Source organism: Sciurus vulgaris, assembly GCF_902686455.1.
Source record: "Sciurus vulgaris genome assembly, chromosome: 3".
Classification (NCBI taxonomy): domain Eukaryota; kingdom Metazoa; phylum Chordata; class Mammalia; order Rodentia; family Sciuridae; genus Sciurus; species Sciurus vulgaris.
In genome coordinates, this window is record NC_136463.1 from 41601022 (window position 1) to 41671721 (window position 70700).

Genomic DNA, 70700 nt, shown 5'->3' on the forward strand with positions numbered 1-70700 from the left:
TATTTTTTAATAAGTAGGCAAACCTAGATTCTAACCAATAAACTCACTTTATTAAAACCCATTTATGGTTCATTCATACATTACTGGTAGGACTGCAAATTGGTGCAACCACAATGGAGAGCAGTATGGAGATTTCTCAGAAAACTGGGAATGGAACCACCATTTGATCCAGTTATCCCACTCCTTGGCATATACCCAAAGGACTTAAAATCAGTATACTGCAGTGACACAGCCACATCAATGTTTATAGTTGCTCAACTCACAATAGCTAAGCTATGGAACCAACTGAGGTGCTCTCCAACAGAAGAATGGATAAAGAAAATGTGGCATGTGTACACAATGAAATATTACTCTTCCATCAAGAAGAATGAAATTATGGCATTTGCCAATAAATGGATGGAACTGGAGACTATCGTGCTAAGTGAAATAAGCCAATCCCCAAAAACCAAAGGCCAAATGTTCTTTCTGATATATGGATGCTAACCCACAATAAGGGTGGGGGGTGATATTGGAAGTTCATTGGATTAGACAAAGGGGGTGAAGGAAAGGAAGCAGGGGTGGGACTAGGAAAGGAAGAATGAATCATATATAACTTTCCTATCCTTATATATGAATACACAACCAGTGTAACTCCACATCATGTACAACCACAAGAATGGGAAGTCTTACTCCATGTATGTATAATATGTCAAAATATATTCTACTGTCATGTAAACTAAAACAATAAATTTAAAAAATCATCTATGATACCAGTGCCAGCAGTTCACCTTATCCTTTTATCAGTTTCTCCCAGAAGCAGAATCTGAGAAAGAATCAGGATAAGGTACTTCATTAAGGAAATTCTCCCAACAGAAACCAGGGAGAAAGGCAAGCAGAGGTAAAAGAGAAGCCAAGCAAGGTGCAAGGTCCATCCCAGTGAAGCCTGACCCTAGGGAGCCCTACAGTATAAATCACATCTCAGAGTTTGTCCTGCTTTAAGCACAGGCTGGGTTTTCCTACTGCACACTTCCCTGAAGTAGGTCTGAGATACAAGGATTTGCAGCAGAGCACAGAGAAGTTGGGAGGTTAGCTGTGTCCCAGTAAGGAGGTCTGCAGTCAGTGGGTGAGCCCAGATTCTTGGCAGTGGAGGCCCATTGTGATTCCCACTCATCTCTGCCCACCAAGATGAATACTCCCTTGGGACTCTCAGTCAGGCACTCTGTCCCCAGTCTTCATTGCCTGACTCCCATACATTGATGGCAGACACCATGAGACCTGGAATCCAGTTGCTTGGTAAATCAGGCTGGGACTTGCCCTGAGAAGGCAATAGGTCCCTACATAAGAGGCTGAAAACATGGAGAGTCAGAGAGGTACAGTAACTTTTGGAAGGCTACACAGCTAACATGGAGGTGCTTGGATGGGCAACAAAGCTGCAGAAAAACCTAAATCTGTGAAAGAAACTGGAGGAATAGATCCCGGACACCCAAACAACCAGAAGAGCTTATGTGGAGGGTGTGACCCCAGTGGGGCAGGAAAGATTCCAGCAATGGTGACAATGATCACCTTTTCTGTTCTTTGATGGTACTTTGATGGTGGTTTGAACCAGGGGTGCTCTACCACTGAGCTACATCCCTAACCCTTTTTATTTTTCACTTTCAGGCAGGATCTCACTAAGTTGCTGAGGCTAGCCTCGAACTCACAATCCTCCTGCATCAGCCTCCTGAGCAGCTGGGATTACAGGCATGTGCCACCATACCTGGCAATAATTTTTAGTTGTCACAGATTTGAAGCACTATTGCTTTTTTGTTTCTTTCTTTCTGTGCTAGGAATGGAACCCAGGGCCTTGCACATGCCAGGCAAGCTCTCTATCACTGAGCTACATCTCCCACCCCGAGTGCTTCTTAGCTCCTACACCCGCCACCATAATTATCAGAGATGCTGGCTCACCAGATTGTCCCACTACGCTCCCAGACACTAGAAGACAAGAATTTGGGTGAAGGGAAATCCTGGGAAATAGAGAGGTGGGACCAGGACGGAAAGGAATCAGTAAAAGGCATGTTATCAACATAATCACTCCTGGGGGCAGCTAGAGCTCCACCCAGTTGGGGAAGCCTGAGCGACCACAGGAAACATGCACCTCAAGTCCCCTCTCATTGCCTCTCAGGGATGCTCCTGGGGAACTCAGTTCTCCCCAGCTGGCCTGCTTCACGACTACACAAGCAGCCATGACCCCAGAAAAAGCCTGGGGCAAAGTCCCAAGACTGGGAATTCACACCCTCAAGGGGCATAGCACCTGCTACAAGTAAGTACCCCCCACCCCTTGGTGGGGACTGGAAAGATGTCTGAAAGGCAGAGTCAGTAGAAGTGAGTTTTGAGAGATGAATAGGAGCTTGCTGACAGAAAAGTAGAGGTGAAATAGGAGTGTGCTAGGTTGGCTCTCCAGGGTCCCAACCCTCTGTCTTTGGGAAAGAACACCCTCCGTAGAGACCTGAGTGGGCTGTGTCCCATATCCCACTGTGGAAGCTAAGGGGACTGAGCCAAGAAAACCTCCTTCCCTTGGGTTGGTTAGAGTCACTTTCTGTTGCTTACAACCAAGAGGCCAGAATGAGGAAGGGTTGGGAGGCAGTGATCCTGTTCCTGTCCTCCTGGGAGACCTCTCCTAGGCTGACAGTGCAGGGCCCCTCATTACATTTCACAACAAACCAAACTAAGCCCTAAGAGACATGGTGACTCACCAAAGGTTACTCCTAGGCTGAGTGACCAGGCAAGCTCCTACAGAGTCTCTGGGCACCTGACCAGACTCTGCCCTTGCTCCCATGAACTCCAGGATGGCAGGTCTGTCTGTAGGTACCAGAGCAGCCTGTGAAATTTTTTAGTCCCAATCAGAGGCCTCCAGACACTGAGACCAAATTTTAAAGGGCAAGACTGGCAGGGCCACAGATGTGTGTCTTCAGGGGATCTGTGCAGGAAGATTCTAATTTAAAGACAACTGTGGGAAGGAGAGTGAATTTGAGGAGGTGGGAGCAAGGCACAGTGGCAAACACCTGTAATCCGAGCAACTCAGGAGGCTGCAGCAAGAGGATCACAGGTTCCAGGCTAGCCTCAACAACTTAGTGAGATTCTGTCACAAAATAAAAGAAAAAGTGCTGGGGATGTAGCTCAGTGGTAGAGTGCCCCTCTGTTCAATTCCTAGTACTGGGGTCTGGGGAGGCACAGGAGGACAGGAACTAGAGGGATAAGGATATGAATTGAACATACCAAATACATGACTGCCCTTGATGGACCTTAGCAGTTTCCAGGGTTTCACTGAAGCCATCCACCCCTGCAAGATCAGTATTAGTAGCACCAGTTAGCAGAGATGAAGCCAGGTCTCAGGAGGTGCTGGGACATCTTCAAAGTCACACAAGTTGCAGCAAGAGAGTACAATTCAGGGATGTGTGAACTGGGGGTGACAACAGAGACAAATCTTCATGTGGGTGAGGGAACAGAGAGCAGGCATTGGGGATGTTGCAGCAGAGTACCCTTGTTCTTGTTTTTCTTCATGTCAATCAGATCATGTCTGTCCTCTACTTAAAAGCTACCAGTAACTTCCCGTGCAATCTGCCCTCCAACCCTGCATCCTCTTCAGTGCCACCAAGGCCCCGAGCACCTTGGGAACTTTTAAATTCAAATATAAATCATTTAATTAATCAATCTAATTGAATCACATAATTATAACTAATGTGTTTGAATTATTTAATTAATTAATTTTAATTTAATTTGATGTTTTTCCTTAGAGAGCAATCATGGGGAAAAGGTGGGGAAGCCTGCTTTATGCATTTGTGAGTTTGCATCCACCATGTCTGGTGTCCTCACTGAGCCTGCAAAGGGCAGGCCCAGGTCTGTCTTAGCCCCTCTGTATCTCCAGGTCTAGAATGCCGCCTGGTGCATAGTAGATGCTCAGATAACACCTACCATGTGCCAAGTCCTGACGAGAACAATCCAGAAAAGATTCTGCTCTAGAGAAGTCATTCTGGGCCTCCTCTTTGCTGGGTGCCATGGGCAATAGGCAGCCATAGAAGGTTTGGAAACTGGAAAAGGGAAGAACTTCCTTGATACACAGAGCAACGCTCCCATCCCCAGTCAGAGACTGCTGCTACCAGGAGCTGCTGCTACCTTCCAAGCCTCACCCAATACAAGTCCCCCACAAGGCTGGCCCTGAGCAGGAATAGAGCAACCCACGGTTTCTGTGATGCCACAGGGGGCGGCTGCAGCTAAAGCTGGTTTGGCACGTGTCCCTCTCAGGGTGGGGCAAAGCTATGACCAGGGGCAGGATACCTGAGTTTCCAGGCTCTATCTGACTTTGCCCACCTTCTGGATGGCCTCCAGTAGGGTCAGAGTCTCAACGAGACTTCAGAACCTCTAGTAGAACCGGGATGTCCCAGGCACAAAGCTAAGCACACTCCGATAAACATAGTACAGCTGATGTATATATAGACCCTCCCACCTGTTTTCCAAAAGGATTTGCAACCGCTTTCACAAGAGGCAGGGAAATGAGCACTTAGAGTGTGCCAGAGTTTACACACGGGGCCCTCACATCACAGGCTTCAGGAAGAGAATAGGACAAGAAGAGGGATCTCAGATCCCTCCAGGAAGATTGTCTGTGTAGGAGTGAGCTCCCCATTGGGGGAGGTATGCAAGCAGAAACTGGCAGGTCTTGGCAGGGGTGTGCCTGGGGAGGGATGTGGACATCAGATGGAGGCTTGGGCAGATGCTTTTATATCCCTGCTGCGAGACAGGTGCCTCTGGCCCTGCTTGCCCAGCCACAACTCCTGCCTATAGAGAAGCCAGGAAAACAGCCTGAGATAAAGCTATTACAGGGAGCCACTTCCCTGGGCCAGAATTAACCAAACGGGTTTGTTTGTTTGTTTATTTATTTATCTATTGGTACTGGGGATTGAACCCAGAGGCCTTCTACCACTGAGCTACATTACAGTCCTATTTTTTTTTATTATTATTTTGATACAGAATCTTGCTAAGTTGCCCAAGCTTGCTGGAAATTGCAATACTTCTGCCTCAGGCTCTTGAGGGATGACAGGTATAAGACACTGTACTAGGCTCCAGAAAGTTTTAAAAACTGGAGGGAAGAGGGATTTCAGTTGGTTTCTGGTACTGTGGTGTTGAAGTCTGTGGTTGCCAGGTGAGCAACAGAGGCCTCTCCAGACATACACCCCCAGGAGGAGAGTTGGGCAGCAAGTTAGGGGGGCGGGGTGGATCCCACTGGGTGCATATGGTTCCCAGCTGTGTGGTGCCAGCTGTCTGAACCTTCCCTTCTGAAATGCAGAATCTTGGGTTGGTGCAAGGGAAGGAACCTCACTCCTGAAGGACCCCCTCCCCCAGAATCAACAGAACCACATATTCCACCTCAGCCTAAATCTTGGCACGGTTCTAGCAGGATCTGGCTCTTGGACCCCACTGCCTGCTTCCTGGGCCCCGCCTTGGGCTTGGGGGCCAACTTTCTGGTTCCTGCCGTGTTTCCTCTATCATCCTACTGATCCCCACCCCCCCCACACACACACAACTGAAAAAGACCCCCATCCCAGTTCAGTCCCAGAGGTAGAGAATGAACAAAAAATAGATAAATATGAAGAAAACAGGGCGGGCAAAGGACAGTCATGGAGGGGTCTCTGAGGAGGTGGCATCTGGGAGAACATCTCTGAGGAAAGCATCTGGGAGGAGAGAACAGCTAACTCACAGACCCTGAGGCACTTCCAGGCTTGGTGTGTTTGAGCCCATGTGAATGAAGATCAGGGAATAAGGGGTAGAGCGGTGGGCCTGCTATGGGACATTATGGGCCATCTAGAGGCTTTGACTGGAGAAAGTGGGAGCCACCGCAGTGTTCTGAGGAGAGAAGAGACCGAGCTGATGTCTAACAGAGAGGCTGCTTGCCTTCGCCTCCAGAAGGGAATTCACCAACTCTTCCCTCCAAGGCAGCCTGCCTGTCTGTTGCAATTTTAATGCTGCCTTCTGAGGAGGCTCTCATAGCTGTAATTGAAACCAAAGTCCACATGCCTCTGCCATCTGTTTGTCAGTCCCGAGAGACACATTAATCCAAGGTCCGGGAGCAGAGACTGCCCTGACCCTGCTTCCTGATGGGAAATGGAGAAACTTGGCCTCAGCAAAGGCGCCCTCAGCAGGTTCCTATCCCCCAGGACTCTCACCTCAGGGCCTGGGAACAGGGAAGAGGTGGTCCTGAGGGTAGGGAGCATGTTGGAGGGAGACCTTCAGTGAGGTCCTGGGTTGAATAAGCCCAAATGTAAATGTAAACATGATCTTCACGTTTGATGCCTGGACACCATAAATGTTAACAGAACCTGAAAAAGACTGGTTGGCAGTAATATGTTCACGAATCTGCAAACTTCAAAGTACAGTGCTTTATAACCCCATCGGGGGTTTGCAAACTGTAAATTCCTTTGCAAACCCAGTTTGGTAAACTGTAGAGCTCTAGAAGCGGTAGCGATTTGTCAGCTGTAATGGGGATTGCACCATGATAACCTATGTGAGCCAGGCTTCCTGTTCTATCACCCGCATCAGCCTCTGAGCCAGGTCCACGCGTGGAGTACACGGATACATCAGTTGACTAACCCTCTAACCCGTACAGAAGAGAAGCCAAGACTGCGCTGAGAGAAGAGCATACCCAGGCAAGCCAAGTCCCCGCCCTTTCTAGGACCAGGGCGCTTAGAGGCCGGGCGGAGCGCCACAGGCACGCGGTTAAAGTCCGGGCTCTGCCGCCTCCTGGCGGCTGCAGGAGAGGTGACTGGGGCCACGCCCCTGGAATCCAGCAGGCCTGCACGCTCCGGGGTGGACGCGCGCGTGCACAAACGCACTAGCACGCCGACCAATCCGTGCGCGCGCCCCTACATTCAAGGCTGTGGGACTCGTTTCCTCCCTCCATTCATTCTTCGGTAATTCATTCAACAAAAGCTAAGCCGTCGCTAGAGGTTGGCAGTTTTCTCGCGCAGGAGATAAGAATGGCAGGTAAGATCTGCCCAGTTAAAGCAGCCATTGGTTCACTTGGCTGAACCAGGGGGCCACCCTTAAGTCAGGTGGTCCCAGAAGGGAGACCTGAAACCAGACACAGGAAGATGGGGGAGCGAGTGTTTTAGGAAGACAGCACAGTGAATTTCAAGGCCCTGAGATGAGACCCAGCCTCCACCATGGAAGGATTGAGAGAAAGAGGCTAAAAAGTTCTTGGAAACTGTTAAGTGCAGTGCCAGGGAAGGGTTAATGGACAGAGGCCTATCCCAGACTAAAGGCTGGAGATGAAAAATGGTGGATGGACAGGGAGGAGACAAATCCTATGGAGGCCCTGCCTTCACAACTCGAAGTGTAATGAGCTAATTCTTTCAGGTCCCATCTGTGCCTGAACAGTCAGTCATACTTTACCCTGCTGGCCTGTAATTAGCCTGGGGATGAGCATGTTACCCTTTCCCAGTGGATAAAAGCCACCCTTAGGACTTCCAGTAGAGTTCTGGACCCATTTGCTAAGCTGGGAAGCACCACTGGATTCTGACTTGTCCCTATGAGGGCAGTGTAAAACTGAGAACAGAGCTTAAGGTGGACACAAGTCCTTCAGGACATTAATCAAGCTCCTGGATCCAACAGGAGTTGAAGTATAACACATTCCTGATTACATGAGCAAATAAACTCCCTTCTGCTTAAATCTGATGGAGGAGAGCCCCATCTGCCCCAGTCCATGCATCAAGATTCAGAGTTGGACAGACTCTGGCAAGGGGGACTTCACTGGGCTGTCCCAACACCCCTCAGAGCCTTCTCCACAGTTCTGCTACATGTCTCCATTTTACAAGTCATGTGGCTTTGGGCAAGTTTTCCCATGGGATGTGTGTAGCATTGTCAATGAGGCGCCCAGGGCCAGCCCTGGGCAGTGTCCAGGTGTGCTCGTCAATCTCTCTCTGGCTGTCATCACTCTTTGATGATGATAGGACAGGCAGCCCTCACCAGGGGACTGACTGTTCACTGTCCTGTCCAGCAAGGGTCTGGCACCTGGATGGTCACACACTGAAGTACCTTGTCAGAGCCCTCTGGGAGCTTCTGTGTCCTCATATGGAAGAGGGCCTGCCAAGTGCAAGGCCCTGGTGGGTCAACAGGTCCCCACTCCCCTAATCACAACACCCTGGGACCCTGGGACTGTCCTGGAATGAGGGCTCTTTCTAGGAACCCCAGACCCTCCCCAAGGAAGAGTAGGGCTTGTGGCTGTCACTCAGTCTCACACAACTTTTTTATCCCTTTTTTTTTTCTTTTTTTTTTAATTAAAACAGCAACCAGGTACCTGACCTGACCCATCTGGGAAAGAACCCAGGATGGGTAGGACTTTGTTCAAAAATATATATATATATATTCTTTCTTTCTTTTCTTTTTTTTTTTTTTTTAAACACCAAAGCAAATCCATAGCTCCTGTGGAGCCAGTCACTCTCCAAGGGAGGGAGGGGACAGCTCCCCTGGCATACTCTGAGCAGAGACCTTGGGCCCTACTCCCTGGACCCCATCCTGAACAAAGGCACAGTTCTCAGCCTGCTGGCACCTAGAATATGGAAGTGATCAGCTCCAAACCATGCAAGGAAAAACAACAACAACAACAAAACAGCCAAACCCACAAAGCAAAAGAAAAAGTCAACAGAGGATAAATTAAAAAAAAAAAAAAAAAAAGGTGGACCCACAACACTAGAGGTGTCAGGCTGGAGCCAAGTAACCAATATGCCCCTCAGAGACTGTCTCAGTGCTGGGGTAAAAGCCTCAGGTGGCTCAAGGCACCCCCCTCATAGGAGTCTTGGGAGGATTCACATGGCTCATCCCCCTACTGTGTCCTCCACACCTAGGCCAGGAGAGAGGAGTGGCCACCATGGGCCAAAGTGTGCAAAGTCCATTCAGTTGAGAGATAAAAAAAAATATACAACGTGGGTGGCAGCCATGGCTGGGCTGAGGCAATAGTCTTGTCCACAGGCCAGGCTGGCTGCCTTCTCTGTGAGGGACAGCAGTGTCCAGCAGGATTTTCCAGGCCCATCAAGTCTAGGGGCTCAGGGTGGAGACTTGGGGTCCTTACAGCAGCTGGGGCAGAGGCACTGAAGGGGTCCACATGGGACCAGCTGGGAACCCCCACAAGTCTAGTTCTTTGGCACTTGGGACAAATGGCTGGTTGCAGAGTCAGTTGGAAGCAGCCCCCTTGATTCCTCCCAGGACTCCCAGAGCCAGGATGGCAGTAGCTTATGGCTGTGGGAAAGCACTGTCGCAGCAGAGAGGGCTTCGGGGTGCTGGAGGGCCAGAGTCAGGTCCCAGGCCTAGCTCGCTATGAGTCTTCTCCCAGGATCTCCTTCACAAAGGCAGCAATGTCCGTCTTCTTGGTTTTGTGCAAAGTGAAGAAAGGGTGCTCCTGATGGGTGACAGAAGACACAGTCACCAAAGGGGAAACTTCCCCTTTCTTGAACCCACCCCAGCCCATGTGCTGCTCCTACCTGGCAAACTCCTTCTCACCCTTCTAGAACCTCTGCCCCTAGGAAACCCTCCACAACCATCAGAGGACTCAAGGCTCCTCCTCAGCCCTCCTGCCGTGACCCTCCAGGCACACCAGCCTGCCTTTTCCCCACATGTGCCAGGCCTCTGCCTCTGCTGGACCCACTGCCTGGAACAGCCTCTCCGCCCTTCCTTCCCCCAGCAGAGAACTCTCATCCTTCCTTCCAGGCTCAGTTCAAATGGCAACTCCTCCATGAAGCTGGCTCGGTCACAGCACTGACCTGAACCAGGGTCAGCCAGGGAGGAGGATGGGTGGAGCCTGAATGAATGACTGAGAACCTAAACGAGTGGTGCAGGGGCTAGGATGAGGAGCAGCCCCTCTGTGCCTTGGGTTGCTGCTACATCCCCCCCAGAGAGCCCCACCCAGCCACCATCCAGTCCCAAAGAAGAGCAGAGCAGGTCCTTTCTGTCCACACTCACCATCAGCTCCAAGTAGCTCATGCGTTCTGCAGGGTTCTTCCGCAGGCTAGAAGAGAACAGGGTTGAGACCAGGATGTCACAGAGGAAGTGAGTCTAGATAGACCAGGCTGGCCCTTATTGGGTAACAGGGGACACATGCTCCTGGGGCTCAGGGAAGAAAGGGCAAGACCATCTAGGGGTCTCCCAAATAGAGGGGAAGCCATGAGTGCAAACCGGAGACCTGGAGTCTTAGGGGTTTTTTGATTTTGATCTCTGCAGTGATCCAGGGAATTTCCATGATACCAAACCCTAAAATACTCTACCTAACAATCATACTTGATAGTCTTAATCAGAAGAGGAGACTCCTGGGAGAAAAAGCCCTCAGTTAGAAGGGGTCAAGCCAACTAATAATTCTTATCATCTGTTTTCAGTGTTTCCTATTTTCCAATTAAAGAAAAAAGACTATGAATTTTACTCTGAGCATCTCTGCCACAACACATAGATATTCGTATGTTCTCATCATTTTTTAACTTCTAAATATTTTTAAAATCTATTTTGTTTTTTTTGTGTGTTTGTTTTGGTTTGGTTTGGGTCTTTGGTACCAGGGATTAAACCCAGGGGTACTTAACCACTGAGTCACATCCCAGCCCTTTCTATTTTTTATTTGGAGACAGGCTCTTGCTAAGTTGCTGAGGGCCTTGCTAAGTTCCTGAGGCTGGCTTTGAACTTGTGATCCTCCTGCCTCAGCCCCCTGAATCACTGGGATTATAGGTATGCACCACCGTGCCCGGCTTAAATCTTTTATAACCCAAGAGTTACTTAGATAAATTTGCTTTTAAAGTCCATGTAGCTTTTTCCTCTTTAATTATTAATTTCTTGTTCTGTTTAACTATGGGCAGAAAACATGGTCTGTATGATCTTACCTTTTTCCTAGTGCCTTTGTGAACTGAAACATGATTAGTTTTTACAATGTTCCCGTGAGCATTCCCTAATTTGGTTCCAAGGGGTGGGGATGCTGACTGGGCTCAGCAGGTCAGAAACTCACCATTGGGCAGTGAAGTCCACAAACTCGGGGGAGAAACGGTCAGCTGGGAGCTGGGGGGATGGCTCCTCCACCACCTGCTTCAACTGCTGGAACGGGGTCCCCCAGGACTCATACGGGAATCGTAGGATGGCCATCTCAATCTGCAGTGGGGACAGTGAGGTCAGCAGGTCCCCCAGTCACCATTATGAACCCACACATTGCAACCAGAAGCAGGGAGGTGGGAGGGACCCCCCTATCCTGGTGCAGTGCCCACAGCCACAAGACAGGCCGAGGGACTGCTGTCACTGACCTCCCTGACACAGCGCCACAAACCAAAGATGGAAGCCAGGGGACACCAAGTACTGAGCTCCTCCAGCAAACCCAGCTAACAGGGAATTCAACCTGGGCTATGATGGGTTTTAACTATCATTGGTTTTTCAAGCAATCTGATTTTGGAATACTCCCTAACAACCCAAGTTCCAGATGCTCTGTAAAATCTGAGGAGCTGGTGGTCATGCTCACCTTTCTGTGAGACAGCAACCAGCAAAGCACCATAATTAGATAGTTCCTCTGTCCCTGGATAGTTCCTCTGCCCCTCTCCTCCCTAATGTCTTCTCAGCACAGACTTATAAGTTGCCATTAATTTGGGTCACTGTTTTTACAGAGGGGGCAAACAGGAAATAAAATAACACATACACAGCTCTCTTCCTGCAGCTGGAAGGAATGTGAGACTGTGGCGACCTGCATCTGATGGGTTCACTTTGCACAGCTCAGTGGGCCCCACCAGGAATGCAAATCTACAGTTCCTTCTCTACAGAGTGTGGTCCCCCACTCAGGGATGCTGCCTTCCCTGAGCAGCCTTGCCCTCTCCATCCCTTTGCTATTGCTCTGATCCCCAAGACAAGTGGCTGGCATAATCTCACCCCTCCTGCTGGGTGGGACCTCTGCAGGTGACATGGGACCAACTGGTCTCTGCCCCCACTTGTACTCCTAACCCCATGCCCTGCTTGCAGTGGGTTGGAAGATATTGTGGGAGAGACTGGCTAGCCTACAACAAATTTTGGGTTGTGATTTTGACTGCTGGGATGAAAACACAAATCAGGTCACCCTGGGACCCTGCCTGGAATAGCAGAGAGCTCCATAGTTCAAGCACAAGGCCCCTCCACAACAGGCCATAATCACCATAATGAATGGGAGAAACCGCAGTCAAACAAATGCTTGTGCTGGCAACTGGCTCCCAAACAGAGCACTAATTAGTGTGCTGAGAAAGGGCCTTTCCATTAGGCCACAGGCCCCTTCCAGCCAAGACATAAGCATGCCCACAGATGCAGCGGCAGTGGGGATGACCCTGTGTGCACAGGCTGTCCTCCACACGAACCCACATGGAGTGGGTACTTTCTCCCAGAATTTTCACTGATTCAGTGTGCAGAAGTGAGGCCCCTCTACAAGCTACAAGAGGAAGACCAGTGGCTTCTACAGTTTACAGTCAGAAAAGTGAAAAAATATCCAAAGCCTTGACCTCGTAATCCTTGTTCAAAAGACCGCAAGAAATAAGACATAAAAACTGCCTTTGGGCACGAAGATGCCTGGTAAGGTGTTACCGGCTGAAGTATTTAGAAACAGCCTGGGTCTATTGCCAGAGGGCCATCCTCTGCAGGCAGCAGGCTTCCAGCCAGGGCAGCAACAGTGGGACCCTGTGAGGCCCCTGTGACACCAGCCTGGCCAGCACTTGGCCAACACTTCCTGAGTGTGCCCAGGTCTGTGACTTTTATGTCACATGATGTGTGCAGGAGGGGGTCACAAGTGGATGCCCAGAGAGTTCCTGATGCCAAAGCCACCTAGAGGGATGTTCCTCACTGCCTCACAGTGGCTCCCCAGGGAAACTGAGGCTTTCCACTGGAAATGAAAATCAGAAACCAGGGAAATATCCTCCCTTAGGTCCAATAAATGGTTGTAGGGGTCTTTGGAAGAGATGCCTCTAAGGGTTTATAATAATTCAGAGGAATATAAACCATAGGTAATGCCCACTGAAAAAGGCAGAATAAAAGTGTGTGTGTGTGTGTGTGTGTGTGTGTGTGTGTGTGTTGCTGGAAATTGAACCCAGGGCCTCATGCACACTAGGCCAACATGCTACCACTGAGTTACATCCCCAGTCCTCCTTTTCCTTAAGAATCCACACAAAATTCTAGAAGGAAATATACAACACTGGCAGTTGGTGGTGGAGAAAGAGAGGTGTATACCAGTAGACAAGTATAGTCATTTTTGCCCCCTTTTCCTCTCTATTTTTATACTTGGTTTCTATTACTTATGGAAACTCATGGGGGATTAATCTACCCTGTACCATGGCAGCTGGTCTCCAGAGTGGCCACCCCGCTTCTCCCTGAGGACTGGCATCTTCCCCTCGCACAGGGAGGCTGGCCTCACAACTTCTCTGACCCATATGAGGAGGCAGCAGCAAGGCTGGGTCAGTGCCAGGGCCAGCACTCCCCCTTCAGGAGCCAGCCACTATGTGTTCAGTTCCCAGTACCAAAAAAGAAAAAAGAATTCCAATACGCCAACACAGCCATGCTGTGAGGAAGCCACAGGGAGAAGCACAGAGAGGAGCCCTGTGTGTGAGGCCTTCTTGGACCTTCCAGCCAAACCAGCCAGTGCCAGGGTAGCAGAGCTCCCTGACTGAGCCTGGCGTAGTCACCAGAAAGACCAAGTGATTAAACCAGCCCCACCTGCTGGTTTCCTGGAAGGGAGGGTGGAGGCTGGAGGTGAAGCTCTATAAAAACTCCATGAACTCTTGGTCTGGTGAACACGTATGTGGAGGTGCTGGTGGGACGGCAGGCCTCCCACTCACACACCGGTCCTGTGTACCTCTTCCATCTGGCTGTTTCTGAGTTGTGTCCTTTATGATGAACCAGTAAACAAAATGTCTTTTTTTCTTTTTTGGTACTAGGAATTGAACTCAGGGCCACTTAACACTGAGCCACATCCCCAATCCTTTTTATTTTTTATTTGGAGACAGGGTCTCACTAAGTTACTCAGGGCCTTGTTAAGTTGCCAAGAATGGTCTTGAACTTCCAATCTCCCGCCTCAGCCTTCTGAGTTGCTGGGATTTCAGGTGTCCACCCCCACGCCTGGCAAACAGTAAAGTCTTTTCCTGAGTTCTGTGAACTGTTCCAGCAAATTATCACATCTTAGAAGAGGGGTATAGGAATCCCCAGGTAACAGCAGGTAGGTCAATGGTATGGGAAGTCTAACTGGCAGTCTGGTGGTACTGAGCCCTTAGCCTGTGAGGTCTGCATGAACTGCAGGTAGATACTGTCAGAACTGGACTACAGGTCACTTTTTGGAGGTCTAGAAAATCTTGGAGTACACTCCCACACATCTTCACAGCGCAGATCCATTTGACTAATTCTTACTATACCCTGCCCCCAACAAACAACTAGCCAAAGAGGTGGGGGGCAGCCAGAAACTTCCCTGGGTCAGGTTCTCCCAGACAGGGAGGGTACTGATCCCAGGCCATGCTGCAGTAGTCCTGAAGGCTAGGATGTGGAAAAGGGACTAAAGACCATTCCAGCTGGCCATGTCAGCTGGACCAACCCAAACCCACCAGAGCCACTGTGACAGCAACGCTCTTCCAAAACATGCCCTTGTCCCCTGCACATCGACCTAAAATGATAGGGGGTGTGGATATAGCCCAGTCATTTTCCAATCCCTCTCATCCATTCTCCACTTGGTGTCACAGTGAGCCTTTCCCTCCCCTGCCCCCCATAATGGAGATGGAACCCAGGGGCTCCCTACCACTGAGGTACCTCCCCATCCCTCTTTTTACTTTTGAGACAGGGTCTCATTAAGTTGCCAGGGCTGGCTTGCAACATGCAATCCTCCTGAGTTGCTGGGAATACAGGAAAATGCCACCACGGCCAGCCACAGTGACCCTTCTAAAGTAGCTTGACCTTCACTCTCCCTCCTGAAGGGTGCCAGGCATTCTAGAAGGAACAAGAGGCCCATCCCTACATCTGGAGCTCAGAGGCACCCCACCCCAGCTTAGCCCTGAAGGTGGCACAGCTGCCCCCACACGCCAAAACCAAGGGCCCTTTCTGTCTTTACTGGCTCAGGATCAAGAAACCTCATCAGCCTCATGCTCCCAAGCCATGAAAAGCACCAGGATCTCACAGGCAATACAAATACCTGCAAAGACTTTTGCCGTCTTGCTTTGGAGATTATTTATACAGCGAGAGCTCTCTTTGGGATTAGGTGGGATTTCCCAACATGCACCATGAGTTCAGTGGGCCAGACCAGGGGCTGACATCACATCACAGAACATGGAGAACATTCATGATGGGTAAACTGAACCACCAGGAAAGGGACAGTATCATTCCTAGATAGGAGTTTTTCATTGCACATTTTCTTCTTAGATTTTGAAGCCAACACTTTTCTAGGACCTAACTATTTGACAGACTCCCAATAATTCATGGCCTCAGGCACAGCCCTAACCCAGCCGCACCTGACCAGTAAGAGCTGGACTCAACCCCAGGCCATACCATGGTGATGCCAAGACTCCAAACATCAGACTTGACATTGTAGCCCTTCTGGTTCAGCTCAGGGTTGATTCTCTCAGGCTGCAAAGGGAATCAGTGAGACATAAACATAAACCTTTCCAGGGTAATGGAGGCCACCCAACACTCCCTCGGTTAAGTCTTGCCTTCCCCACCCCAAAACTGAGTGTACCTTGTGTCCCACCTGTCCACCTGACAGAGAAGGAAACTGAGCCAGGGCCTAATGCTGCCTCGAAGTGAACCCCAGCTGCGGGAAGGCCAAAGAGGTGCCACCTTACTGACTAACAATGAAGACAGGGCAGGACCTACCCAGACCACACAACTTATCCAATCTGGGGGTGCAGGTTAACAACATGGGTGAAGAGGGTGGCCCTCTGTGGCAGGAATCACAGAATCTAGGGAGGCCCTGCCCTGATGGATGAGGCAGTTCCCTCCCAGCCCTATCCTCTCCCAGCCTGGGGTGGGCACAGAACCACTCACAGCCATGTAGGGCTTGCACCCAGCATCCATCGTCTTAGCAACAGAGTCCACCAAGTAGCCACTGATGCCAAAGTCACACATCTTCACATGACCCTCCTTGTTGATGAGGACATTGGATGGCTTCACATCTGTCAAGTAGAGGACACACCGTTCTCAGCCCTTATCTGCACAGCCCCTCCTGGAGGCAGGTACCTCACTCCCATGCCGTGACCCAGGATCTACCAGGGCCCCAAGGATCAGGCAAGGGAACTGAGGCTGTAGGAGATGCCACATCAGACACCAGTCACAGTTGGGGGCTCACAGCTAGGATGTGACCCAACTGGGCCCCCACCACTGAGAGGAAGACAGGGTTCTGACACATGGTCCCAGGAGCCACATGTGTCCACTATCCACATTCTGGACATGAGACCCACTGAGCAGAAGGTGACAGGTAGACAGACATGTCAGTGAAAGCACAGGGGACAGGGTCTGTGTGTACAGACACTAAGTCTCCCCACAGATGCACAGTAGGTGACCAGCACAGTGGGAGTCTCCAGACAAATGTGCACATGAAACACACACACATACCACATGTATGACAACATGAATAAGGGCAAAATGTGCAGAAAAAGACCCAGAAAGTTCCATGCCAAACTGTCACCCCAATGACCTGGGGTAGGAGCTGAGATGGTCAAAAGTAACTCAGTCTCACTTGTCTGGATAAGCAGCTGGTCCTCAGCAGTGCAGAGGAATAACTACAACAATATCAACAACCTGGTGAGTCCAGAAACTAGCAGCCAAGCAAGAGGCTGGTGGCTAATAAGCATGACCGTCACTGTAGGAAAAATCAGAGTCATGGCCACCACAGGTATGGAGGCCAGGAGGGAAGAATCCTCAAGTGTGAACTGGATTCAGACTCAAGGCCTGGCCTGGACATTTCACAGTATGTAAACTGTACATCAAAACCAGAACTGGCCAGGCTTGGCCAGGACAAAAGTAGTTCCAGTCCTTGCTCTGAGCACGACCAGCACAAGGAGATGTGGGCAAAAGCAGACTGGACCCCCCGGGACATATTACAATCTACCTCTCCCCAAACCTTAGTCTGGCAGTGTGGGGACACTAACCTCTGTGGATCACAGACAGCTTGCTATGCAGGTGCTCCAGGGCCCGCACGATCTGGGTGGGGATAAGAGGAAGAGACAGGACTGCTGTAATTCCAGGCTGCATCTACCATGACACACCCCCTACACACAGGACACAGCCCTTGTCACTTAGGCTCCTACCCACGCCCCAACATGCCCCAGCCATCTTGGTGCAGACATGCTGGGCTCCTGCCTTCCTCTCACCCACCAACTCTGATATGAATTGCCAAAGACCCCTGCAGATCCAAGCTGCATCTTCCAAGGGGCCATCACCGCTGCCTACCAGGCTCCCTGGCTCCTTTCCCTACACTGGCAGAGCCATCTCCCTGGGGGCTAGGTGGTGGGGGAGCCTGAGGCTTGGGCACATTTTAAATATTTCCAGATACTGTCAGGATTGAGACCCACAGGTATTCCCGGCCCCATTTCCCTTTTTCCTTTGGCTGCTGGGATGCCCAAGTCCAGAGTTGCTGCATTCCTCTAGGAATGTTTAGGCTCAAAAAGCAAACACTTTCCTACAGCTCAGCTTATAACCCTGTGAGTTGCCTTGGAACATTTTCAGTATGAGGCAGTGATAAATACTAAGTCCCTTTTACAAAAATGGTCCCAAATGAGAGTTGCATTCCATGGCCTGGAGGCACTTGCCAAATCTATGGGACTCTAGGAGCTCAAGGCCCTGGCATCTCCTCAGTAAGGCAGGACTGGTCCAAGTGAAGGTGACAGACCTCTGAGGGACAGTCACTCTACTCAAGAGTCATCAGTTGGGCTGTGTGCCTGATGGGCAGGGTCTGGGTCTCTGCCATGGATCCAGAACACCTAGCCCACTAGGCCCAGGACACTTACAGACACAGCAATCTCCCCCAGAATGTCCTCTGGAATCGTCATGTTTTTATCTAGCACCTTCCGGTAGAACTTGTCTAGGGATGTATCCATCAGCTCCATGCAGATCCACACATCTCCCTGCAGGGAAGACAGCCAGAGCTCAGCCCAGCCATCAGAGCTGCCTGTGCATGGACGACTGCAGGCCCACCTCACCTTCCTGGGCCCCACCTCACACAATCAGCCTTCTGAGTTCCAGCCCTGGTCTTCAACTGAGAAGGGATGGAAGGGACAGAAGGGACATGTGCCCACCCACTGGCCCTCAGGTGATCCCACAGCTCCTGGCCACTCCCATTCTGCCAATCAGCTTCTCTCGCCTCTCCCTTTCCTTTCCCCTAGGCTGTCCTACACTGCCAGTCCATATGCCTGTCTCCATGGACTCTGTTGCCTTGGCCTTCTCCACCTGACCTGATTCCATGGCATGTCCAGGAATGAAATCACAAGGCTGATAGTGTCCCTTCAAGAAAGCTTTAGGATATAGAGGAGACTGCCCAGCTCCACGAGCTGGCCCTGCAGCCCCTACCACTGTTCCTCATGCCAACTCAGTCCAACTCTGCCCTTGCCTGCAAGGACCTGCTCCCTCTTCCCAGCATGCCTGGCATACCCTTCAGGATGATCTGCTGGGAAGGCAGAGCCCCAGGGCCTCCCTGTAAGCCAGTGGTGAGGGAAGCTAGACCCCCACACTGGGATGTGGGAAGGGGAAGATAGCCAGGGGGCCATTCAACAGCTCCACAAAGGTGGAAAGATGCCATCAAAAGCCCTCCCACCCAACCCAGCTTCTATTCTCCCTCCTCACCCTATGTCAACACCTCACTCCTCACTCAGGCTGATTATTCCACCCACCCAGCTCCCTGGGCCCTGCTCCCTGGCCTCACCCTCGACTCTCCTCTTCCCCATGTCTAATTCTTCCCAGAAATCTGAAGTTCAACCCAGAACCTTACACCTTTATGGATACTACCTGCTTGGGGCCCGCCCCACCCCCCAGGCACTACCGCCAGGAAGGCAGATGGCCACCCAGACAAACCACAGCACTCACTGAGTGCCAACCCCCTGGCCACATCATTGGACCTTCATGACCACTTTGGGAGGCATGCACAGTCACAGGCCTCAAGGAAACCAAGGCACAGAGCAGGGCAATAACAGCTGGGGAGCAGGGGCGGTGGGCAGTCCAGCTCAGGGTCAGTGATCTCAGGAGACCCTCTGTCTCCACCTCAGGTGGATAGGGAGGGACTGGCTTTGGCTCCCCCATGTCCCCCTGAGTCCCCAGCACCTGGCACACAGGAGGGAACTGAGTAACAGTGGATCACTGGCCAAAAGATGAATTGATGGCAGGGAACATCCCCTCTCCAGCCATGCTGTACCTCTCTGAAGAGAGCCCCATAGAAGGTGACAGTGTAGAAGCAGTCAACTGTGCGCATGTTGATGTCCAGGTCCATGAGCAGCCGCTTCTGTTCCTGTGAGTTCACTGTGGCCCGGATCCGCTGCAGGGAAGGGTTGTGGTTCAGGGGTCACTGTGGCAGGGGCAACACCCCTTTACCCATTACATGAGGGCCAGGAGTTCTGCAGGCCCACAGCCTGGGCTACCCTAAAAAGCTCTGCCTTATCACTGGTCACAGTGAGGGACAAAGCCACATAGCTGTAAGTCACCCTTCAGGTTCAGCCCCCACCTCCCTGGCAAGAGAGGGCCCTGCTTACCTTCACAGCCATGATGGTGCCACTCTGGGCATGCCGCACCTTCTCCACCACCCCATAGGCTCCACGGCCCAGCTCTGAGATGGTCACTAGGTCATCAGCCTCTACCTCAAAGTTCTTGGGGGACACAAAAGACAGGGGGTTGGTGGCCACCAAGCCAGGAGCTGGTCCTTATCCCTCACTCAGTGGAAAGAGAAGATGACAAGTTAGTCAGATCTGGGCCAAACCTCATATGAGCCACTCCCTGGTGTGTGGCCTTGGGCAGATCACTTGAGCCTCATATTGCTCTCTATTGAAAGGTGAAGCACCAACATCCAAGGGACCTCATGAGAGGCCCATTCCCTCTTTCCCTCACCCCACCCTGGTAGGGCAATCATTCACTCAACTTCTATTTACTAAGCACCTACTATGTACCAGTCCCTATTTTAGAACTGGGGACTCAGAACAGACCAAAGGTCTGACCTTACAAAGGTTCCCTCTACTGGGAGACACCCACACACACAGGAGTAAGCCAGCAGATGAACAGGACATCAGGTGGTAAGAAGTGCCAGGAAGGAAGGACAAGCCCAGGAAGGGCTCAGCCAAGGAGAGGGGTCTGTGCCAGGAGAGCCTGGCACATGCTATGAGCACTGCCTGGTCTGAGTCAGGCTTCTCAGTGGCTAGTGTCCTCCTGAGGGACCAGGAGTGCATAGGGTGCAGACCCCAGGGTCTAACCCGAGAGATCTGGGAGGCCCAGCAATCTGTGTGTCAACATACTATTCACAGGTGACACAGGGGTGGAGGGGCTCATAGCCCTCAGTCTGAGGTCAAAGAACATGCCATCTCTGGGCTCCACACAGCCTCCCAAGGCTGCAATGATCCCCATTCCAGACAGGAAGGTCAAGAAGCAGGTGATCCAACACCAGGGGAGCAAGGTGCCCATCTATCTGCCACCCACAGTCACCTCCCAGTGGCCCTGCAGAATCAGCATGACCCCTTATCAGATGAAATGAGGGAGCCCCACCCAGGGTCCAACCAGCACCTACTCTGTCTCCAATGGTGATGAAGGTCCGGGAGTCCAGGTTCCGGGGGGGTCTATGGAGAGAGTAGACTCTGTGAGCTTGGGGAGAACCATAGACTCCCTAAGAGAAGGAAAAGGCAGGTGGCCTGGCCTTTGGGGGTGACTCTTAGAGTGACTTCCTTTCATCAGTTGCTAAGTATCCACTCAGGGCTAGACATGGGGAATGGGGGGGCATTGCTCATGAGCCTACTATCAACCACCTGGACTGGTGCTACCCAGCCCCACTCCCTGCTGGCTCCCTCCACTGGGCCCCCTCAGGAACCCTTTCTAGGCTGAGCCAGGGTGAGAAACTGAGGCAGACTCACGTGGGGTTGGGCACAGCGGGCTTAGTCATACAAGATATCCTTAAGTCCTTCCTTCTCTTGGATTTTCCTAAAAAGAAGAAAAGGTGAGATATCTGGTCATCAGATCCATCAATGTTCCCAGTGTTGGACAAAGTTGGGGACAGAGATAACTCAGATCCCCAGGTCAGAGTTGCCCAATGTAGTCAGTGCCACAGGGGAACAAGGCTCAGTCTACGGTCCTAGAAGGGAAAAGTGGGTAGCACCTAGCATGGGAATGGGCTCAGGTCTGCTCCCTGACGCTGGGAGAGCCCAAGCCCCACCTGCCCCCTCAAAGCTATGCCACAGCCAGGAACCATCATTTCAGAGCTGCCTGGTCCCACACATTTCCCACATTCTGCTGGGGGATGGGGATGGAGAGGGGGCTTGGGCAGCCTACCCAAGGACACAGCCTCGGTGATCAAGGCCAGGTCTGACCAGCTGAGGTTTTGCCAGGCACCAGCACTCCCGACCCTGCAGAAGACCTATGTCTTGAGTTTCTGTTATGGGCTGAACTGGGTCTCTCAAAAATTCATATGTTGAAATCTTAACCCCAGGACCTTGGAATGTGGCCTTATTTGGAGATAAGTTCTTTACAGAGGTAATTAAATTAAAATGAGGTCACTAGGGTGGGCCCAAATCCAGTCTGACTGGTGTCCTTTAAAAGGGGAAACTGGGACACAGAGAAAGGGAGAGAGGGAAGGCGAGGTAAAGAGACACAGGGAGAGAAAGCCACCTACAAGCCAAGGAGAAGCCTGATGGATCCTTCCCTTGCAGCATGAGAAAGAACCAGCCCTGCCCATCCTCCATATCAGACTTCAGCCTGGATGGTGAGAGACAAATTCCTGTTGCAGAAGCTGCCCAGTCTGCTGTGCTTCACTGCAGTTGCCCTTACAGCTCCCCCTCCACTGTGCCAACCTTGATAGAGGCATCTGAGGCAAACCCAGCTCTATTCCGGCCCCAGCTCCATTCCCATCTCCTCCCCCAGCCTTGATTTCCCCATGTGTCACTCTGTACGAACACCCACCTCAGGTAGCTGGGGCAGGAACAGGCTAGGGAGTCCTTGGTAGGGGCAGCAAGCCCTGGGCATCATACGCATCGCAGCCCAGGGATCTCCACCCAGGTCCTTGGTAGGGGCAGCAAGCCCTGGGCATCATACGCATCGCAGCCCAGGGATCTCCACCCAGGTCACGCCTGGGCTCAACTCCCATCTGCCACCATGGGAACCCTGCCTCTCTCAACCTCAGCTTCCCCTCTGCAGCAGGGACACTTACCCCAGAAAGGGCTCTTACAGGAAGAAAGCTATAGGGGGGAAAATATTGGAGTAAGACACCAGCCTGCAGCCCAGGAAGGCAGGGACTTCCTTCCTCCCGGGATCCCGCCTGCCCCAGAGGCCCATGTTGCCTCACAGCTCAGATCAGGAACCTGAGGGCCAAGTAAAGTACGTGTGGCTACTGGCATGCAAAGCATAGGGAGCAGGGCTGCTGGCTCCCCAGCCTGGTGCCTCCTGGAACAAGAGGCTGTCCAAGGGCCTCAGCTTCCCACCTACGAGGTGAGGGCACCAGTCAGGGTGAGCTCGGAGCAGTGGGGCCGGGGGCCTCTGGGGCACTCCCATCACCATGAATGTCCCACCTTTGCTATCCTTCCCAAGGCCACCTGGGAGGCCCTCACCCCTCCCCACAGCAGCCCCAATCCCTGGGACAGGCAGGAGGCCCTGCGCCCACACCTCCCCGGCACTGGGTTGGTACTAAAGAAAAATCTACATTTCTGCAGGGAGCAGGGCATGACGGGGCTGGCACATAACAGAGCACTCCTGAGTTAGGACTGCCCTTTGAACACAGCACAGCCATCATCTGATCAGCAGGAAAAGAAAGCACCAGGGAAGCCGGGGAGCCTGCCAGGTGTTCCCAGGAGCTCTGATGTCAGGCTCCAATTTCTGAGCAGAGAAGTAACTTGCCCAGGGCACCAAGTATCTCCTGGGTGGCAGAGCTGGAACCAAACCACAGCAGAGATGTGCCAGCCATAGGCCTGCCCCTTGGAGGAGCTTCCGCCCACTTCCCTGCCACCTGCCCTTCGTGCCCTCACCTACCACCCCACAGCAATGGCCACTGGGGCCTGGAAAATGCCCATGGTCCTGCCACCACCTGCCAAGGAGACCTTAAGCCACCTCTGAGCCATGTTCGGATCCAGTCTCAACCATGCCACAGAGCCATGTAGGTGGAGCCCATGCCATCAGACCCAGCTGGGAGTGACATAGGAGGTGACTGATTTGCAGACACCAATAGACCAGGCACAACCTCAAAGCAGCCCTGATACACCTCAGTGGAGAGACAGGCCCAGGTCTAGGATCTCATGCCGCACAGTGAAGTGGTCTGGGGACCCAGAGGCCACCCAGGATTTCCCTGGTCTGGCATATTCTACATGACAAGAAAAAAAAAAAAAAAATAGAGAAAAGCCAAGGTGTGCAGGACCACCATCTGGGCAGGGGATGCAGGTTACACTGCAGCTGGAAGATGACAGGCATTGTAAATCTCTGCACCCAGTGGTGACAGCAGGACACAGACTCTGAACGTCAGGCACTGTATCTGCAAAAGAGAATATGGCAGAAATGCCACCCACCCTGCATAGAGGTTGCAGGACTAAGCAAGGGGGCCTCGGCAGGGCACTGGGCACAGGGATGGGCACACGGGAGGTGGCCCTATAAATGGTCACAAGGTTACTACTGCCACTAGGTAGAGGTGAAAAAAAAATCCACCTTTAAATAATGAGAATTATAGGTAGTTTTTAATCTTGACTTGAGGCTCTTTGTAATGATAATATAAAATCTCATGATAAAAAGTAAAACTCTGCCGGGAGCACCCAGAGCTCAGCCTTCACCAGGTCCAAGCAGACCCGGCCTCTGCGGGGTGCACAGCAGCACCTGCCCTCCCGCACTGCTTCTGCTCTTGGCTTCCACCCACCTTCCTCTGGCTCTAGCCTGTCAGCCACCTCACCCCACGGGTTTGGAGATGTCATAAGATGGCCCCCTCGCCAGGCCTCAGTTTCCCCATCAGTCAAGGGCATGTCCACACCCGTGGCTGGGCTGGGTGGTGAGGCCAACCCCTCCTCCCCAGCTGGCAGCACATAGCCTGGTCTTGCCACCTGCCCTGAAGGGATATGGGCCTGCGTCAGGAGTGACCTGGGCTCCATGGGGCAGCCGCACCAGCTGTCAGAGTGGGTGAGGCCACCATGGAAACAGCCCAGAAACAGGCCTCAGGCCACCAGTGGCTGCCACTATCTGCTATCAATGTCAGGGCTGGGCCAGATGGCCAGGCAGCCTGGGGCTACCCAGGTGTGGCTCAAGGTGGCGACCGTCACCACAACAAACAAAGGCTCTTGGGCTACCATGGGCAAACCACAAGCCCGCCAGCCCCAGCTCACAGGGCCCTGGTACAGGCGAGTGCCAGGCGGCTGCACGTCCTCAGATCACTCTAGACTCACAGCGGCCCCCCCAGGCAGGCAGTGAGGAAGTCAGACTAGGAGGAAGTCAGAGAATGGTCCAAAGTCACACCGTGATGACAAAGGTGCCCACAGACAGATTAAACTCCTGTCCTGTCTCCTTCCACCGCCCCTCACTCAAGCCACTGCCCACTCACCATTCCTTGAAGAAGATACCTTCTTTCCCACTTCAGGTCCTTTGCCTATGCCATTCCCACTGCCCAGAATGCTCTTCCCTGCAACGCCATCTAAGCTGGGACCCAACCCTGCCAGTTGTCAATTCAGAGGATCCCTGGCCACCCCAACTAAGACCCTTGTGACTAGCTCTCCCTAACTCCTCCTGGTGTCTTTCACAAGTGACCACTCTAAAGCCAAGTGGCCTGGTGGCCTGATTCAACTGCAACTCAGGCAAGTACTGAATCTCTCTGGGTGTCAAGACCTCACCATGAAGAAGGGATAACAGACTGAGCGCCAGGATTCTCAATGCCATGCCTTAGCAGGGCCTGACCGGAGGACATTAGAAGGGGCTGCCTGAGGCAGAGACAGTGCCAGGCCCTCCACCCAGAGAACCCCTCTGTCCACGCCCTCCACAACGCCCTGAGGAAGGGTTTTCACAGGTCTATTGTACCACGTAGGTCAGAGGGGAGGGTGACTTGACAGAGGTCACCCAGGGAACTGGCAGGTGTGGACATGAAGGTAGATCTGCTGGCTCCAACATCCAACCATCCACAGAGATTAGGCTGTGGGGTCCCTCACACAGGGAGCCCGCATACACCATATCCAGTCCCGTCCTGTGATTTCCAATGACAAAAATAACAACTGCTCCTAGTTCACCATCCCTGACTCCTATCTTTTGGGTATTCTGGGTGCTTCTCATGGTTCCCAATTCCCTGGGCTCTGAGTGCACCTTTGGAGTAAGGAACTGATGTGGCTGCCGAGATGTAGGTGGCAAGACGTCCCATCCTCACCTAAGCTGGTCATCCCATCCTGCAGGGTCATAGGGACACCTCAACCAGACCAATCCACAACCACTCTGAGGGGAGAAGTTTCACCTCAATAGCTGATGTTTATTGACCACAATGAGCCAAAACCTGTGCTGAACACCTGACATTCTCCCTGGGGTCCCAGATGCTCTCAGAGAAGTCCCCAAAGAGCTTTTGGGAGCCACAACTGCCAAGCATTCACAGGGAGCAAGGAGAGACCTAACAGGGCCCCCCTTCCCCTCAAGGTCCCAGAGGTCCTGTCCTGGGGCTTTGGAGAGAAAACGTGGGGATGAAGGAAGGGCCTTTCATTTACTAAGCACCTACTACATGCCACTCCCAGGCCCTCCCCATCCAGCCTCATAGCCATCCCATGCCCCCAGCACTGTCTGTTCTTCTGCCTCACAGGTGAGAAACAAGCTAGGGCCAGTGAGGGAGCTGCTCAAGGTCAGTCACTCATGCCCTGCCCTCTCACTGCCCAATTGCCTGTGGCTACCTGGTCAGGCCCTAGCGCCTGGGCCCTGGGCACCTCCCCATCTGTTCACCTCCTAAGGCCTGCTCCTCTGCAGAGTGCAGGCCACCATGGCAGGGGGGAGGTAGGACTGGGGTCCAGCAGGCAGAGGTCAGGGACACACAACACACACAGCAAAGTGACTCTCCAGTTAGAGATGTCCGCAGTATTGAGGCAGAGAAAACTACACAAACAAGAACCACCAATGCTTAGAGGAAGGGAGATCGGAGCTGAGGCTGATGCAAGGAAGAGGTGGCACAGGAGTCAAAAGAAGCCAGGTACAGGTACAGGGAGCACAAAGGACTGAGGGCAGACCAGGGAGAGTCTTGTGGGCCTGCAGGCCCTTTCACCCAGCAGGGGGACCAGGCAGCTGGCCTCACAGAAATCAACATGAGCGACAGTCATCTCCTTCCCCCACTGGACCTCAGTGGGCTGGGCCCTTCACTCCCAAGTGTACCAAAACATCCATCTTGCCAGGCAAAGTGGCCCACATCCTAGTGACTCAGGAGACTATGGCAGGAGGACTGCAAGTTTAAGGCAATTTAGAAAGACCCTGTCTCCAAAACAAACAAACAAAAAAACAAACAAAAACCCAAGAACCAGGGGTATAGCTCAGTGGTAAAGCACCCCTGAGTTCAATCTCCAGTTTAAAAAAAAAAAATCCATTCCCCTTGACCCAAAAACTGTACCTCCAGCCACCAACCCCTACACTCTAACTCCCACTGACATTTAGTGAGCACCAACTACATGCCAGGCATGGGTCATTCACTCAGTGCCAGCAATGCTCCTCACCACCTCCTGATTATGCCCAAACTTCTGCACTGACATCCAAGGCCCTTCACAGCCCTGTCCCAAGGAACCTGGCCTGTCAATTCATGCCTGCTGGATCACACACTCCTCATGACAAGCATCTAAAGCTAGTAACATAAGCACAGTGATGCAGGTAAGGAAAGCCAGAGCTGTTGATACAGCTGCACAGGCCAAGCACTGCACAATTTGCATTACATCTCATCTGAGCCTCTCAGCAACCCTGTAAGGCCGGAACTAATGTGATCTCCATCTCACAGATGAAGAAACTGAGGTCAAGGGTTTATGGAATCAAAAGCCTGGCACAGAGGATTGGTGAAGGTTCACTGGGGCGCTAGGAGCTGTCTCCCAGGCACAGTAAGCACTGACAGCAAAAGAGCAGTTTGTGAAAGAAAATGCTCTGCACAGAACATTCCACAGAAATGCAAGAAACTGTCTTTTTGTTCCTTTGGGATTTCTGTGCACAACTTCAGCTACTTAAGTGTAAGGAATTTAAATAAAATTAATGAAAAGAAAGAGACCTGGTTAAGTCTGGGTCCTGGTACTGCTGGAGTCTGGGCTCCAGTGTCCTCATCAGCCAAGGGGCAACTGTGTTCACTGTGCGTGACATGGGCACCAAGCAGTAGGCTGCTCAGAACTGCAGTCAGTGCCCCAGAGATTCACCTGATGTGATACACCAGGGCAGCAACAGCGCCAGGCCTGAGCCCTGCCTTCTCCAGACCACACCTGAGTAGTCACAACATCTGCCCCAAACCACTCTGAAAAGGTCAAATGACAAGGAGTGGTATCAGGAGACCTGGCTGCTGTGACACCATGGACAAGTCAAACTCTCTGTGAGCCTCAGTTTCCTCCCTTTGTGTGTGGGTGCAATGGCCATGACCTCCAGAAGAGGGCCAGGAAGGGTAAAGTGTCGTTAAGATAAGCCTCTGCTCACAAGACAGACCTTTGTGACCTTGGGCAAGTCACTCCCCAACTCCAGGCCTCAATTTACTCATTCATAAATGGGGGTGACGACAACACAACATGTTACTGGGAACCACGAGAGCTAACTGAGGTTGTGCATATAAAATGCCTGCACAAACAGCTCAGATCAGGGGCTGCTCTGACCTGGAGCCCTGAGTGCATGATGAGCCCCATGCGCCAGGCTTCAGGAGGCCGTGACAGGGAGGGGGCTTCCATGTGAAAGGGGCACTTCCTCCAGCTCCAGCTCTGGGCTGTGCTCCCAGAGGCCTCCACCTGGGTAGTAGGAGATCAGCCAGGCCATCCCAGGCCCCGGACTGCACCTTGCAGAAGGACCTTTCCTTAACCAGTGCCCTCTTAGCTTTCATTGTTACCATCACTACAAAGCAAAATCTTACAAAGCATGGGGCACTGGGGAAAGGTGTTCTTGGTAAGAAAAAACACCAATACATGGCTCAAATTCAGCACTGACCAACTCCAGTGTCCCCAGACTTGATGTGTCTCATTGCTTCTCACTCTCAGCAGCAGCCCTGGGAGGTGGCTATTTCTCATCCCTTTCATTCAAAAGAAGAAACAGGCTAGAGAGGTCACAAAGCGAGTGGGGGCAGAGCCAGGCCCAGGACCATCCCTGCTGTTGGAAGTTGCTGCAGGGGAGTGGGGTTGGGGTGAGCCAGGCCAGCAGAAGTCTGCTCTGGGGTCCACCAGAAGGCTTAGTCACAGAGAAGGACAAGGAGGGCAGGGGGCATCCCCCATCCTATGCCAAAGCTGTCCTTGACTGGCCTCTGTCACACCACCATCAACAAAGCACCTCCTTACTGGGTGGCAGCAACCCTCCTTGCTCCCACCAGCTTCCTGATGATGCCCAAACTCCTGCACCGACATCCAAGGCCTTTCACAGCCCTGTCCCAAGGAGCATGCCTGTCTCTTCACACCTGGACTGGGAATGTGGCTTAGTAGTAAAATTCCACTGGGTTCAATCCCCAGTACAAAAACAAAAAATCAATTTTTTAAAATACCAAAGAAAAGTAAACAATGATTAAAATAAAAGTTAGACAGCTATTGAGGGAGAAGGAAGGGAGATCGAATTCACAGGGGTTGGGATCCCAGTAATGTTGGATTTCTTTAGCTGGGTATTATGTACACAGAATTCATTTGACTCATTTTTTTAAATACAGAGGTATATTCAATGTATCCTTTTGGTGCCTACGGATACATTTACATTTTTTTTTAAAGGAAGAGGGAAGGCCCACCTACTGAGACAGAACACCAAAAGGAGGGTCACAGAGCAGGGTACAGGCCTGACCATGGGCCCATACATGGCAGGAGGATCTGGCCAAGCTACCCAGGGCAGGGGACTGGTGGAGAGAGGGGCAGTTGGACACAGCCTTCCCAGAGAAGCCAGGGCAGGCCCTGGGATGCCAGCTCAACTATGACATCCCAGAGAGGAATCCACAGGGCAGGGGGAGGGTGACCAGTGCCTGGCACTGAGGGTGGAAAACTGATGACCCTCTCAGGACTGGACAGGACCCAGACTTGGCATCTAAGACTCAGAAGTCTCTGCTCTGCTGTCTGTCCTGCGTCATGCTCTTGACATGAAGCTCCTAGGTCCAGGAGGCTGTATTCCAATTCCCATACCATGCCACCCACATGTCCCCTCCAATTTCCTCTCATGCTGGATGCCAAAGTTAGGGTCAGGGACAAACCTGCAGAAAGACCCAGTCACCCCAGTTCTCTGCTCCCCACCTGCCCTTCCCAGGACACCCAGAAGGCAAGCCCCCAGCTCCAACTTGGGGACCAGAGGAATAAGAAGTCCTAAAGCCTGATAAATTCTGGCCAGCATTAAAACACCGAACAGCTAGGGAAGCCTCATGTCACTGAGCTCATAGTGCATAATCAGAAGCCCCAATCCTGTTGATTTGCTGTACAACGAACAGTAGTCACAACCATAACAATTATAAAACAATAACAGATGCCATTTGCTTGACAAACACTATCTCTGATCTTCACCACCACCCTGCCAGGGAGGGGTGTTTACTCCCATTTTACAGAAGAGACCGAGGGTCAGAGAGGGCATGCCATTGGCCACGGTGAGGAAGCTGTGGAGCCAGGATTGGAACCCAGTCCCACCCCACTAAAGCGGAGGCTCCACCCCCACTTCCTGCCTCTCTGAGGAAGGGTTCCTTGCCAGCAGAGGCAGTCTTGCTGTGAATGTACCTGACACTTGGTCACTGGGGAAAGAGGCTGTCTGTATTCACACAGGCAGAGTCCCCATTCCCATTCTGAAGGTGAGGGAACTGAGACTTCTCCTCTGAAAGAGGGGCCACATCCAGGAAACAAAAATCATTTACAGAAAATGGAAAATATACCACATATGACTTGTCTGATGTCACACTGCAAAAGGAACCTGGCTGGGATCTGAGATCAGGTAGTCAGGCCCCAGATCTGAGTTCTCAACCTCTCCACATCTGTCTTCTGGGAGCTCAGGTGGAGACCCACCCTGGCCAACCCAGCTGACCCTGTACCCCCTCTATTCTTGGCCCTCCCTGAGCACCTAGCTACACATTTTAACCCCAAGGAGTCCCTTGGGCCAAAGGCAGTAAACATCCACTGCCACCTGTCCCTGCTTAGTGAGCAAGAGGAAGCAGAGCCCTTTGCCTAACAGAGGAAGTTCCTGGGTGGGACAGAGGGCCTACCCAAGGGGTCGTGGCCCAGCCTGAGAAGGCCAGGCCACCTCCGGCACCTCAGCTCAGGGCCAGGTGCTGCCCATGGGCTGGGCACACAGCCCTCTCCCACCCGACAGGCCCAGCATCACCCTGTGTGCAGCAGGCAGCTGCTGGCTGGCATGCCCAGGGTGAGTCAGCACCACCGGGTGCTGCTGACTCACCCACCGGAAGCCCAGCTGCCCCAGCCCTCTCCCCACACAGGCCCACTGAGAACTTTGCTCCCTTCAGGCCCTGAGCCACGGGCTGGCTGATAGAGAGTTTCCTGTGCGTCACACCAGGGGTGGGGAAAGTCCCTGAGGTGCCACCCTCCAGTCTTTCCAACAGCCGGGAAAGGAGGGGGGGACTGAAACCACAGAAGGCAGGGCCAGGCCGGGCCAGGCCAGCACAATGCTCCTTAGAACCTTACAGGGCAGCCAGGAACTATGCAGCCACTATCCAAGCCATATGAAGATGAGCCATGAAATGCTCAACGGGTGGCACTCCCAGGGAGGCAGGGGGCAGAAGGAGGCCCTGTTGTGAACAGCAACACAACACATGTGGTGACCCCCCAGGACACAGGTGGCTGCAGACTTGGATCATGCTGACCACATGTGTCCTGCACACCAGCCCCAGCACCAGCTGCCCTTGCCCTCTGACCCCAGCCAGAGATGGTATGGGGAAAACAGCAGGGCTATGGGACCTACAAAGAACTCTCCAGGCTCCTGGCACAGAAGATAGGACAGGTGCCTGCTGCCAGGCAGGAAGCCCAAAGGCAGAGCACCCATAAGGTCCAGTGCCTGCCACTCCCTCCTTGTTTAAATTCCTAAGGAGGTGGAAAGAGCTCTGTGCTGGGGCCCAGTGCCCAGGACAGGGAAGGCATGGGTGAGGACCCCTATTCTGTGCATTCAGTTAAGTTAGTCCCCTGTGAGATCTTGGCTTTGCATCTGTCAAATGGGTCAGGTTGCAGTGCACACACAATGTGCCAACTGGGAAGGGCTGCACACAGGAGAGGTAGCCTCTCTGTCTCAGTCCATCCTCCAGATCTGGCCTGGCCTCCAGGAGATGCCCAATGGACATGCAGGTAGTGGAGATCAGCAGGTCAAAATGTCCCATAGCTCAGTCAAGCATCCAGCACAGGAATGGGATACAACAGAGCACTGGAGAAACATCTGTGAAGACAGAGTCCTGGTGGAGCCCCAACTCCATGTGTCACAGTGATGCATCCTTTCCTTATCTATAAGCAGGTTATGACAAATAAATGAGACAACATATGGCAGTGGATAAAAGCTTGTTAAGTGGCAGCTCTTAGGATTTTTGGTGAAAGGACATTGTGGTTCTCCAGACCCCAAAGAGGATACAAGGTCCCTGGGTCCCTGACAGCCATGCAATCCACTGACAGCCATGCAATCCACTGATCATCATGCTGGAAATTCATCCTGGCTTTCTCTGCAAAGGCCCAGTGAGGGCAGTGCCAAGCCTCAAGTCACACAGCACATGGTGGGGGGGGGGTCCAGCAGTGTCCCCCCACAGTGCTTTCTACCCATGACCCCTTCTCCCTTCACAATCTTGCAACTGCAACTATTATCTTGATGAGGCATCTCCTGCCTGGAAGAGCTAAAATGTCTTCAAAAGCAAAGAACACTTCCAACCCCTTCCCGTGCTCTCCTAAGTGGAGAAGTATCTGATTTCCCGGTTCCCAAGATCCATGAGGTCTGCACAGTGCAGGTTCCTCCCCAGCCACCTCCCCCAGCGAGTGCCTCCTGAGTTACTCACAGCGGTTGGGCAATGGTCAGGGATCCGGCCTCCCACTTATGTAAGATGTAATTACCCTGCCCACCCAGCTCCAGCCCACAGCCACCGCAGCCGCCAGCTGCAGGGGCCAGGAAGGGCCCACACCCTCCCCAGGACCCCACCGGCTCCGGGGGTCTGGGCTCCTCCAGAGAAAAGAAGGAAAGGAGACAAACCCTGAAGAGCTGGCCCTCTAAGTGCCTGCTGTTACCTTCTTCCTGCTGGCTCTGCAGCTAAACCAGAGGTAAGGCCCTGACCCCACAGGGATGAAGCTTTTCCAGTAGGAGAAACGGAAATAATATGTGCAGCAACTGGCCCTTCCTGAACACCTATTATGTGCCGCACATTGCACGGTGCTGAGCTCTTTACCACTTCACCACACTTGCTCTTCTGCATTCACAATCTCATGTCATACTCCGAATATCCAATTTATAGATAAGGAAACTGAGGCCCAGAGGTATTAAGGGGTTTGCCAGAGGGAGGCAGCAGTAGGTTGAGAGAGCTGGGAGTCAGCCCATTCATTACAGACGTCCGGTTTGGAACTCTCTCACAGAGCCCAGCCTACTGAGACTCAGACATGCCAAAAACATCCTTTCCTCTTCCTGAAAAAAATCCCCCTTTTGCCCTCCAAGTCTTGTCCTTCCCCCGCCGCGTGACAAATCCTGCTGCTGCTGCCACAGCCACCACAGCCACCTCACAAAAATTTCCAGGAAGGCCAGTTACTTGGAGAAGAAAAGAGCAAGCCCTGTGCACGGCCAGCATGCTGGCCTGGCAGCTAGCCCAGGTCCCAGGAAGCAGGGACAGGCTGGGAGCAATCAGCCTGAAGACACCAAGTACAGGAGGGGGTGAGCTCCCCAAGTGCAAAGAAAAGCTGCAACTCAAGTCGAGGGGGAGCCCACAGAGAGGGGACTATACTAGGGAGGGGCGGGAGGCCAAGAGACGTTTTGGGAAGACAGGGTTGCAGGATAGGGTGCAGAGCAGCCAGAGATGGGGCAATGTAGAGCCTACAAAGATGGACAGAGCTGGGGGAGGGGAGGACAGGGCCTTCTGAACAGGGGTGTAGTCAGGACACCTGTGCTGGGGACACAGTGAGGGCCCCCGAAACAGGAATACCTTTGGATCCCAGGTGGAGAATAAAGTTAAAACCCATTCTGGACACAGCCCCATAACCAGGGGGGATGGCAGACATGGACCCAGGAGGGGATCAGAATGAATACCACCTGGGTACAGCTTAATTTCTATCCAGGCTGCAACCCTGAGGCCTAAATGAGGAGGTCAGGGAGAGGTTCCTGACCTGGCATGGGGTGGGCAGAAGGAATTCCTAGCTCGAATCCAGCCTGGGAGATCTCGGCCTGGGTGCAGTCCCAAGGCCTAACCTGGGGATCCAGGTGAGGTACCAGGTTGGCACAGGACCTACGCCAGAGCAGGGAGGGTTTCTGAGTCGGGGTGTTGCTGCCTGGGCCCGGCACAGGACGGGGTAGGATCACACAGAGGTAGGGGTTGACGACTGGGATTGGACGCGGGATTCAGGCGTTGTCCTGGCGGGCGCGCCTACCTTTGGACTGAGGCATGCTGGCAGGCTGGCTCGAGGCAGGCGACTCCATGCTGCAAACAGGTCCCAGGCGACAGAGACTAATCTAGAGGGCGGCGGGCTCCACCGGGGCCGAGCGCACTCATGGCTGCGGGCGGGCGGCCCGGGCGCGACGTACGAGCAGAGGCGGCAGCAGTGGCGGCAAGTAAACGTCTGCGACGGGCGGTGCCACAGTCAGACTGGGCAGTGCCGCGGGGGCCTCGGCCGGACGGCGCCGACTCAGGTCCCGCCTCCTCTCGCCGATTGGCCTACCAGTCTCCAGGGCCCGCCCTGCCTATCATATGTCGGCCTGATCCTGCCTGTCAAGCACAAACCTCGCCCACCGTGGGCCCAGGATCCGACCCTGCCCACAATCTGTCAAGCCCGACTGCCACTCAGGAAACCCAAGCTCAGTCTAGCTCCGCCCCTCCGCGGCAAGAGCCGTATCATTCTCGCTGCCTATCAAGACACAAGCCCCGCCCACCACCCCGGGACATCCCTACCGCCCTCTGCCTGTTAGGCGCAAGCCCCGCCCCTTCACACCCCCGGTCCTGCAGCCCCCGCGAGTGCGCAGCGTGGGTGCGTCCCTCATGCGTAATCTAGAAAAACCCGGAGATTCCCCAGGGTAGCCCCACTGCGCTGGTGCTGCCGGGGTTAAAAGTGCGGTCCTGAGTGAGACCCGGGTTCAGGTCTAACTCAGCAACATTGTAGCGGGGGTGACCTTGGGCAAGTCTCTGACACCAGGGCCTCCGTTTCCGCCTCTGAAGAGCGGCGATAACCGCCCTGCCTTTGGGCGCGCCAATGAGAACTGGAGCCAGGCATCGGATCCCGATCCGTAAATGTTTGTTGACTGACTGTTGTAAAGGGCTTAACACCTTGCTCCGCGTGCACGCACTTATGTCCTGCATCAGCAAACATCCACGAGCCCCTCCACGTGCAAGAAACTGCTCCAGGGTGGAGTAGCATTGGTGAACCTGGTGGTGTCTAATGACAAGCCAGTGCAAGTCGCTTTCTTGGTTGTATCATTAGGACCCCAGTTCAATGCGGAGTGGAGGCAATTGAGTCTCAAATCAGGTATCATTTTGCTCCCTTTGGCAAACCTCGATCAAGGTCCCGCCTTGGCTCCCACCTTGGCTCCCACCTGGGCTTTGTTTCTCTCCTGTCCTCCTGCTCATCTGTATAATGCCCAGCTAGGTCGGTACTCTCTCTGCTCCCACTCGGAGGACTTTTAGGGGCCACTGACCAGTCTGGTGCTGGGATCAGGTGACTGGATGGTGAGGTCAGGAAGCCCGGGCAAAGGTCAAGGGGTCAGTCCTGGCATCCAGGCTGGCATGAGTCTGTGTCCTGTCAGGGACCTCACCTGAGGGAAGCAGATTCCACCTCCTGCTAGGAACACTTGCAGCAGGGGGGTGACCTCTGCTTGCCTGTGTGTAAAACAGGGACCCTGCAGGGCCTCACCCACACAGTGGTGGGAAAGGCCAGATGAGATAAGAGGGAAAGACCTTATAATTATCATTATTCTCTTCCTGTGTCTCTTGCTCATTCTTTCCAAGGAGTAGGATGGAAAAACATGAGTGTTGAACTAAAAGAGATATGGGTTCAAATGCCAGCTCTCCCACTTCCTAGTTGGATGACCTTGGCAAAGTCACTTAGCACCTCTGAGCCTCAGTTTACTTAGCTATCCTGTGGAACAATGAAATGCTCTGAAAGTATTTCATAAGCTCAAGCTTGGAAATACCTGACCTAGAACGTGGCATTCACTACATGTCCAGGAAATGAGTTCATAAACAAACTGTAGACCACCTCCTACACGAAGTCATCCCAGCTGCACACCGGCATGTTCAGAGCACCTTGGGACCTGCACTTACCTGTCTGAAAAATGGGCACCCAGTAGCAAATATCTCCCTACCAGAACTGCCAGCCCGGTCTGGCAGGTTTTCTGGGTTTAGGCCCCCTGCCAATTGCTCCAGCTTCTGCTTTTCTCAGTCTCCTCCTTTCCCACTGTGCTTCTTGGTATGTTGAAAGGTGTTAGTGCTGCCCCTTGAGTATAGCAACACAGGTCCACCTCAGGGTCTTTGCCCTTGCTGCTTCTTTTGTCTGGAATTTCTTTCTTGCCACCCCATTGATATTTCCTGGGGCTGGGTGCATTTCATCTCTCAAACCTCCTCCTAAATAAATGTCCCTAATAGGCTTTCCCAGTTATCAGACCCAAATTAGTCTTAATTCTCTGCACAGCATTCATGCTGCCCGTGCTTTGCTTATTTCTTCTGTTTCTAATGCATCTCTCCCACCAGCCCATCCACCTTTTCTGAGCAGGAATTCTGCCCATCTCATTCTCTGTTGCATTCCTGAAACATAGCCCAAAGCAGGGCATACAGTAGGTGCCTAATAACTATTTGAGGAATGAACAGAGGAAGGAGGAAAGCATGCCACAGACATGGGTGAAGCGACTCTAGTCCTGTGCCTGACTCCCAGGCACTAGGATGACTCAGACAAGGTCTTCACATATGAGGAGTTTACAGATTAGTCAGGGAGGCTGACGAAGGGCCCAGGAATCACAGAACTTTATGCGGGGTGCTATAAATAGATGCATAAGCAGGAGTCCCAGGAAGGGGCCTGACTGCCTGGGTGAGGTCAGGGATGGCTTCGCAAATGTGGTGACCTTGACACTGGACCTTTAAGGACCAGTGGCAGAAGCTTGCCAGGCAGAGAGGCAAGAAAGAGCATCCCTGTACAGGTGAGGAATGCAGAGCTGCTGGGATGAGGAGTATTGCTGGACAGCTGTCCACTCTTTTTCTGTTGCTGGCTTGTGACAGCAATATCTGTTCATCTCTTTCTATCTCTGAGTGGCAATTCAGGCTAGGGAACTCCACAACCATTCAGAAACTGGAAAGGGGCATTGGACATGGGCCCCAGTAGGCTGTGTCTTACCCTGACTCCCAGCAAAAAAGTTGCAAACATCCCTCTCTGCAAATGAAGGGAAACTGAGGCATTGGATGGCAAGGGGTGTGACCCAAATTAGGACAAAGTTGTGAGCTGAGGTGGGCAGGACCTGGGGTGAGAAAGCAGTGGGAAGAGAGGATGGCCCAAACTCAGGGTTGGAAGAGCTCATTCATTCATTCAGTGAATAAATGTTTATTGAGCACTTACTGTGTGCTTAACACTGAGGATAGACCATTGAACAAGACAGCAGCAACTCTTGCCCTCAGGGAGAACAGAGAAGCAAAATGCCTAAGTTAAATTATAGGATGCCAGAGAATGACAAATTCTAGGTGTAAAAATAAAGGAGAGGACAAAGTGTGTGTCTGAAGATGCAGGTCTGTTATTTTAAAGAGGAAGACTAGGACAAGCTTCTCTGGAAAGTGACATGTTGGCAGAGACCTGAGGAGATCAGGGAGAGGAAGAGCATTACAGGCAACAGGAACAGCACATGCAAAGGCCCAGAGGCAAATGGCTTATACCGGAGAAAGAAGGTGCCTACTGTGGCCAGGGTGATGGGAGGCGAGCAGGCCCTGTTCTCACCCTTCCACATGCTCACCATTGCATAGTCTCATTCCCATGTACTGACCACACACACAAGCACACACTCAGGAACATGAATGGGGTGCACAAGTCTATACATAGTTGTGGGCACATTAACAGACACAACCAGCATACACAGTTGTGTTGTGGAACGCCCTGCCACAAGCACCATCCTCCATGACTTGCTGGTCCGCAGCGCCCTCTGGTGGTCATTCCTAGTACAGCAGTGCTTAGAGGTGCCTTGTTGCAAGACTTTCTATCCTCTGATTTGATCACCATCTAGCCTCCTCCTCTCCATTCCTTCCTTTCCGAAGCCCTCTCCTTCCTGCCCACCCACCCCCCCCCCAGTGCCTTCCACACTGCAGTGAGAGGGAGAGCCTTATAAAACAGGGCTGGTTATGCTCCAAACCTTGCCATGGCTTCCTAGGTGGGGAATTTTCCAATATGGGCACATCCAACCCAAGCTTTCTTCCTTGAGCCTTTCTTTGCAAAGGCTGTTTTCTTGGCCAAGAATTCACTTCCCTGCATGCTTCAACTGACACGTTCTGCCTCTTCCTTGTCCCACCCTGCCCAGTACCCCTGCCTGGGGCCTTCTCATCATGGATCATCTGTCAGTGGCTAAACACATCTATCTCTCCTGTTAGGCTCACACTGTCCCAAAGCAGAAAGTGGGACTGGTTCCTCCCAGCCCAACATCAGACCAGGCTGGCGGTAGTGCTTTGAAAAAGTACTTCGAGGAGTTTGGAAGCAGTTGAAGTCTGTTGCTCAGGATCCGTTTCTGAGAACACAATTGATAGGAGAAACCAGAAAGGGAGGGTGCTTACCTGTTTTATTTATCTTTCTACTTATTTATTTATTTATTTATTTATTCATTTATTTTTATTGTCCTTAACCTGCTTTATTTAATGGTCACAGCCTTGAATGTCAAAGGATGAATTCATACAAGTGACATAGCTCCACCAGCAAAATAGTAAGCACCAAGAGTAACTACTATGTGCTCATCCCTCAAAGCACATACTCTTGTGGACTCACCATCATGCAAGCTGCATGAAAGCAGTGCTATGCTTTGATCACTGCAGCATCCTCAGCATGCAGTAGGTGGTCAGCAAACACTTGGTGGAATAGAGGAAAGCTCACAACACCCCAGCAAGATGCCTATTGTTATCATTGTTCTCATTTAGCAGAAGAAAAAACAGAGAATCAGAGAGGTTCTGGAATGTGCACAAAGCCACTGACAAAGGCAGAGCTATTGTTCAAACTCCAGTCTGTCAGATGGTGACAGTTTCCCCTGCCTTTTCCTGCCTGTGCTTCCATTAAAATGGTTTGCAACACCCTGCTTCTGAACTTCCTCTGCTGCTCTCTGAAAAGACACCAGCTCTTTCCTTCTGACAGAGCCCTCAAGTCTGGCAAGTCCAGGTTCATGCTAGGGTTGCATAGAAACCCTGTGGTCACACAGACACTTGTCCGGGAAACCCAGGAAACTCAGCATGGTGCCTGTTTGCCCCCAGGATCCTCAGACATGCTGCATCCTCCTGAGAGGTGGAGGACAGGTAGAGGACAAGTGTGTGAGGTCTCATGACTCCACATTCACCCTCATGAAGCTGGTAAGGTTAGACCCTTATTTGACATATGAGAACACCGAGGCCAAGGCTTCAAGCATCTTGCCCAAGTCTCATCACCAGCAGGATGAAACCAGAGTTTGAGCCCAGATTATCATGATGACTGCCTAAAGTACTGTATATCAGGGTTTTGTTGTTGTTGTTGTTGTTGTTTTGGTGCTAAGAATTGAACCCAGGGCCTTGTGCATGTGAGGCAAGCACTCTACCAACTGAGCTATATCCCCAGGCCTATATCAGTCTTTTTAACTGGAAGGCTTGCTCTTGTTATCTGGAATCCAGGACCACAGGGGTGCTCTTATCATGATGTTACAGGTGAGAAGTACTGCAAACAGAGACAATCAACTCCCCCATTATCACACTACCAGGAAGAAGAGAGGCAGAACATTTGCACTGAGCTCATTCCACAGCATGAGCACAGTATCTGCCTGAAAAGGGCTGTCTTCTAATCTAAGCCAGAAAGTAACTAAGTGACTTTGAGTCAATCACTCATCTTTGCCAGACCTCAAAGGCCATCATGTCCATTGCCATCATTGCTCTGTCCCCTTTCAGCCATCTCCAAACTGAGCTTATATCCCTCCCTTGATGGAGTCTCACCCTCTCACTGGAAGCATCTTAAATTCCCAGGAAGCTCTGACCAGAACCAGCTCCTTCCTAAGTAAGACTGAAGATCCTCAGGGAAATCCTATGCTCACTCCCATGCAAGCATGCATTCAACATGTTCTTCCTGAGCATCTGTTTTTGCCTCATACTGTGAAGCACTGACTATATACCAAAGATGCAGTCAATAGACAAGGTCCTGCCTTTGTGCAGCAAATATTCTGGCATGAGGGGCTGGAGAAAGAAGGTAAATACGTCTATGAACACAAATAGAGAAAATAGTATCCAAATAGTGATAAGGGTTATAGGCAAAATTAAAACACGTAACACTGTAGAGAAGCATGAATGGACATCAAGGCCTTCCCAGAGGTGTCTTCTGAGCTCAGACCTGAGAGAAAAGAAAAAGTCGTGTGGAACTAAGGGAAGGGTAGGGACTATGACACACAATTGGTGTTTAAAAAGAGGTCAATGCTCATTAAAATCTAAGGAAGATCAGTAGAGTAGAGGAAAGGGACCAGGGGAAGAAGGACAGGAAGCAAAAGGGAGTGATACTGGCCAAATTATATTGTTATATCACATATATATATATATATATATATATATGAATATGTAACAACAAACCCTACCATTACATACAATTAGAATGAACCAATAAAAAAATTGGAAAATAAAAGAGAGATCAATAACAGGGACAAGAGGGATAACTTTTCGAAGCTGGAAAATGAAAAGAAATGGTAACCAACTTTAATGGAAGCTTAAACCAAATTCTGGAGGGGGAAGAGCCAATCCAAGGTCAGACTACTGACATGATAACCCGCCATAAACACATACTCTGGAGGTGGAAAGGCAGGTAGGGATGGAAACAAATTGAGTCAAGAATTATGTTAAAGCAGTTATGCCTTTCAGTTTCCCAGAACCAATCAAGTCTCTAGATTGAAAGGATCCACTGAATGCCCAGTTCAAGGCAAGAAGAAACCAAGGCAATTATAAATTCCTTGAAAAACAAATAACACAAAATAGAAAAATAGTCATAAGGTATCAGTCTGGGATGATATTTACATAACCATAATACTGTAAACGCCAAATACTGACATATCCCCAAATTGTAATGAAATGAGATTGGGATTTACAGGAACCAAATATAGGAATCCCTATGTAAGAGATCCTTATCTTCTAAAAATCCTTATCTTCCATGTTAGGAAATCATCAGATAAATTGAAAAGAAAGAAAGGCAGGTCAAGTGTGGGTCAGTATAAACTTGTAATGTAGAACCAAGGAAGGAAGAAGGGTTGGAGGAAGTTACCTTCGACTGACAGTTGTGGGAGTGTGGGAACTTGGTCTGTTTGGGTCACTGTTTCATCCCCAGTTCTAGAAGCCCAGCACATAATCAATGCTTAACTCGATTTGAGTCTGGAGTAGGAGCAGTCCTGGGGAGTAGGTGGCTATTGGTTTGTTTGGGGTTGTTGTTAAGTGTCTTGCCGTGCTAAGTAGCCAAGTGTGTACTATTGCCTTAATAAAAATAAAAGGTAAACTTCAAGGAAAAATAAAAAGGCCAGGGTGTCCAGGGTCGAGGGCACGCTCAAGGGGAGGGGAGGAGGGGGAAGAGATGAGGTTAGGAGGTTAACGACCCAGGTAGTGAGCAGGCAGAAACGGAATATTTTTAGAATCTTGAGTTATTCTGGGACTCTCCTGCCTGCCAACTACACACTCAGGAAAAGAGCCACAAGCCACTCGTCAGAGCCACATGAGTGAAATCGCCACCACTGCAGAGGCAGCTGAGCACCCAGTCACAGCCAGCCTGTGTTGCCGACCCCACCCCCGATCTAGCCACGCCCCCAGCCTGTCAAGACTTTGATTGGCTGTTCCACATCACGTGGCTGCGTGATCGCCAGGCAGGCTGGGAGAATGTGTGTTCCCAGCTTCTCCGGGTTAGTACCTTTCCCTGGAAGAAGAGATGAGAGAACCCCGGGCCAGGGTCTGCTCTGAGTAGGCAAAATGGGGACCCAGAGCCCTCCACTAGGGTTCTTAGGTAAACCTCGGGCCTTAGCTGGGAGCATGACCTTGGGTCCGAGGTTTGAGTGGCTGCCTCGCTAGCTCCAAGAGAACATGGCAGTCCCAGGAGAGTATCAGACTAGGCAGTCAGCCAGACCAGAAGTCAAGCCCCATATGTGTCCTGGACGCATGGTGTGACCCAGGAAAACACTTAAACAAGAAGTGCTATCAGATGCTGGGGGTTTTCTTCCCCTCTGAGCAACTTTCTACTTCCCCGTGAAGAAAGGAGACTGTGTGTCCTCAGAGGCAGTGAAACTTCCACTGTGTTTCTAGCGTGCACCGGCTGTGGGTCTAGCCTTTTGCTCAGGACTGTGGCCCTCAGGAAATGCCCTTGCCTGCCATCACGACCACCCCAGGCTACTCCAGGGGTCACAGGCTCACCCACCCCATCTTTCCATCCTGTAACTGATCTTGTATAAACGAAGAAAGGGCATTCAGATGGTTGACCTTGGGGAGCTGCTTTATAGAGTGTTGCAAAAATTCTTGGGTGGAGAGAAGAATTTGTCCCTGGTGGAGGAGGGCTGCTGGGAGCTTGTGAGCCGCTGATGAAGGGAATTCATTTCCTGTCCCTGGTGCCCAGGACTCAGATGGATTCAGACATCTGTTGGGCGGTCTGCCAGGATGTCCTGGGCATGCTTAGAGCAGTGGCTTCTTTGCCCTCCTGAGGATAGATTTACACTGTCCTGAGTCTGCAGGTTATTTTTTGTGCTTGAGGATTTGAAAGCCAAGAACAGTCTGTGGCAGGAAGGATGCGGAGTCTTCAAAGTTGTCCCTACCCAACAGGGAAGAGCCTGTGTTGCAGAAGTGGACTTAGAGGTGGGGCTCAGCCCAATGAAAGGAGTCACTGGGATAACCCTGTGGGGTGGAGGGGATGTGCAGAGGCAGAGAAGGAGTAGCCTCCTGCCGGGGACACTGAGTTATTTTCTTTCAGGGCACAGAGGGCCCTGAACTGGCACCCTCATCAGGGGCTACATGCTCCAAACATGAGTTCTTAGGCTGATGGTGTGATCTTTCCCTTTTGCCCACTGGTCTGTTCCCTGCTTGAACCAGGAGGAAAGTTTGCTAAAGGTTACACCCTGGCCCAAGTGGCATGGTGGAAACAGGAACTACACCGATCAGCCATGGTGGTTTGTGAACATTGAAATTGCAAGAAAATGCCCCCTGCCCCCATTCCTCCCTCTCGCTGTCACTTTCTTTTTCTTCTTCTCTCTTTCTTCCCCTCCCCAACTTTTTTTCCCCTTTATTTGAAGTACTGAGGATTGAACTTCTACCACTCTACCTCTCAGCTCATCCACAGTCTTTTTTATTTTTTATTTTGAGACAATGTCTTTCTAAACTGCAGAGGCTGGCCCCTAGCTTGTGATCCTGCTGCCTTCCAAATAGCTGGGATTACAGGTGTGCACCACTGCACCTAGCTGTTTTTCTTCTTCACACTTTTTGGTCAAACATTTCTGCAAGAAGTATTATTATTTTCAGGATGTATTAAACATATAGGGTTTTAAAATGTTAATACGACTGATTGACATACTGTAGATAAAGTATTTTAATAATATACCATATTTATTTTAATTTTTTCCTATTCTTTACAGTTCAAATCCTGCCCCTTACATGCAACCTTTGTGGATTACCCAAACTGAGACCTCAGGATTTCAGACCCAGAAGAGTCTCAAACCCATCTAGTGATTTAAGACCCCAGACTACCTACGTACAGGGACACATACCTGTAGTCCCAGCAACTCAAGAGGCTGAGTGAGGCAGGAAGATCACAAGTTCAAGGCCACCCGGGACAACTTAGCAACATCCTGTCTCAAAATAAAAAATAAAAAGCGCTGGATGTAGCTCTGTGGTAAAGCAATCCTGGATTTAATCCCAGTACCAAAAAAAAAAAAAAAAAAAAAAAAACAAAAAACAAACAAAAAACCTCCACACTCCAATGGTGTCATGGGCTGAATACAGGTAATGGTTTTTGGAGAAAGGTATAGGTTCCCAGTACATTTTCCCCAGATCTAATCCTTTCCCGTTGTTTTATTGGAGCAGAGGAAACAGTGGTCTGGGGTTTGACCTCAGGCCAAATTCCAAACCGGTGCCGCCTCCACATCCCCCAGTCCCTCCCAGGTTCCAGCAGATACCTGTTGATAAAGGAATGATGATCAGCAATGGAAGGAAGTCACAAAGTCCCCTCCCTGCCCACATCCTGCTGCCATCCAAAACAACCCAAATTCAGTGGCAGAAAACAGCTGGTCCAACAAGGAGGGCCTGGCTCTGTCCCATGGGGTCCAGGGTCTCAACTGGATCCATCTGGAGGATCCGTCACCTGAATGCCCAGCACCTGGGCAGGGAAGACTCCAAGCAGAGCCCCACCTGGGCTGTGAATTGGAATGACTTATCTGGCTGCTGCCCTGTGGGCCAGGGCTTCTTCAAGAGCACAACTGTCCTAAGATAACCAAGCAATTCTGCATAGCCTTTTCTGATGTAGTAAGGATAGTCACCCAATGTCACTTCTGACTAACCCTGTGGATCAAAGCCCACCCAGATTTAAGAGGAGGAGACACTGACCCCTACCTCCCACTGAAGGAATGTCAGAATTTATAGCCATTTGTTCAAATGCCCATCCTCCTTCTGGAGTTTATCATAGACAGTGACCATTCACAGGGCCATCCACCGCACTTCTCAGTTTGTCAGCATGTCTCATAGTGCAGTGGCCCTGGCAGGGGCTTCCCTCTGCACTGGGAAGGCTGGAGTAAGTATACATGGGACACTGGTGGGCATGGAGTGTGCAGAAAGAACCTGAGAGTCAGAGGCCATAGTGGCTGGAGGGAAAGGGATGGAGACTGAGGGAGGAGGCCAGTCAATGGGGAAGCATGGAGCCTCCTCCAGATTGAGGGTGGAGAGCCTGCTAATCAAAAGAAAACCAGGCAGAGCAGTAAGCGTGGGAAGAAAAGATAGTGAGCCTGCAAGAAACTGGAGACTTGATGACCTCCTCATCTTTCTGGGTTAGGCACCAGCAACACCTTCCCTGGGAAGTCTCCAGGTATACCAGGTGTAGTTCCCTATCCCTCCACTGAGCTTCCCACAAACCCTGTGCTGCCCTCATCCCACTGAATCAGAGCCCACAGATTTGAGCCAGATGCATCTTTGGGTTCCCAGCCCGAGCAAGAGAAAGGATCCCTGAGCTGAGACCTTCCAATGGGTTCAAGGACAGGGACCCAGGCCACTCTTCCTCAGGAGGCTGCCAAGAGCCTGTGGGATGGAGTTCTCACTCCAGTTTACTAGTATATCATCTGGCCTGTTATGGAATTTAACTGAGACTCCTTCCTCAACTGTAAAATGGGTGTTTTAATCATACTTTCTTTAAAGGTTTAGGGTGAGGATTAGAATGTTCCAGGCACATGGTCAGAGCAGAGTGAGGATTGGCTGCTAAATGCAATCACTCCTGAGGTTCAGGGAGGGGCAGGAGAAGTCCTCACCTGATCTGGGTGGGTTCAGTGGACTATTGTCTTGGCTGAACATATGGAAGGCCCCTAAAGGGCCCTTCCTTTAGAAGTGTCCAGCCGCACCCAAACAGGGGCAAGGTGGGAGCTGGTGGGAGATACCTCCCAAGCGCACATGGTACAACTAAATTTAGAAAAGGAGGGCAATGAACCTCACCTCTAAATTACTTAAATTACTGAGGACATTTTCAGCAACAACAGCAGCAGCGTCCTGGTGGTAGGGGACGTTTATGTTCAAAATTCAAAAAGTTATGAGGTAGAGGGTGAAAAGTGTGTGCCACACTATCTCCTAACCCCCTCTACACCTGCCTAAGTCTCAGCTCCTTGGAGCTCCTTGTCAGCTCCTTGGATGTCCTTGCAGAGAAAAGTAAATATCTTTTTTTTTTCTTTGTTCACTGACCTATACATTTCTTTCTTCTCTTAACATTCTCTGTACATCTTTGCCGGGCATGGTGGCACATACCTGAAATCACAGTGAACTGGGAGACTGAGGCAGAACAATCACAAGTTCAATACCACGGTGGGCAACTTAGCAAGACCCTGTCTCAAAATAAAAAATAAAAAGGGCTGAGGATGTCGCCCAGTGGGAGAGCACCCCAGTACCATACACAAAAAATAATTCCCTTTATATCCTCTATATCCTTCCATTTCAGCACAAGGACAGTACGCTTGTCCTGTTTTGCAACTTCATAATATGCCACTGTATGACTCTCCCTGGGTGTACGGAGCCAAGCCCTGCTGGCAGGCATTTGGGTCTCCAGCATTTTTCCATGACAACAAATGTCTGTGTGCAAACAGCATTTCCCACATGTGAAGCGCCTCTGAGGAAGACAGTTCTAGGAGGGACTGGTTTGGGCCCAGGGGATCTTAACATAGACAGACCTTGCCAAATGTCCCTTTATACATGGGGCCCTCGACAGAGTCTGAGGCAGCCTGTTTCCACTGAGAAATGTGAATGAATAAGGGTGATTCTCATGTAGGAGGGTAGGGCCGCCAGCAGCAGCGGCACAAGGAATTATGGGGAGCCAAAACGAGCTTCAAGGAGGGAGGGAAGAAGGGACATCATGGATGAAGTGGGGATTCCGAGAGGCATGATGATTGGCAAGGATGCACACTATGCCTAGGGCCCCCAGAACTGTGGCCTTACTGATGGGGGCAGGTCCCACAAAAGGACAGAGGCAGTAGAATCAGTCTGGCCCCACAGTCAAACCCTCAGGCTGGGAGACTGCCTGCATTCCAGTCCTGCTCTCTACTGACTTATTGAGTGAGTCACTCAGTCTCTTTCAGTCTTAGTTTTCTCATCTGTAAAATGGGATAACACAATTACAATTATTTTCCTTGTGCGAGATCATTCATGGAGAGCCTGGTGCTTGACACCTGCAAGCACTCAGTAGTCACCATTTGCTCAGGTTGGCCCCTGTGTAGTCTGGCAATCTGTGGAAGCTGGATGGACGTGGGCTAAATGAGAGTGATGACATCAGTGCAAGGAACTGTGTCCAGATCGCAAAGCCACCCCTTCTGGCATGTGGGACTTCGGGCAGCTGCATTGCTTCTAAGCCTCAGTTGTCTCATCTGGCAAATGGAAATCAGAATCTAGATCAGGGTACTATGCTGTGACACTAATGAGGGGACATAGCTGCATGTGTCCAGCATGCTGGGGCTCTGGATGTGGGCCAAGAGATGGGGAGGCAGTAGCAGGAAGGGCAAGACCAATCTCTGAGGCTTTCCCTCCCCTCCCACAAGCAGCCTCCTGCCAAACTGCAGAAGCCAGCTGGCAGGTTTTGATAAATGAATATTATAAACAACAAACAACCCAGAGAGCGTGACCTAGAGCCCTGCTGGAGGCTGTGGCTCTCTCAGAAAAGTCTGGCTGGAGGGGACTCAGTGATGGATTCCGGGGCACTGAGGAGGCTCCATGGGCAGGTGCCACTGGCAGTTCCTAGCCACATGACATGAAGGAGTAATAAAACAGTAGTAATCATGATGACAATAAGAGCAACCACTCACTGGGTGTTAATGATGTTATTTAGTGCTTAAAATAACCCTGAGAGAAAATTCTCTCAAAACACATCTCAGATAAAAGGCTGGTGTCTAGGATATAGGAAGAACTCCTGCAATTTAACTGTAAGAAAACAAACAACCCAATAAAAAAAATGCACAAAATATCTGAACAGATACCTCTCCAGAGGAGATTTGGATTGCAAATAAGGTGCTCAACATCATTAGTAGTCAGGGCAATGCAAATGAGAACCATAGGAGATTCCACAACACACCTATTTAGAATGGCAAAAATTAAAATGACTGACAATCCCAGGTATTGGTGAGGGTGTGCAGAAACTGTACTTTTCACCTATTTCTGGTGAGAATTAAAACTGATGTGACTACTCTCACTGTGGCAGTTTGTCACGAAGTTCAATGTACTCCTATTTAAAACTCAGCTGTTCCACTCCCAATAGAAATAACTATGTTTATAATCACACAGAGACACACATATACCGGTATGAAAATGTTAATAGCAACTTTGAAGGAAAGAATCTAAACATCTATGAACTTGGCAATGAATAAGCAAATCGAGGTCCATCCCTCAGTGGAACATTACTAAATAACACAAAAGGAATGGACTATGAACACACGTGACAATATAGATGAAGCTCAAACCCTCTACCAAATAAAAGAAACCAGATAAAAGGTTTGATATGATTCCACTTCCAGGACATTCCAGAGAAGGCAAAATTATAGTGACACAAACAGATCTGTGGTGGCAAGGGGCTGGGTGTAAGGGGGAGGGAATAAAGGAGCCAGAGGGAAATTTGGGAGTAAAGATAGGTTCTATGTGATGGTGGCAATGATTAGACAACTGTATACATTTGTGAAAAGGCATCATACTGTGCACTTGAGTGGGTGAACCTCATTGTATATAAATTGTAGCTCCCTTAAGCTGGAGGAGGAGGGAAACCAGTTCAAGGAGGGAAAAATCCCTCAGCAGAAAGGGCCATTATTTCCATGTTACAGATAAGGAAACTGAGGCTCAGAGAAGTGACATGAGGGACCTAAGCAAGGGAAGAAGTCAATGATGGGCCTGGGATTCGTCTGCCCTGAGACCTGGGTTCTCACCCTTGGACTCTTCCCTGTGTTTGCCGAATGACTGAAGGCTGCCTCAGTTTCCCATTCCATGATGGTGGTGAACAAGATACAGGCTTTCCCAGTCAATGGGGCAGACAGACACACATCCAGTTCACAGACAGGGGCCATTTCTAGTGTCTAGTACCCTGATTTTTTTTTTCACCTCCATGGTCTTTTTTTCTTCCCCTTTTCCCCCAAATTTTTATTATGAAAAGTTTCAAGCACACAGGAAGTCAAAAGCATAATCCCAACCACTGTTCACCTGCAACCCATTATCAACTATCCCTGTCACTAGGCCTCCCTTGGTAGTGTGGTGCATGCCAGCTCCCCACCCCCACCACCTGCAGCAAGGTACTGTTTTCTGAATCATTTGGGAATATCTAACATCATGACATTCCCCCCCGCCCCCCAGTAACTTTCTCTTACACAACCACTATATGATTATCTCACCAAAATAAAAATAAAAAATAAAAAAAAAAAACCACCGTAATCCCACAAACATCTAACACAGGTCCACATTCCAGCTACCCCATTGTCCTCAAAGTGTCTTCTACAGCTGAATTTTTTGTTTCAAACCAGGAGGTAACCAAGATTCACATGTTACATTTGGTTTTATCTCTCAGTGGGGGGGGGGGCAGTTTTTAATTTTGAAAAAATTTACATCTCTAAACAAATAGCCAGAATCATGCCATGATTCTAAGCCTTCACTTAGATGCACTGATTAACAGTTTGCCAGATCCTCCCACTCTCTCTCCCCGATTCTCTATCTCTGTACCTTATCTTTCTTTATCTTTCCCAACCATTTACATCACCAGTAGATGCACATAATTGTGTTTTTCAATCAGTTGGTATCATTTAAACATCAGGAGTCTCCACTATACTTTGATTTCATTTGATTTCCAGCTCCTGTTGTCAACACAGAAAACCTGGAACAGGTCTCCATTGTGGGACAGTCAGCTGGAGTGAGCAATCACCCTTGGACAGGGCAGCCAGTCCCCACTTTGCACACTCCACACCATCCCCTCTTGTCCAACACCCAGCTTATCTCCCTCAGTCACAGTCTGCCTGGGCCCGGCACCCATGGCATTTTAGAGCCCTAATCTATTCCAAATGATCTGTAGATGCCTCCCAGGTCTTCTCAGGAGAAGGCCATCTTTGCCCTTGGGGAGGCACCTGGGGATTGGGGCCCCTGCGGGAGGCTGAGTGGTACACCAATTTTGCAGCTGTTTGGCCTGAGCTCAGAGTGTCAGATTCTGGACTTAGCCTCACTGGGGCTCAAATCCCAACTCCATGAGCTACCAAGAGACCTCTGGAAAGCTGTCAGACTCATCTCAATGAAGTGACAAACTGGAAGTGACCTAAAGACCCAACAGCAGGGAACTGGTTAGATAGTTAATATACCCATAAAATTAAAGAAGCAAGAGCCCATACAAAGATGCTACATTTTAAAATGATCAAATAGCTATCAGTAAAGAACTGTGTCAGAGATAATGGTTGGTCTTGACATTTGTTGATGCCCTGGCATCTTCATGCATGGAAAATCACACTGTAGCTGTAGAAAAGAATGGGGCAACCTCAAAGTGTCAGGTCTCCAAGAAATACTGATCAGTGATAGGCTCAACTTTTAGGTTATATGCTAAACTTCAGGTTAAATAGGTGAAAGAATATATACTTGTGTTTACTTGTATTTATGTGTTGGAAAACTGCAAAAGAATCCAAAGAAACAGGTAAAAATGCTTGCCTATGTGTGGTTGGGGAGACCTGGGCAGATGGCAGACAGGGAAAGGAAGGAGATTGTTCCTGGTATCGACAGTTGACCCTTCGTATCCACAGATTTCATGTCTGGTGTTCAACTATAGATCAAAAACATTCAGGGGCTGGGAGTGCACCTCAGAGGTAGAGGCCCCTGCTTCCTGCTTAGCATTCACAAGGTCCTAAATTTGACCCCCAGCACTAATTATAATAATAAAAATAATAATAAATTTGAAAAACACTGTATCTGTACTGAACATACACATTTTTCTTGTCATGACTCCCTAAATAATACAGCATAACAACTATTTACACTTACATTATATTACATATCATATCTAGAGATAATTTAAAGTACACCCAAGGATGTATGTAGGTTGTATGCAAATACTATGTCATTTTATATGAAAGACTTGAGCATTCATGCATTGTGGTGTCTTCAGAAGATCCTGGAACAAATCTCCCTCAGATACAAAGGAACAACTATATTCTGTTTTAGTTTTTGAAATGTGAATAAACTGCTATGTTAGCCAACTTTCTGTCACTATAACCAAATACCTGATACCATCAATTTATAAACATAAAGGTTTATTTTGGCTCATAGTTTTGGGAATTCCAATCCATGATTGGTTGGTTTCATAATTTGAGGCCTGTGGGGAGACAGAGCAAGATGGCAGGTACTGTGTGACAGAGCAAAACCAATCACATCATGACCAAAAACCAAAAACAGAGCAAGGCAGAGGCTGAGGGTCCCACAAACCCCTTCAAGTGTGTGCCCCCAGTGATCCAAGACCTTTCACTAAAGCTCCACCTCTTAAAGGTTCCCCACCTTCCAGTAACACCAAACTGGGGACCAAGCCTTTAGCACATGGGCCTTTGGGGAACATTTAACATACAAACTTTAGCAATTAACTCATCCAAATTATATTGAAAAATATTCTTAAGAATAATTCTATGTTTCCCTACATATTAAAAAAAGGAAAAAGCTCACAGTATATTGTTAAATGAGAAAAACAAACAAAATCCAGGGTACAAGTCAGTGAATATGACCTGATAATATCTTTGTTGGGAAAAAAAAATCCTGTTTGTTTAGAAAGATCTCCATATGAGCAGGGGCTTTGTCTTGTTTAGCCTTGCATTCCCAGAATCCAGAACACATAGCAGTTGCTCAATAAATGTTGAATAAGTGAATGAATTAATGAATAACTACAAGACCAGGATGCTGTCTCAAGACACATTGGGAAAACATGAAGAGTGGCAGACTTGAAAGGTACATTTGGGAGGGCCGGGCATGGTGGGGGATGATGCATGCCTGTAATCCCAGTTACTTGGGTGGTTGAGGAGGAGGATCACAAGTTTGAGGCCAGACTGAGCAACTTATTTCAAAATAAAATACAAAGGGATGTGGCTTAGTGACAGAGCATTTGCCTAACATGCTTAAAGCCTTGGGTTCAATCCCTAGTACCATTTTAAAAAAATTAGAAGGGACTTTTATTTTCTTAATATTTTTCTATTTTTCTGAACATTTTAAATGAGCATCTCTCTTGCTTCTAATGAGGAATGGAAAACAGTAAAGACATTAAAAGGAATAGACAGTGGGTGTAGGGGTTTGGGAGGGAGAGGGGGAGGAGTTTGCTGGAAAGAATGCTAGGCTGGTGACCAGGGCAGGCCTCCCACCACCCCACCTACACTCATTCCAGGTCTGGCAGAGTCAATCTTCCTGGTGGGCAGCTTAGAAAGGAGCTAGGGCTGCAGGCACTTTGTGGGAGGAAGATGAGGCCCAGAGAGGGCCTGTGATGAGCCTGAGATCACACTGCAGGCCCAGGACAGATGAGCCAGAGCAGGTGTCACTGAACTCCTGTGGGCACCTCTCCCTGGTGGGGCTTCAGCTCCCCTCTCCTACCAGGGGGTGACGGTGTTCTCACCAAGCCCCAGTTGCCTGCTCAAGGCAGGGTGCCCAGGGGGTGGTGATGGTGGAAGCTGGCCTTAGGATCCTGAAGTCAAGCTCAGCTGCCTCCCTGCTACTGGTGCGCCCTGGCTCCAGAGCAGAGGGTCAGAGCATCCACAAACCTCACAGAGCCCCTCTCCTCCCACTCCTGGGGACGGGATGGAGAGGGGCTAATCTGACTCTGTGACCCAAGACTAGCACCCACCACCACACACACAGTGTCACTATGAGATCAGAGAGCTCATGACTGTAGGCATTGGCCACTTGTGGGGACCAGTACAGGGTCTTCTGCCTCCCCTTCTCCAGGTCCATTCCCACGTGGTGGGTAGAGGGGTCCTCAAAATCGAGGCCATTATACCATGTCCTGGAATCCTGTGCAGCCATGGAAAGGGACAGTGCTGGTCTGCACAACGCTCCAGACAAACCACAAAGGCTTGCTTGGTGCAGAGTGAAGGAAGCCAGGCGTGGAGGCCACATGCTGCACATCCTTGCATATGACACTCCAGAAAAAGCAAAAGAATAAAGGCAGAAAGCAAGTCAGGTGGGGTGGGGGAGGGGTTGAAAGGAGCACAGGGGCCTGGGGAGTTGTGGTTCACTGGCCAGATGTTTTTGTCAAAAATTGCAGAACAACAGGCTGAAAGGAGGAATTTTTAATGTATGTAAACACTCCTTTAATTTATAGGGGTTTTGTTTGTTTTGGTACTGGGGATTGAACCCAGGAGTGCTTTACCACTGAGCTATATACTCACTTCTTTTTATTTTGAGGCAGCATCTTGTTAAGTCACTGAGGCTGGCCTTGAGCTTTCAAACTTGCCATCCTCCTGCCTCAGGGGCCCAAGTCCCTGGGATTACAGGCTTGTGACACCACTGCTGCTCCTTTAAACTAAGATCACCCCAAACCCTCCTATGGCTCCTTCCCATCTCAGAATCAAAGCCAAAGGCTCCTCATTCTGCCCTCTCCACCTCTTGGGCTCATCCCCACCCTCTGCCCCAGCCATTCTAGTTTCCCTGTTTTCTTTAAACATACCCCAGGGTCTTTGCTCTGGCTGCTCTCTCTGTCTGGACTGCTCTTCCCCCAATAACACCAGACTCACTCCTTTACCTCCCTCAAATTTTTCATAAAAAGAGTCCATCTGAGCTGAGGTCTGTCCTGGCCACCCTGTCTGAAACCATGACCTCCTGAGGAGCATGCCCATTCACCTTCCAGATCAAACTCCCTTCAAGGCACTCACCTCTCTCTAAGGGACACTATATTTATTTCCTTCTTTCTTGTCTTCCTCTTCCTCCCCCACCCCTCCTCTAGAACATTGTGAAGGGAAGGGTTTCGTCTGTTTTGTTTAGTATTGTGTCCCCTTAGAACAGTGCCTGACATATAGTAGGTACTTAATAGTTGATAAATTAATTAGAAATTGAGTGAATAAATGATACCTCATATATATGACCTGGTCTCTGCATGACCCCAGTAGGCCCCAGTCACAGGGGCTTTCATATACATTCATTCAACAACCCCAGCAAACATTAATTGTTCATTTTACTCTTTTACTTGTCCTTATCTGAGGAAGGATTTTTGCAGGGTTTAAAGACCCTAACAAGCTAAGAGCCATTTAAAAGTAGAAGCCAAAAACAAGGAAGAGACAGCAGTATTGTAGGCCTTGGCAGGGATTTATCAGACAGAAATCTCCCAAGTCCAGGACAGGGGTTGGGAGGACAGACACAGACACTATGTAAATAAGTGCGATGGCAAAGATGAGGGCTTCTGAGAGAAGGTGATGTTTGGGCAACAGCACATGCAAAGGCCTAGAGATGGGAAACCGCCTGTTCATGAAATTTCCAGGAGCATGTTCTGGCCTCTCCAGCCATTTCAGTTCTTTGGAGGCAGGGAAGTCACCTGAGACACACAGGGTCTTATCTCCCTTGCTTAGGCTCGCAGCCAGCTCTGACTCAGCTGAGGTCAAGGCCCTCTCTGACCCCGGGTCCTTTTCTATCTCCTTGTATGTAATGACTCACCCCCCAGAACCCAGCACCCCACGTGTTTTGTTTCCAAACTGCCTGATACTCCTTACCTCCAAGGTGTGCACTGATTGAAAAGGGGCCCTAGAGAACCACAAACTTGTAAAACAAAAATAAAGTATCTGCTAGAAGAATATATTCCAGGTAGATATATCACAATCTAACAATAAAAAGAATGACAATAATTCAAAAGATAAAAAGTTAATTGGCTGAAGTGTTCACAAAAATAGGTAACCAAATGACCAAGATGTATAGAAAAGAGGCTCAAGTGTAGCTTGTGGTAGAACACCTGCCTGGCATGCAAGGAAACCTTGGATTCAATCCCTGATACTGAAAGAAAAAAAAAAAGGAAGGAAGGAAGGAAGGAAGGAAGGAAGGAAGGAAGGAAAGAAAAGAAAAGAAAAGAAAAGAAAAGAAAAGAAAAGAAAAGAGGCTCAATGCAATCAATCATCAGGCAATTAAAGTCCCAGCAAGGAGGTACTTGATGCTCATCAGAATTACTAGAATTAAAGACACCCAACAAAACTCTCAAAATTGTTGGTAAGAGACTAAAATGATTCAACCATTTTGGGGAAAACTCTGGCAATTTTTCACAAAACAACACATTTAGCTACTGTAACATCCATTGCTGGTGGCTACACAAGGGGAATGCTAAATTGCAGACCCTAAAAGATGCCCCCAAAATGTTCACAGCATATTTATTTATAATAGTCCAAAACCAAAAACAACTCAAATGCCCTTCAACATGTGAATAAAGTGTCATATGCACACAATAGAGTACTTGGTTATGACAAAGATACAAGCAACAGCACGGACACATCTCAGATAAATGTTGAGCAAAAGAAACTGGACACTAAAAAGTACATGTTGTCTGATTAGGGTTAAAGGGTGTTCTAGAAAAAGTTCTTCAGTCATTAATGCTAATAGGGACAGTGGTTACCTCCAAGGTGTGCACTGATTGAAAAGAGGCCCTGGGAACCACAAACTTTCTCTATCTCCATTTGGATGGTGGTCACATGGGTGTAAATATCAAGTTGTACACAGTTATTACAAAACTGTAAAAGTAACCAGCAGGCCTGTGATTTCAGTGCAAAGCTAACCGGAACTTCAGACACAAACAAGAGGAAAGGTTTGGGGTCTGAGGGGTGGTGGGTGGAACGATTGGTTAAGTCTCCCCCTTCCCCCCTCCCCAAGGGTCCTGTATCTTCAAGCAAGTTCCTGCCTCTTTCTAGAATTCAGCCTCTCCCCACTTCCCACCCAATCTATGAAGTGGAACCAGGGATTCCCAGAGATTTCTGGCACTGTTCCAGAGAGGTGGCATTTCGCCCCCATCCTGTGGGGCTAATCCCACCCCTGCATCCAGCTGCGCATAGATGGATGGGTGCCACAAGCTCCAGTCACCACGTGGGCCCCCAGCATCATGTAGGGATATATTTCACTGCTCCAGGCCTCAATTTGTTCATCTGTAAAATGGAGTCAGGCATATTTCTCAGGCTTGTGGTAAAAATTTTCACTAAGCACAGTGACTCCTTACAGGCCGCTTCCTGCGTAACAGGGCATGGCTACGCACAGGCCGTGCACACAACAAATTTTTAATAAGCGATGGTTGTTGTGGGGACGATTAGAATATTCCTACAGGTTGTTACATCTTTTTGAGAGGGTCTATGTAGGGATCCCAAAGATGCCTGTGGAGCAAAACAAGAGGGAAGAGCAACACAGCCGCGAAGGCAGCGCGTTGTTTTGTTTGGGGTTGCAAGTGGAACGCCGCCAGCTAGGTGCGCGGCCCCTTTAAAAGTCGAATGGAATGTATCAAAACAAAAAGGCCGCGCGCCCATTGGCTGCACGCTGCACGTGACCTCACAGCTGATTTCCTGGCCGCCCCCCCCTCCTTTTTGTTGCTGCCGCCGCTGCTGCCGCCGAGTGTCAGTTTCAGCGCCGCCGCCTGCGGTCTCTCTGGCCGGGCTGCCCGGCCGCCCCGCGCCCAGCTGCCGCCCCGCTCCGCGTGCCTGGACTCCCGACCCGCGCCCGCCCGTCCCACGGCGCAGCACGGCGCGCAGATGGCGCACTCGGCGTCCTCCGTGCCGCTGGGCGTGCTGGAGCAGAGCTGCCCCATCCGCGTGGAGCACGATCGCCGGCGCCGCCAGTTCACCGTCCGGCTCAACGGTAACGCGGCGCCCGGCCGGCCCCCGCCTTTTGTTTGCGTGAGAGCGGGACCCGCCGAGATCGCCCCTAGCCGCCCGCGAGCCGTGGTCCCTGCCCGCTGCCCGAGAGGGACTGCGTTCGCGGACGCGGGTGGCCTTCCTCCGACGGCCCCGAGCTCCTGGCGCGGGCCGGGCTGCGCGCGGGGCCGGGTGGGGGCGCGGCTGCTCACGGGCCGGGCGAGGGCGGGTTTCCCGGGAGAGGCGCGCGGGTGCAGAGCCCTCAGGCGGGCGGGCACGCGAGGGGGTCCTGCAGGAGCGTACCGTCTCAGCCACAAGGGACCCGCACCTGCTCCGCCCGGCTGCCTTCTGGTGTCAGGCACCCAGCTAGGGCTGCTGCTTCAAATCTTGAGGAGCGGGTCGGGTGTGACCTGCCCCTTCCCAGCCTGTTTGTCGCTGCCCCGGGAACTTTAGCTTTTTTACACTGCAGAATCTACACTGGACCTGGGGGCTGACAGGAAAGGGGCTTCTGCCCTCGTCGGAGTGTATTCGTATATGGAGGTTAATAGATGTCTCTGAGCTTTTGGCCAGTTTGCCTCATCTCTACGTACCTCGATTTCTCCACTTCTCCATCTCTGGGAGTAGCACTTGTGCACACTTCACTAAACGTGAAGTTGGGAACCGCTCATTTGGTTCATAGCAAGTGCTTATAAAAACCTGGACTGATCCTTGTTTTTTAAACCAGAAGTCCTGATTTCCTGTAGAGAAGTCTTACCAGCCACACACCCTCCCCCAGAAGGTCTGAGGAGTTGGAAATAGAGTTATGAAATTGAGGACATGAACTCTCCAAATCTCACCCCCAGCTCAGCCCTCTCTAGTAATGCCCAAGGCCCTTAGAAGCCACTGTGCCCATTTCCAAGAAGGAAAGGTGGAGGCCCAGGAAAAAGAGAGGCTTGTCAGAGGTCAGCCCCTGAGTTGAGATAGCAGTGGAATAGCATTCTGTTTGGCTCCTGCCACTGGCACTTGATGGCAGTCAGGAGGGGCCTGGGTCTCCTGTTTTTGGGCACCCTGAGCATGGAACTGGGTCCCACCACTTCCGTGGCCTCTTGGATGCAACTGTCATAACGTCCCTGAGATGTGTTGTGACACATTACAGATGAGTAAATTGAGTTTAGGGCCGCAGGAAGTGACTTGCCCAGTGTCACCTGAGACCAGAGGCAAAAGCTCAAATCTGGACCCTGCTGACCCTATACCACAGTCTTCCCTCATAGGAGCAGGTCTTTCTGCTGTGGTTCTGGCTGTGGCCCAACTGGCAATGACATTCAGTGTTCTGGTCACATTTGTGGGGAGAGGCCTTGTGACTTTTCACATCCTCTCTTTTGAGGTTATCTGAATTCCAAGGAGGTTCTGGTCCCCCTGGTGGCTCAAGAGGCCCAGTAGGCTTGCAGAGAGAAAGAAAAAGGAATACTTGGGATTTTTTGGTTGTTTTGTTTTATTCCAAATGGCTGCAGCCAAAGGACAATCCTGCAGGGCTGGCTGTAATCAGACCATATTCTTAAACTTGTCCCTTTCTGGAACTTACTGCCCTGTAGCTAAATGTAGGTGTGGTCAGGGATCCTCCCAGTCAAACTCAGGGGAGAAGAGGGAAGCTGGAAGCTGGCAGCTCCTTTTCAGGTCCCCAACATAGCACTGCACAGCCTGGGGCAGGCCTTCTCAGGATGTCCAGGAGGCTGGGGCTGGGTGTGTATTTGAGGGCTAGTGTATATCCAGCCTAGGCCTGCCTGAGCTGGCTGGGAATAGGCAGGCACACAGGGGGTCCCCTACCTATAAGGAAACCTGAGGCTGGTGCCACTGTGCCCATTAACAGATGTGAGCACTGAGTCTGAGCTGTCAAGCAGTCTGGGGCTGGCAGTGCAGGAGCATGGTGGGACTGTCATTCTCTGGCTTCCAGAGAATTCTTGTTCCCCAGGCTCGCCTTGTGGCAGAGCTAGGCTGTTTATCTTCCTGCAAGCTCTGGTTCTGAGTGAGGGAAGATGTTTAGGCACTTGTGTCCCAGTAGGCCTTGTACACATGGAGTCACTTTATCTTATAGAAGGCTGGGAGGAGGCAGAAAACAGCTCCACCCATTTACAGATGAGACTGAGACACGGGGAAGTGAAATGGCTTGCCAAAGTCTTATGTCTCAAGGTGGAGGAGCTGGAATTTGTTCCACAGCTATTTAATTGGGCACCTTCTGTGTGCCAGTACTCTTCAAGGTCCTAGGGACTCATGGGGCTGATAGTCTAGAGGGGGGAATGGGTAATAAATTGTGAAGAATCCTAGAAAACAGGGACCCTGGTGAGAAAAGAAGCAGGGAGGATTGGAGGGTGTGTAGGGGTGAGGCTGCTGTTTAAAATCAGGTGTCCAGGAAGATCTCCTCCCAAGATGACATTTAAGTAAAGACCTGGAGGAGGCAAGAAACAGCTGCAGCAGCCAAGGAAACATCAAGTGCAAAGGCCCTGTGGTGCCTGGTGTGCATTCAGAGCAGCTGGGTGTAGTGGAGGATGGTAGGTAGGAAGAGGGGCTGAGATCGTGATGAGCAGATGGTGCTGGGCCTTGGAAGTGTGAATTTATATGAATTTGGCAATTTGGCTTTGACTCTGAGTCTGGTGGATGCTCAGAAGGGATGGCCCCAGCTCCCTCCACTGTGCTGAGAGGAGCAGACTGTAGGCAGGACAGAACAGAGAATAGCTACTGCACTAGTCCAAGGAGTAGGGGTGGGGAGAGACATCCAGGGCCTGGACAGATCTGGAAGGAAGAGTGAATGGAACTTGTTGACATGGTGTCTGAGAGGAGGGTTAAGGTTAAGCTCAGGCTTGTTTGACTCCCAAATCCGGGTTCTGAAAAACTGCCTTTTATTGTCACCATTTTGTAGGTAGGGATACCAAAGCACACTTCTGAGCCCCAGCTTCCATCTAAGGGTTGTCATCTGAAGCTTGGAGAACACTGGAAAAGGCCCCTGCTACCCATTAGCCTCTCCTTGCCTTCTCTCTCCCTTCCTCAGCCAGGGCGTGTGTCCAACTTTCTGCAAGGAGAAGGATCACCCAGGAGTCCCAGAATCCTGGAATTTTCCACATTCTCCCTGTGCCTGTTTCGCAGATAGGAAGCCTAAGGCCCCAGAGAGTTGTCAGTTGCCTCTGGCCTCCCCCAGCACCTTGAAGGCAGCAGGGCTGAGAATATAGCGCCTAGCCTCATGGGGAGGAGTTTCCAGCCCCAACGCAAGGCCCTGCGTGACCTTACAATGCCTCCCACAAGGTCCCATAACCCAGGAGCCCCCATGTCTCACAGCATCCCATAATGCCCACCCAGAGCAGGTGTCCTGAGCGGGGGAATGCCTAGTGATACATGCCTCCTGACTGTGTCAGGCTGAGAGGTCCCTTGAGCAGGGGAAGTGACCCACTGTGGAGCTTCTCCAGAGCCCCAGCCACCTCTCCCTGAGCCACTAACAGCCCCCCCACCCCACCCCTGGCAACCAGGCTGCACTAAAGAAGCTATTCAGGGGCTTCTGGGACCTGTCACTGCTCTGCTTGTCCTTGGCCTAGCACCTCAGCTCCCAGGGACCAGTTGCAACTTTACCTGTGCCTCAGTCTCCTTATCTATACAGTGGATGCTTTCTTTTAGGGCAGGTGGGGCAAAGCGGAAATGGTGGAGGTGAACACATTTCACCAAGACTCCCTACTTCCCTTTTCTCTGTGATTGCCTTCCATAACAACTTTCTGGGCCCTTTGATACTGCACTTGGGGATGGGTACAAGGCACTGGGGTGGCGAGCCACAGGGAAGAGCTACTAGTAGTGCAGAGGTCTTTAACTTCTTTTATTTGGTTGGTTGATTGAGGATAGCTCAGATAGCTCACACATGCCGCAGGCGCTCTACCTCTGAGCCGCACCCAGCCCGAAGCTTTAATTTTTTTTTTTTTTTTTTTTTTTTTTTTTTTTTTTTTTTTTTACAGCATGCCTTTATTTATTTTTATGTGGTGCTGAGGATCAAACCCAGTGCTAGGCAAGTACTCTGCCACTGAGCTCCAGCCCCAGCCCCTGAAGCTTTAACTTTTCAGAAACAGCTGCGGTTCTTGATCTTGATCTGATTCTCAGTCCCAGGAGGGAGGCTGGTGGTATTGATTTGTCCCAAGACAGGTGAGGTGTCTCTGGGTCACAGAAGTATCACCACTGGCCTGAGATTACCTGTCAGAGGTGGAACCAAAACCCATGCTCGTTTATCTGGCTCCCAGGTGACAAATAGTGCCCCTTTTGTGCTAGTCTGAGGTTCAGGGCTCTTAGAACCCAGCCCAGGTAAGGGCGTGAGAATGTGCCCATGTCCTCATGAGTCGAGATAGCAGTATCTATAGGCCCAGCCACCCAGACCCTGGTGGAGGGGCATCGTGCTCAGAATTGACAGTGTGGCTGAAGATGATGCCCTCACATCCCACTGTCCTATGATGGGAACACCAAGCAGTCAAGGAAAGCCTCTGGTGAAGTACCGTTTGGGGTCACCTGAAATAGGCCCACTCTGGACACCCTGCACAGAGATGGCAGAGGTGGCTATCTGATCTGGGGCAGTGGCACATCTGAAAGGTATGCCCACAGACATGCTGCAGAGTCAGACAAGGAAGGGACAACCCCAGAATCTTGGCCTGAACTCTGGGGACATAGCCATTTTCTGGGATTCTGGTCTGAAGACACAGACCAGCCTCTGAGAAGACCAATGTGCTGAGCATGTCAGTAGCCCTCAAGTCTGCCTAGAACCCCAGTGTGTGCCTGGCAGAGGGAGAACATCAGGGTTTGTTGGACAGATATTTCTTGGGTGTCTGTCTGCCCAGGTCTGGGTGTTGAGGATATGGTGGTAACTGAGTGCCCAGCAGTGGGTGAAAGGGAGGTAGAGAATCCCAGAGGGACAGGTCCATCCATAGCCCAAGTGACCACCCCACTTGATTGAGGGAATAAGTGAATGAATGGACAGAGGACATTAGTAGTCTTATAAGAGCTCAGTGCCCCTTTTCTGCAGAGACTATGCTGGAGCAAAAGCCAAGATCTTTTTCAGTATCCTGCAGGCCCTACGTGATCTGGGTCCAGAACCCCCTGACTTGGCTTCCTAACCACACTGCTACATTCAGGTTCAGCCACTCTGGGTCCTTTCTATTCCATGAATATCCTACCCCAGGATCTTTGCACATGCTGTTCTCACTACCCAGTCTGCTTATACCCTAGATATCCCTTCATTCCTGTTAGTCTTTGCACAAGAAAGGCTTCCCCTGTACACTGTCTTTACAATGGCACCCCAATCCCAAATCCCTGCCCCTTCTCTACTGAAATGTCCTCATAGCACACAGATACCCATCACTTGTGGTTGTGTCATCTACTATGTTGTTTATTACCTGTCTCCTCTACTGAAACAGAGCCTCCATGAGGGAGGAGTTTGTTAGTTTCATTCACTGCTCAGCACCCCAAACTCTGCCTGAACATAGTAGACTCTCAGTGAATTTGGAGTAATTAAATAGGCAGGGTAGGTGGGAAGCTCTCTCAAGAATCAGGTCAATCCCAAAATAGCTTCTCATCACTGCTTGCCTGTCTCAAGGGGGCCGAGTTAATACCAACAGATGTGAACCTGAGAACCAAGTCCCATGCCACACAACTGGGGCAAGGCAGTGGAGGGTGCAGCTGGTTCTTGGCCAGGGCAGTAGGTGTAGCCCACAGAACAACAGTCAGGTCAGGAGGGGTACCAATGCCTGGGTGCCTGGAGGTGTAAGAAGGGCTGGGAGAGGGCATCCTGGACCAGGAAACTGCCCAGGCCAAGGCCTAGAAGCAGGAAGTAGGGGGCAGGGCATGACATGGTGGAGCAGGAGAATGAACTTGGCTTGGGAATTAGAGGCCTGGGTCCCAGCTTCATCTTGAACCTGCTGTGTGATTCATGTCCCTGCAATTCACTTTCCTCAGCTGACTGAGGAACTTGGGAGCTGACTTGGAGCCTCCTTCCTGGAGTTGGGAGACTCAAGGATTTCAAGAGCCAGAAAGCCTCAAGACTGGGGTTGGATCCTGTTCTGGAATCTGATTTGCTTTATGGCCCTGGGTGGGTCATTTGATCTCTTGGCCTATCAGTCCAAGACAGCTCGCACAGGCTGGCAACCCAAGCAGAATTTAGGAGCAAATTCTCTGATGCTTTAAAGTTAAACCATGTAAAATGCAATTCGCTTTTTTCTTTCAAGTTAAAATATGTGAAATACAATTTGCTCTTAAAAAGTGGAGAAAGACACTTGACGTTGACGTGTTTTCTTTTAGAGCCAAGGAATTGTGTCTTCCAACCTCAGGGCCTTTACACTGGCTGTGCACGCTATCTGTCCTTCCTCTGCTCTTCTCTCAGCCATTTCCTGCTCATTGTTCACATGGCAGCCTAGAGAGTTTTCCTGGGAGGGCCCCTCCTGACTGCTCCTGGCATAATGGCCCTGACCCTCCCCAAACCCAGCGTATTTATTTCCTTCATGCACAAGCAACTCCCTGAAATTAGAAGGCTTGAGCCAGCCTTGGGAGCACACGCCTGTAATTCCAGCAACTTGGGAGGCTCAGGCAAGAGTATTATAAGTTCAAGGCCAACCTGGGAAACTTAGTGAAAGCCTATCTCAAAATAAAAAATAAAAAGTGCTGGGGATGAAACTCGGTGGTAGAGCATCCCTGAGTTCAGTTCCCAGTACAAAGGGAGGAACAAATGAATGAACGAACGGAATGAGCAAAGGAAGAACCCTGGGCCTGCCCTCGACTCTTCTTTCCCTCATTGACCACATCCAACCATGCCCAGATCCTGCCAGGGACACCTTCAGAGCAGCACCAGGGTCTCACAGTGTTACTCACCAGGACCAGTGCAGCTACCTCACTGGTCTCCCTGCTCCTGCCCCAAGTCTGTTCCCCACGGCAGCCAGAGGGGAGCAAAGTCATGAATCACCTCCTGTCGTCCATCTTCCTGACCCAGCTTAGGAGGCTCTACAGGACCTGCTTCTGTCACCTCCCTGCCCTCATCTCCTCCACCCTCCCCATCACCTGCTCTACTCCAGCCACCCTGGCCCTTGTCATCCCACTCACCCCTGCCTCTAAGCCATTGCACTGGCTTCCTTCTCCAGCACACTGTCCCCCACCCAGCATTTCCCATGGCTCTTTCCCACCCCATGACACATTATGCACTTACTGGCTTTTCTTGTTTCTCTCTCTCCCCTTCCAGTAGGCTTTGTGAGGGCGGATCTCTGTCTTGTCCATTGCTGTACGCCAAGCACCTGAAACATTTCTGGGCCTCTGTAAACATTTGGTGCAAGGATGGATGGGTGGGTATATGTATGAGGGGTGAATGGAGGTGGATGGCTGGAAGGATAGATAGATGAGTGGATGAACTGATGGTTAGGTGGACAGACAGGCAAATGTATAACTAAAAACTGATTAAGCCAGGCACCATGGCACACAACTGTAATCCCAGTAGCCCAGGAGGCTGGGAACTTAGCAAGGCCCTAAGCAACTTAGCAAGACCCTATCTCCAGATAAAATATTAAAAGGACTGGGGATGTGGCTCAGTGGTTACATGCCCCTGGGTTCAATCCCTGATAACACAAACAAAAAGCAACCTGTGATTGGAGGAATTTCAGTTGTGTTTTCCAGTAGAAGTTTAGGGTGGACTGGTGAGCTCTGGTCCTGGTGCTCTTGGGAGGGCATGAAGACCCATTTCTTCCTGCTTCTTATGTCCAGCATCCATTTCTCATGGATTCTCATGCTAGTCCTTTGACCTTCCTTGCTGTGTCTCTGCCAGGGTCCCCTGGGTGGTTCTGCTGCATCTGTGCTTGCTTCCCCATCTTTTCCTTTTTTTTTTTTTTTTTTTTTTTTTTTGGTGCAGGCGATTGAGCCCAGGGTTGCTCTACCACTGAGCTAGATTTCCAGCCCTTTTTATTTTGAGACAGGGCCCTGTTAAGTTGCTGAGACTAGCTCTGATGATCCTCCTGCCTCCGCTTTCTGAGTCCCTGAGATTATAGGTGTGCATCACGGGGCCCAACTTTTTGCTGTTGCTTTTCTGGGGCTGAAACTCAAGGCCTAACACGTGTTAGGCAAGTGTTCTACCACCAAGTCACAACCCCAACCCTCCCATCTCTTCTTCCTTTGCTTTCACTGTAGATTTGCTGGGCCCTGCTCTGTGTCCAGTGTCAGGGCTTGAGTCTCCCAGACCTTGGGAGGGAGCTTATGTGGAGATATGGAGAGCAGACTGGGTGGGGGAGGTCCCTGGATGCTGAGGTGAGCGACAATAGCTGGGGTTTGCATTTCATCAGCTCGGTGCTGAACATTTGCAGGGTTACCTCATTTAGTCTTTCCGTCAACCCTATGAGGAACATTTTATCATATACCCAATTTATAGATGAGGAAGCTGAGGCCCAGAGAGGTTATTCGGAATTCAACTCGAGTAACCTGGCTCACCTGTTTCCATCTTCAATCCTCCAGGATGTCATGACCGGGCTGTCCTGCTCTATGAGTATGTGGGCAAACGGATTGTGGACCTGCAACACACGGAGGTCCCTGATGCGTACCGTGGGCGGGGTATTGCCAAGCACCTTGCCAAGGTAGGGTGGGTGCAGATGGGGGACCTGGGGCAGTTACCCTCGCAATCGGGAGGTGGTGGCCTGGCAGCAGACTCCTGCTTGCTTCTTGGCCAGAGCATAGACCCACAAGTCTGCCTTGCCAGCCAGTTGCAGTTGGCAGCAGGGGTATTGGACAGCACTCTACACTCCCTGGCCCTCTGAGGGCAAGTGGCATCCACTGGGGCCCAGGCTTTTGATGTGCAGAACCCTGCTGCAGCCAAACCTCCAGGGTCACCACAGCCTGATTCTTTCCTAGGGCCCCAGACCTGGCACATAGTAGTTGCTCAGTGAGTCCTAGGGGGAACAAATGGGTGAACGTTCAGGTCAGTGAACTCATGGCCCATTCCTACTCCACCCCCTGACTTTGTTCATCCCCAAAGCACCTCAAACCTCAGGCTGCCTGGACTATAGGTCTGAGCTTCATAAGGGCAATTACTTCTGGAGCAGAGAACGGCCTTCAATTCCCCCCGAAAGACTGCTCCTAGGCTTAGCTGGGCCCTCTGTTGTCTCCCCGCCTCCTGCCCCCCATACTACCCCACCACAGCCTCTGCTTTCCTGGCTCAGGCTTGGGGAGGGGGTTATCTCAAGTTACCAAGGAAGACTGAGAGAGGCACTGACCTGGGCAAGTGGGACAGTTGCTGTGGAACTTGGGGGATGCAGAAGAGGTGGGCAACTACCTTCTCAGGTTGGACGGCCACAGTCCCTGGGTGCAGGCTGGGGGCTCTGATCACTCACTCTCCCCTCTGCTCTGGCCCCCAGGCTGCCCTGGACTTTGTGGTGGAGGAGGACCTGAAGGCCCATCTCACGTGCTGGTACATCCAGAAGTATGTCAAGGAGAATCCCCTGCCGCAGTACCTGGAGCGGCTGCAGCCATAGCCCCGGCCGTGGGCAGGAGCGCCCCCTGCCGGCCCCTCCACACGGACTCCACCCAGCCCCACGTGCTCTCAGGAACCTGCTCCCCCTGGGGACAGGCTCAGAGTTATTTTTGTAAGGACGCTCATCTGTGTCTCCGTGTCCAGGCTTCTGAAGATGGCTGGCCAAGGATGGGCGGTGACCCAGTGACCAGGGCAAAGGGAAGACCAGACAGTGGTGGTCCCAACACCACCTTCAGTGGGCAGCATGAGAGGGCCTGGGACCAGCTGGGTCCCTGCTCTGTGATCAGCAGGAGGTTGGGTGAGAACCTTGCCACCAGCTTCTGGTGCTGTGTCCTTTCTACAAACAAGGAGGACATTTTCCAGAGTCAAGAGGAGCACAAGGAACCTTATATGCCAACCTCGGAGAGTGGTGGCACCAAGCCTCATTTGCCACCAGCACGACCCCCTTCTCTTTCACAGACTTTGGTGCCCTGGTGCAGGTTCACAGCAGAGGGCAACCCTCCCTGATGTGGGAGATAAGAGTGTGGCCAGAGCTGTGGTCCAGGCTCAGATACAGGCCCTCGCACATGAGCTGGGGGCATGGGCAGGCTTGGGGAGGAGCAGTGGTGTCTTGCTCTTCTTGGTGCCCTCAACTTCTGTTGGCCTCTCATGTGTCAGCTCTACAGGAAACCAAGGCCCCCACACCTAGGAGTTGCCCTTCTCATTTGCCTCTGCCCCCTGTTGGCCAGGAGTCGGCTCCCAAGGCAGCCCAAGTAGCCACAGCCTGCCGAGCATGGCAGCATCACCGACCCTCACTGGCTTCTGCTGTCATCTGCCCAGGCCCTCACAGAGGGCATGCCTTGGAGCTGGGGCTAGGAGAGAGGCATGCTGACCCCCACAAGCACCCTTATCACCAAAAGAAAGGAGCATTTCAGCTGAGGGATTTCTTTTGCTGACTCCAGACATCAGAGCATCGTTCTCTTTGGGGGCCAGCTGTGGCCAGGTGTATTCGGTTGGCTGTTGTAAGTCCCAGGGCCCCTCCCCATACCTGCCTTCCTGGTGTCAGCCTGGAACCAAGCATGCCATGGTTCTGTGGGACCCACCTTTCAGGGGTCCTGTGTCTCTCCTTTAAGGACTGGTTAGGCCTCAGGGTCCTGATCTCTTGTCCTCTGTTCCCCACAAGGTTCAAGTCTCTTCCTGCTCTTCTATGGAGCTGAGGTGACCCAGGAATCCAGGGTCCTTTTGAGTTGAGGGGACAGTCAACAGTGAATCCTTGGATGCAGTGTGCCCTTCCAGGCCTCTGCGGGTGTGTGGGGCTGGGCTCCAATACCTCCCCACTCTTCCTGTGCCTCCCTCTTCCTATGTGGGGACTCAGGGCAGGGTAGATGTTGGGGGTGCCTTGGTGATTCCTCCCCTTGGTGCTGGCCTGGCCTGTGGCTCTCTTGTTCACACTCACCTCCTCACTGCTCCCGGCCTCGGCACCAAGACCCCCCGGCTCTCCCTCCCCAACCACAGCAGCTCAGGGGTTCAAGACAGCTTCTTGCCCTACTGCAGCAACTTTGAGATCTGCACACAAGAGGAAGGCTGGCAGCCTTCCTGTGGGGGCCCCTCAGTTTAGTGCTGAGCCCCCACCACTGTGAGTCAGGCATGGAACGCCAGTGGTCACTGTCCTAAGCATCTTGTGCCAGCTGCAGATATTCACGCTCTGACCTCCAAGAATTCCTAGGAGAGCCCGGGTGGCCCCCATTCCTCTGCATCCTCTTCCTCAGCTCTGTTCGCAAAGGGCTCTTTTGAAGGGCCAGAAAAAAACCCAGGCCTCCCAGAAGAAATTGCTGGCAGGAGTGGGGCTCAGCTGTGCTGTGTCCCACACAGCAGTGATGCCCCATTCCTGGGTCAAGTCACAGGCCTCAGAGTAGACACAAGTTGCTGAGGGCCACACTGCCTCCCCTTCTGTCCAGGGGTGTCTGGACCAGGGCCTCCCCTCCCTCACCGCTCCCCGTCTACGCATGCTTCCCAAGTTTCCTCAGACTGTCTCCCCCGTGATTCAGTGAGCCAGTGCTGGTGCTCTGAACTACAGAATAAGGTGGCCCTGCATTCTGCAGCCTCCCCACAGAGGGGTCCCCCCACGGGAGACCCCAGAGGACCGGCACAAGCTCAAGGAGCTATAGGAGCCAGGTGGCTCCAGGAGGAGGCAGCCTAGCCCCACCTGGTCCCCCCCACGAACCTAAGGTCCCACACACTATGTCCTGACAGCAGGTGACTGGCCATCATGGCCACATGCCCATGAGACACTCAGTACTTGAATGTGGAGGCCCAGGGCCCCATAAGAGTGGCTGGGGCTTTCTCAAGTTGGCTTGTCCCAAGTTCCTGCGGGGGTGACCTGAGACCCTCCTTGGGTTGCCTTAAAGCTCCAGACTTCACTCCAGGGTTCCCGACAGGGCTATGCTGGGCCTGGCCATGGTCACCAGCTGATCCTTGGAGCAGCAGCAATAACTACATCTCCACCCCACCCTGGAGCCCCTGGCCCACCAGCCCAGTTCAGCCCTCTGGTGCTACCCTTCTGCCTGGCCTCCCAACCACACCCGCCTCTTGACCCATGTCACTCCAGGGGCCCTCAGTCAGCACCAGTCACTTGGGGGCCTTGGTGAGACCAGGGGCAGAGGGACGTTTGCCCCCTATCCACCTGCAGCAGTTCACCTAAGGTCTCGTGCTCTCCTGCTGGGTCTGCCCTTGGGGTCCCCCTTTCTTGTCCAGTCTACACAGGTGGTAACTTACGTGCCTTTCCTATCCAGGACCTGCCCCAGTGGTGTCTGGCCACAGCTAGAGACTCACTCCTTGGTCCTTGTCAGATTTCTGAACATAACGAACATTTCAACAGAAGGCGTGGCCTAGGGTGCGGCTCCCAGGAGGTGCTGCGTGTGCGGCTGGCGGGCTGTCTCCACCCAAGAGCAGTCTGATTTGCCTCAAGTGATAAGGCGGCCACAGTGAGGAGGTTGAGAGCCCTCCAGAGGGGAGGAGGGATGGGAGAGGCAGGCTACACAGGTGTTTCTTCATTCTTTGTCCAAGATGGTGGCTTTGGCACTAGGAGTCCAATCCTGTTCTGGGCAACTTTGCCTTTCATGTCCTGACCCAGCAGGCCCAGCCCACCCCACGGTTCAGCTCTAACACCAGCCTCTGGTTTTCGTGGGAAGTGGTTATGGGTTTCCTGGGACAAGGCTGGTGATGTTACATCAGCCTCTTATACATGAACTGCTCTCAGTCCTGAAAATTTGGGGATATTTTTCAGAGCAGGCAGGTGGGATCCATCAAAAACCCAAGAGTATAGAGATCCCACAATACAATGAAGGCCATGTCCTGTGCCATCCTGCTGCCCAGGGAGGTAGCCGTCTCCTGAATGGGAATTTTTCCTTGTAGTTCCCACTGGGGGAGAGAAATGCCCACAGCAAAAAAAGAGGAGAGGCACAGCAAGTGCCAAGCCTTTCACAGTCTCAATTCTCACAACCATCCCAGGAGATGCCAGTCATTCGACCTGTTCAGTGGATGAAGAAACTGAGGGTCATAGTAGCCTGCAGCCCACACAGCTAGAGGGACTAAGAGCCAAACCCATCCTCTCTAAATGTTGGTGCCAAGCTTGTGTTGTGGATTTGTTTCTACTTTGGGCGACAGATGGCCTCAGAAAGCAATAAACAGATACTTCCAGCCACTTCCCTGCTCATTGGAGGGTCTGAGGTGGGCTCTATTAGAGCTGCAAGGTGTGTGACTCATCAAGAGTGCCTGGCCAGCATGGGAAAGGCTGAGTCGCACGTGTGGCTGGGGTCGTAAGCAGGAGTGTTCACATACTCCGACTGTTCTTGCTCAGTTCTGGATTCTCAGATTTGTTCCAGTTCATCCCAACATCCTTTTACTATTCTCAGGGTCACACTCCTTCCAGATCAGTGCCCTAAATTTCACATAAGAGATCCTACGAGGCTGTGAACTCATCTTGTAACTCTGCGACCTGCAGGATCAAATTTAGGGTTATGTTTTCAGTTCTATCTGTCCTACGGCTACAAGATATTAAAGACACTTTTCTGATTGTCAAAGATGCTCTCTCTTTTTCTATCAGTGTTGGGTTTTTGTTTGATTTTGGTACTAGAGATTTAACCCAGTGGTGCTTTACAACTGAGCCACATCCTCACCAACCCTTTTTATGTTTTATTTAGAGACAGGGCCTCACTAAGTTGCTGAGGCCGTCTTTGAACTGGCAAGCCCCGTCTCAACTTCCCAAGTTGCTGAGAATACAGGAGTGAACCCAGTTTTATCAGTGTCAAGCTGAGCAGTTGATTATGTTTTCTACTGAATCTCCAGTTGCTATAACCAAAAGGACAACTTAGAGAAGGTAGGGTTATTTTGGGCTTGTAGTTTCAGAGGTCTGTCTGTGGTTAGCCATCTCCATTGCTCTAAGCCCAAGGTAAGGCAGCACATAGTGGTGGAAGGGTGTGGTGGAGGGAAGCTTCTCACCTTGTGACAGCTGGGAAGCAGACAGAGGAGGCAGGGACAACATATAAACCCTAAAGGCATAACCCACCAGCCTTCAGTTACCCCCAAGTACAGCAGTCCTTTCAAAATATGAATCCAGCAAATGGATTAATCCTCTGGTTAGGTTATAGTTCTCACAATCTAATGTCTTCACCTCTGAACATTGCTCTGTTGCGTAACATGAGCATTATGGGGGACACTTCATGCCCAACACATACAGGTGAGAAGCCCCCAGTTCTCGTTGCATCTTTAGGCATGCCCCACCCCCACAACCATGGTCAAAGGTAGTGGTCATTTGGTCTCCTAGGCTTTGCCTTAAAAGAACACTTCACCCCAAATAGATGGCATTGTAAGTGCTAGTTCTGCCATTTGTTGGTCTGTTTTATATATAACAAAATTCCTAGGATTGAGTAATTCATAATTTATAAATATAACTTATAAAGAAGAGAGGGTTCAAGGTTGAGGAGCCCACATCTGGCAAGGGCCTCCCACCCTATCCCCAGTCCTTATTTTTATTTTGAGACAAGGTTTGGGGTTTCACTAAGTTGCTGAGGCTGGCCTGTCTCAGCCTCCTGAG

General features: G+C 51.0%; 2 protein-coding genes across 2 annotated transcripts; one reads left to right on the top strand and one right to left on the bottom strand.

The window, feature by feature from the left end:
- Positions 1–8316: 8316 nt before the first annotated feature.
- MAP2K3 (mitogen-activated protein kinase kinase 3) lies at positions 8317–34083 on the bottom strand. The gene is made up of 12 exons (XM_079134346.1): positions 33849–34083; positions 21054–21120; positions 20714–20762; positions 19692–19805; positions 19358–19477; positions 17961–18077; positions 17103–17154; positions 16000–16127; positions 15505–15582; positions 10991–11130; positions 9967–10012; positions 8317–9406 (listed from the first exon to the last, which is right to left on the bottom strand). The coding sequence occupies exons 1-12, from the start codon at positions 33895–33897 to the stop codon at positions 9323–9325; spliced, it is 1044 nt and encodes a 347-aa protein (XP_078990472.1). The 5' UTR covers positions 33898–34083; the 3' UTR covers positions 8317–9322.
- Positions 34084–55882: 21799 nt separating this feature from the next.
- NATD1 (N-acetyltransferase domain containing 1) lies at positions 55883–69758 on the top strand. The gene is made up of 3 exons (XM_079134357.1): positions 55883–56140; positions 64615–64733; positions 65511–69758. The coding sequence occupies exons 1-3, from the start codon at positions 56035–56037 to the stop codon at positions 65625–65627; spliced, it is 342 nt and encodes a 113-aa protein (XP_078990483.1). The 5' UTR covers positions 55883–56034; the 3' UTR covers positions 65628–69758.
- The last annotated feature ends 942 nt before the right edge of the window (positions 69759–70700 follow it).

Coding starts and splice junctions, on each gene's coding strand:
- NATD1 (XM_079134357.1), top strand. CDS start 56,035: ATGGCGCACTCGGCGTCCTCCGTGCCGCTGGGCGTGCTGGAGCAGAGC. Junction 56,141..64,614: donor GTTCACCGTCCGGCTCAACG/GTAACGCGGCGC, acceptor TCAATCCTCCAG/GATGTCATGACCGGGCTGTC. Junction 64,734..65,510: donor TTGCCAAGCACCTTGCCAAG/GTAGGGTGGGTG, acceptor TCTGGCCCCCAG/GCTGCCCTGGACTTTGTGGT.
- MAP2K3 (XM_079134346.1), bottom strand. CDS start 33,897: ATGGAGTCGCCTGCCTCGAGCCAGCCTGCCAGCATGCCTCAGTCCAAA. Junction 19,478..19,691: donor GCACCATCATGGCTGTGAAG/GTAAGCAGGGCC, acceptor CCTTCCCTGCAG/CGGATCCGGGCCACAGTGAA. Junction 10,013..10,990: donor GTGGACTTCACTGCCCAATG/GTGAGTTTCTGA, acceptor GTTCTCTTCTAG/CCTGCGGAAGAACCCTGCAG.